Here is a 69,206-nt window from a genome sequence, read left to right as displayed (position 1 = left end):
GGAATTTGGGATCAAATGACGGCTAGTCATAATAGTGACGTTGGGTTTGGGGGTCGGGGTCGAGAGGGAGTTTGATCGATGTGGGGCGCGCTCTCTCTCTCTCTCTAGGATCCTGTACTACATGCCTGCTTGTGTGTCGTGATGGCCTGATGGGTGGGTTCAGGGGACACGGCTCTGCTCGACCATCGCCCATTGTTACCGGTACACCGTGCACTGCTCCTCCAGTTCTATGCCGATCCGGCCATAAGTAATATGTGCCACCCTAAATTACTATGTGGTGTAACATCCTAAAATAGTGATGCTTTCGATTTTATGAATTGCAAATTATGCTCCAATAAATTTGTATCCTAAGAAAAGAATGGATCATAACAATAGCCACGACCTTCATGAGTCAATTGGTAAATAATTTAATTTGCTACTCAAATCTTGATGTTTGGACAGTAGAATGTAATTAACAACCCAAATTTCAAGGGGAGTTACCATTGTACACTATCATGTTCTACGATAAGATGATTAAAAAGATATTAATTTTTGATGCCTATCGATATCAGGTGATACCTATGAGGTACCAATACCTTGTTTGGACAAGTTAAGCCCCCCCCCCACCCCAACCCCCAAAAGAACATCTTTCTTCTTCCTTCTCTAGTGGTATTCTTCTTGACGACACAGTGAAGTATTGGGGCCATTGTTCAGCAACCTCCCCCGTCTCCCTTACCTCCTTCTCTAGTAAGACCATCTCTTTTTCTAACATTTCTCGTCATATTATCATTAGTTCTATTTTAACGACACACATTACATTTTTTATTTCGTTTCATATAAAAATGTTAGTCTAATAATATTATGGTTAATTAGATATGGGTCATTACAAATATGTCACTTTAGAAAAATACTATTACAATTCTGCTAATTGTAAATATACCACTACAATCCTTTCTCCTTCATAAACACATGTCTCATTTTCTAAGTTTTGGAGGTGTTGGACCCACGTAGAGATCCTTTATCACCCAAAATGTCCTGTCGACTCCTCCTTGACACGTGGGCCTTCTCTCGCACAGCCTGGCCCTAAGTTTTGGAGGCTGTTGGACCCACGTAGAGATCCTTTATCACCTAAAATGCCCTGTCGACTCCTCCCTAACACGTGGACCTTCTCTCGCACAGCCTGGCCCGAAGCCAGCCCTGGTCATAGACGACGTGGGCAAAGCGGAGTCATTGGCGGCAGCCAAACGGAGTCGATGGCAGCGGGCGGCCGTGTGGAGTCGACGGTGGAGGGAGGCCGGAGTCGACGGTGGGCGGCCGGCACGACAACAAGGACGACCGGGGTGCGTAACCCACGGACCAACAACGAGGACGGCCGCCAAGAAGTGTCGCACGGGGCCATGGAACGGGGTGTGGTTCAGCGGCGTCCCAAAGATTGCATCGTGCTCGTCCATGTACACGAACCAGGTGGTTGACAAGCTCGACGAGGTCGCCTTCATCTTGGACAACGCCACCGCCGGCGTCCCCTTCTCCCGCCTCATGCTGAACGAGGCCAGCGTGGGACGGCGCCTCATGTGGGATCCGGCCACGGCTTCCAGCAGGAGTTGCTCGTTGCTCCTCCGTATAAGGACATTTTAGGTGATATGAAAATACATTGCTATATACATGGGTCCAACAGCCTCCAAAACATAGAAAATGACATGTTTGTGAAGAAGAAGAATTATAATGATATATTTATAATTAGTGAAATTGTAAGGATATTGTTCTAAAGTGACATATTTGTATTGGCACACATCTGATTAACCCATAATATTATAGTGGAAACTAATGCATTTGAATGCTAACCCAACCCACATATGCTTTTCATGTGAGACCAATTACACCAACATCACGGAACATGTTTGCCACATGGACATGGGTGTTTACTAATATGGTTTTGTATCTAATTGGGATTATGCATATAATACATCCAACTCACAACTTGTAAATTTTATACATAGATTATCCATGCATCTGTGCTTGATATGACTAAGCCAAACAATCTGGAAATAGCTGAACCTATTCTACTGCATCAATCTGCATGTACCATGGTACGTCGACTCAGCCCTAAATGTAATAAGCTACTGCATCTGTCCCATAATAACTTTATTTTTCGTTTTTTCGTGTCCGACGTTTGACCATTCGTCTTATTTAAAAGAAATTATAAAAACTTTAAAAAATTAGTCACGCATAAAGTATTATTCATGTTTTATCATCAGTAAGGATAAAATTATAAATCACAAAAAAAAATTAAATAAAACGAAGAGTCAAACCATTATTTAAAAAACTAAAAAATAATTTTATTTCGGGACAGAGCTAAGCAGGTAGTACTACTAGTAAGCATTCGGACGTACAAGCAGAGAAACCATGGTACGTACCATCCCATGGGAGTTCGTGTTGACCGTTATGTTGTTATGCCTGACTGAGATTGATAGGCTAGAAAATATATTTCTAACATGTTATCAAATTCATTCTTAATATTTACACATATCTAAAATTAGCTTATTCTAAATTTAGGGTATGTGTTTCTAATTAATACAAGTTATTTATTTTTAGATTTCTATTGAGAAAGGGTAATTTTTATGCCTAATATTTTTTTATGGACTCAATACAAATTTTTAAGAAGTAAAATATTAATATTATCTTGGAGATGCTCTAACTTCTAAACAACATAAAATTAACTACTCTCTATATATGTTAGTATGCTTTAATTTTAAAACTGTTAAATAGTGCGCTTCATATAAATTTTTTTATATACAGTTTCTTTTTGAAAAATCAAATAGATTTATTTTCAATTCTTAATATTTAATTTTCGATTAATCACATGCTTATCACATTCCTAGTTTTACGCGAACATAATCAGCTAATTCTAACATTCGAAAGGAAGGGATCCATCTTCTTCTGCATGATGCGGGCCATATGTAAAGAGGGTCGGGTTTTCAGTATTTCTTGAAGACAGTAAGAAACTGTTAACCAGCACCGGCCGATAGTTGTGTTGATATTTGATCAGCTGATAAATCGATTAGGACTTTGAATGTCACGTATTTGCAGTACTATGATTTGGGAAATTATTGCATCACACATGTAATTGACGATGGAGCTCGCAGGGCAGTCCAACGCATGGCAACATAATTGAGACTGATCAGTAAGTTGTGACATGAGCGGTCCCTTTCTGGCAAACCGTGACACAAGGGCTCAGTTTGATACAACTGAAAGGAAACACGCACAGTACCTAAACATCCACACATGCACACACATGTACCCCCGCGCCCACACGTTTCAGAGAAACCGCATCTCGGCCGGCTACCCTGCACAAAAAAAGTTGTGAAAACTTCGTACTCCAGTACGAGTCATGAATCATGAGCAGTCTGATTGCTAGCCTTGATCGATCGATCGATCGATCCTTGATTCCTTACAGGTGGTCAGATAATGTGTCCATGAATGCAGCTTGTCGCACTTGTTTTGTTCCCTCGTGCATGGCATGACATATGATTAAATCTGGGCCCCTGCAGCAGCTAGCGGCTCTTGCTTACTTGACCTGAATTTTTTAAACTAACACACTAAGATCGAATAATCAATCAAGTTCTGAAACCTACCACTGAAAAGCTCCAACTTGCTCCAACAGTAGCCCAACTGCACCTAGTAGTGAAAAACAGAATCCACGACGACGTGCTAGTAGTAGTATTTTATAAACCGATCCTTTAACTCTTCATCTGGCCGGTTGATTGGTCGGAGCACCAACACATCCTTCAACCCCTCGCTTGACCTCCTGCATCCAAACAACAGAAAACAGCAAAGCGACCTCAACCCCTACACACACTCTCTCACACACAATCACACCACCAAAACCCAATGCTAATCAACCAAGGAGATTACAAAAGAAAAAAAAAATCAGATCAGTTGGAATGGTTCACCGCCTGATCGATATATTTATACACCCTATCTCCTCCTCGGGGAGGAGCTCCTGTCCCAATCCATGACATGGAACAATAAGGCAGTGATAAACATATCTCCATTCAGAAACAAATGAGATAGATGTGCATGGATGTATATGCATGCAGGGACAAGGAGATAGGCAGCAAAACTAGAGGCTTGAAGAAAAGAAAAGGAAAAGAAAGGGGGGTCTGAAAGGCCCCCGGCCCACTCGCTTCCAGGGCAAGGGTTAGCGGACAAAGACCATCACAAAATCCTATATGACCCATATTCCCCTCCACAATCCCGTGCCAAGCGCTACGCTCCACGCCCGGTTTTGTACTACCTCTCCGCCCTTTACCACTTTAAAAAGTGGCACGCACAGGCGCACCTCACATCCAATCACCAAACCCCTCCTCTATAGGGGTGGATAATGAGCCGGCTCGGTTCGGCTCGGTCTGGCTCGTTAAGATAATGAGTTGGCTCGGCTCGACTCGTTATCGTAACGAGCTAAAAACACAGCTTGGCTCGGCTCGTTACAAAGTTCGAGCTGGCTCGTTAGGCTCGCGAGCCATGTCTGAAAAGTTAATTTAAATAATTTTTGAATAGATTATATAAGCAAATTTTCAGTTCAAACATACAAATAATATGAAATTGTATCTAAATATTAAAGTTTGAACCAACGAATCACATGATGAATCTATAAAATATTGAACACATGCTTTCCGGGGTGGAATCAATGAATACCGACGAATCGCGTATCTTTGGTCTAGCTTGTTAGGCTCACGAGCCAGCTCGAGCTGGCTCGTTCTCTCTAATGGGCTAAAATGCTAGCTCGGCTCGTTAGAAAAATGAAACGAGCTAAGCCAAACCGAGTTTGTCACGAGTCGAGCGAGCTAAAAAGCCACGAGCTTTTTGTCCATCCCTGCTCCTCTCCCCCCTCGCCTCTCCTGCTACGCACACACGAAACACACCACTCCACCCGGCCGGCCGGCCCCCAGCCCCCTGCCCCTCCCAAAAGGCCCTTTCCCCCTTGGACTTTCCACGCCTCGCCCTGATTCCCTTTCCTCTTCTCCCCTCTCCTCTCCAAATTGCTTTCTTTGCTTTGCGTTGCTTTGCCAACAAATTAGGTGGCCTTGCTTGGATTGGATCCATTGGAGTTGAGTTGGCACAGAAACACATGCTACACTGCCTGCCTAGTGAGAATCAATGTGTGCAAGAGGACAACATGTATGCATGCTGCACCTCCTCCTCCCAGCCCCTGCAGCTTATATATATACACACACGCCTCTTCTAGCCCCCCTCCAAGCCCTCAATTCGTTAGTGATCGCACCACTTCTCTCCAGTATATTTGCAGTTGCAGTTGTTGGTTGATTTGCTAGCTAGCTTTATTTGTAACAAGCTCCAACCAAGCAAGCAAACACCAAACGCCACATACACATATACTTGTCCTAGCTAGCTGCTACATACAAGCGAACCGGTTAATTAGCTGGTCCGGCCCTCATCACTACTACAAACATCATATCGCATCGCAACAGTGACCTAGCTAGCCTGCAGCAGCTACTGCAAGTAAAGGTTAAAGCGAGCACTTTGCGATTGCTTTCTAAATTGTTCGGTCTCTCGATCTTGGCTAGATAGCGAGATCATCAGCAAGCTAGCTAGCTCCTCGGTCTCGATCTCTCATGAGAAGGCATGGCGGCAGCGAGGCCTCCCCTTCTATCATCCACACATCTTCCATAGCGCTTCTCCAGGAGAGGTTCAGAAACCTGCAGAGGGTGAAGGAGATGAGGGAGGCCGGCAGGGAGGTGAGCAGGCCGGTGCGCCCCGCCGCCGACGCTCACGACCGCGCTGCTGGCGCGGCGTCGGCTCTCGGCCTCGGCCTGCACGCGGCGGCGAGCGGCAATGAGCAGCCGAGGTGGTTCTTGCACCCGGACTTGGTCCGGCCGTCCAGGCCTCTGCACGGCCCGCCATCGTCGTCGTCGCATCACAGCATCGGCGGCGGCGGCGTCCAGGCATCGTCGTCGTCGACGCTGGCGACGAGCCCGTGGGGGGACATGCCGAGGGCGACGGCGGCGATGCAGAATTCAGGCTATCGGGGCGACGTAGACGTCGACACCTCGCTTCATCTGTAAACCTAGCGACTACATGGTATATGCACGTATGCATGGCATGGCGGCTCTGCTGTTCTTTCGTTATTCTCTGTACGGCCTTTTGAGTCCCGGCCAGCCGGCCGGACTTATTTGCAGTACTTTGTTGCATTTTTTTTTGTTTCTTGTAACTTCTGCTTTGTTACGTACTCTGAGGTATCCGAGATAATGGATCGAGATATATGATCTGCATCTTCAAGGTGTTACATGCTTATATTAATTGGGCATTGGATATATAGTGCACATTTTTTTCTTAGGAAAAATGATGTTTGAAAAATAATACTCCTATATAGAATACAATTTTCCCTTCAAATAACTCGATTGGGGAATATATATATGTGTGTGATTGTAGTGTACTATCTAGATAGACAGGAAGTGAAACAGTATTAAACACTGTAGCATCTGTAATTTATTTATTTTAAATTTCACCTGTTTGTTAATTGGGTGCATTTGTACTGTGGCTAGCGGCTAGGAGTACTGCGCATGGCGAGGAGGATCACAAGCATCACATGCATGATGCATGGCCTACTGGAACTGACACGTCACTTTAAGAATGTACTGCTCTGCCTCCTTTAGTCAGAAACTGAAATCGATCACGGATAGTACGTGAATCGCCAGCTCAACTGACCACGGTATTTACTATAGCGTGCCGAAAAGCATGACTTCGTAACTATCCCAAGATGGATATATACGTAGTATAAAAGAGATAAAGAAAATTATAATGGAGATGGGGCTGAAACTAAGTTTTTTTTTTTTTTGCATATTGTATATGCTTAGAGAAGGTACATGCATTCTACAGGAGTTATCACGTACCTCAGCTTTACGGTGATATGGAGGAGAAGAACAATACGGTAGATCTGCAGCCAGCTGCAGTTGGGGCTCTTAGGAGCTTTAGAGCAAGTTTAATAATATAGCCAACTATTAACTCTAATTTATCTATAGTCAATCTAATAGCCAATTCATATAATAGTTACCTATAAAACATCAATACATGCTCCCACATGTCATACACATATTTTGTCTTGGAGTCCGTGTGCAGTTGGCTACAAATTAGTAGCTCATCTCTCTTCTCTCTCCCCTCTTATCTCTTTAAAATATACTTATAGTTGGTTTATAGCCTGCTATTGTACCTGCTCTTATAAGAGAATGGAGGTGTGGTAGAATATTTTAATATTTTACCACATATCTATGGAAGAAAATTATAAGACCCAGTTCCTCCCAATCCGGAAAGGCACACTTCTCAATTATCACGTGTCCAACACCTATCTTCTACCTCTAGCTTAAGTACATAAAATTTTCCGTTATCTATCCTTCTCCTTGGCTAGAACCCTAGCTTCAAGATTCGCGCGGACACATGGCTATAGATAAGCGGTGTCTTTTTAAACGTGGGAAGGACAGAGGTTCTATATAATTTTCTTCACATATCTAATTATCCATAGCTAACTATCATATGAATTGTATATTAAATTAACTATAGCTAATATGATAATTTTTTAGAGAGGTAGTAGTTGATATCCTATTGACATTGACATTGCTATTCGCAGGAACTTAATTAGTGACTATTGACATTGTGGAAAATTAGTGACTAATGGGGGTGATTGTTTGGGGTTTTTCATGAAAAAAGCCAAACGGTATATTTGCAAATGAAAAATAATTTTGTGAATAAATTTTTTGTATATGTGTATTCTTAACGATTTAAAAGTCAATGCTAAAAATAAACTTTGGTGAAAAAAAATGACAAAATCAACTCCAAATTTAAGGTTGAAAATTCAAATTTTAGCATATAAGCACAAGCAAAAGCGAAAAAATGAGGATGTATAGTATCGGTTTGAGATTTCAATTACATTTTGGATATCCAACTTCAATTTTATCAGCATTTTGAACATATGAAGCAATATGCACTATGGCAACGTTCGTTTGGGTTGGAAGATGGGTTAGTTATCCAGCGCAGAAAACATACTAATAGATTAGTATATGATTAATTAATTAGTAATTATTAAAAAAATATAAAATAGATCAATATGGTTTTTTAAAACAACTTTTCTATAGAAAATTTTCGCAAAAAATACATCGTTTAGCAGTTCGGAAAGCGTGCGCGCGGAAAAAGAGAGAGTTAGACTAACTCTCTGGCCGAACACGGCCTATATATGAAAACACTCTTAACATCAAAAGTTACATATAGAAGTTCTAATACATTTCCTTATATTAAGGTGGTGCATGCATGAGTATCAAAATTTAGACAAGTTTAATACTACCAATATTTTAGTAGGGTATCACATTGATATGGCCAAAAAAAATGACTTTAATCCAAACTCTAGCCAAGCACCATTGAAGTTGCAATTTACAACTCCAAAACGGAGTAATCCAAAATGACACTCGCTTTACTAGTATTACATATTAACCTGTAAAAAGAATAATTAATCGTGGTTTTGTAAGCACGGAATCCTCAAGTAATCATATCGAGCGGCCTATCTCACTTCGTCCTTTTCGTGTCTTCCGTACTTGATTGACCGTTGGAAACAAAAGCCTTCTGACAGAGTACAACGCATGCATGATCGTAGGTTCCTTCCAAAACAACGGCATGTGATGCCTGCCATGATCCCATCCAGTAGCTAGCCGGGAGGGAGAGCATACGTACTCCTACCTTGGTGCTAGTCCACAGACGCCTACCGCCGCTTATAGCAAGTTCAATAGCAAGGGTATAAATGGGCCGGTCCGCAGACCCGTTTATATGTCAATTAAACGGGTAATTCGGTGGACAACCCATTTAATTGGTTTATAAACGGGTTGATGGGCCAACACACTTACACCCTTATTCAATAGTATAGCCAACTACTACCTTAAAATTATCTATAGTCAATGTAATAGTCAATTTATACAATAGTTACTTATAAAATATTAATATCTGGTCCCACATGTCATACGTACACCGTGTCTTAGAGCCCGTGCTGTAGCTGGCTATAAATCTATAGTCCACTTCTGCTCTCTCCTCTTTTATCTCTTTAAAATATGTTTATAGCTGCCTTAGAGCAAGTTCAATAGTATAGCCAACTACTAGCTCTAATTCATCTATAGTCAATCTAATAGCCAACTCATACAATAGTTATCTACAAACATCAATATATGGTCCCATATGTCATACACATATTTTGCCTTGGAGCCCGTGTGTAGCTGGCTATAAATTAATAGCCTACCTCTCTTCTCTCTCCTCTCTTATCTCTTTAAAATATGCTTATAGCTGGCTTATAGCCTGCTATTGTACTGCTCCTATGGTCTGCTAATGTACTTGCTCTTAATCATCAGCTAATCCCTCTTTGCACGCACCGCCACCACGGTTAAACAAAAGTTTATCTGATTTTCTGATAGGTATATTATAGTATAAATAATAAAATTAATTGTTATAAAATTAAAAATTTACTTAAAGCATGACCTTATAATTTCTCTAGAATTATTTTAGAAAATATACCGGTTGAGAAATGTGTGGGTAAAAACCAAAAAATAATCTCCTAGAGCGCAGCGGTGGGTGAGAAAACAGTGGGGGTGGGCTGTGGTTTTTTCGCGTGGTTCGGTGATTCGGTCCAGCCCAGCAGCCCGACGCGGCGCGGAAGCCAACGGGCCGTCGCCGCGCGTGCTGCTGGCTACTACCGTGAGAGAGGAGTCTCGCCGTCCTGCTCCTCTTCTCTCGGTCGACGGCGATGCTGCGCATGGAGCCGCTCGCCGCCGGCTGCGGCAGCCGGGGTCAGGCCATCCGCGCAAGGGGACCTCCCGCGCGATTCGTCCGCTGTGGCGGGACCCCCTCCCGTGGTCCTGCCATTTTTTTTCTCAAGGTGAGCTCCTCCCTCCCAGAAACCAACTCCCCCTCTTCTGAGGATCTAGCTTGGTATGTGCATTGTTGTGTCATGGGTGTCTAATGTACAGTGGACCTAGAGACCAATTTTGGTTCTGTCCCGATTGTTTCCACATTCTGTTGATCAACTAGATGCATCATGCATGGCTTGCAATGGGTTTTTTTTGGTATAACATTCATACTCGTAGAGGGAAATAACAACAAGGGCCCAAATTAGCTAGGGTTCATATGCAAACAGTAGGTATTCATGGAAGTTTCAAATATGTGCGGAAGTGGTGATTCCAAATCAAAGAACAGAAGAGAGAGACTCTTCTAGCCAGGTATGGAGTAGTATTCTATAAGGAAAAACCCAGCAGATAATTTCTTATACATGTATCAATGCCACAAACTGTAGAAGGCACATGTGAATGTTGGCACAGTGAAACCTCATCACAGGACCTGATCAAATACAGTGAACATGGGAATACTATCAGATATCAATCAACACAAATCAACAACAAACTTATTTTAATCATACACGATGATACATTAAATTATCAATCATCACACTTTTGATGTATCAGATATTCTTCCATAAGCTTGACAACGCCCACCACTGCTGCACATACTGATTTACATACCCAACTAGGCTGCTATGCACATGTTTGCTCCCTTCCAACTACACCTGGCAAATCTGGTGGCTTCAGGTCCAGCACACTTCTTTATTTACCCTTTTTTCCCAACTACGTTATTACTCCAGTGCTGCTTTGCACTATTAAACTGCACTTGCTAACACTGAATTTGTAAAAGAATGGCACCTCCTGAATATGACTTGCTACACCTTATTCACACATTCTCAGTCAACTGTGGTGCAAATTTCTTTACGGCGTCACCAACTGTCAGGCATATCTTGTCATCACCAATGAGCTCCATGAATTTCGCTGACCGGAGCTTCTGGATCACAGCGGCCCCAGGATTGGCGAATATAAGCTGTAAGTTCACACATGGATTTTCTTCTTAGTGTACATTCCTTCTATGAAAATTTGATGTTTTGGATCACAGCTGCCCCAGAATTCCTGCTAGTAGCCCCTTTAGTTGCTGTAACTAGAAACTTAAGTTTTTCACTTACCTGAATGTGGCGTTTTTCAAGTGTCTTCAACAGCTCTTTGAAGGCATGGATTCCACTTGTGTCAATATCATTTACAGCTGTTAAAGGGTTGGATAAGTCAGCAGCTGTAACTCAGTAAAACAAATCAGCAATATTTTATATAGAAAAAAGTTCTTACGAGATAGGTCAACAATCAGAAACTCAATTTTTGGTAATTTCTGTTCCTTTTGATGTTCTTCCTCATCTCTCAGCCATCTCAGGATTCTGAAATTGGATACCAAGTTAAGCAATGTTTTGTTATAGGTAGTTCTGAGGTTGCAACATGTTGCTAGAATACTGAAGATAACATAATAACGTATCTAACGTGATCTTATGATATTATAATATTTATGACATAAGGTGTTTTCACATACATCCATGATTTAACTTATACAAAAATGTACCTATATCCCAGAAGATCTTGTAGTGCAATATTAACTTTTAAGTGTGAGTCGCTTTTGTTTTTGTCATAAAAAATAAGAGGTGAAAAGAGTTGGTGTAAACACACAACAGCGATGATAAACTGATCATTATATCCAGGTAATTATTACTAAAATGTTTCTAAGCAGAATAGAATTGACCAAAACAGAAATCTAATTGTGTATGCTTGGTATACCATTTCCAAATATGTCATCTACCAAGATATTAGTATCTTAACGATCTACAGACTACACCTACCAACTAAAGTCACTCTATTAGACACCAAAGAAATGGTTCATCTAATTTTGTCAAAACAAGCTGCCCAAATGAAAACAATTGTAAAATGTATAATATATATACCATATTGAAAACATTTTGATCATACCGATATCTGATATGAACACTACTAACCTGTTAAAATACCATAATTCTAAACTTGGGGTCATTTTACCTTTCTTTAACATAGTTGGAGTTTGTGAAGTATATTGCTGAGTCCACTCTTACAATTAGCATCCCTGGTACTTTGGTGGCTTCTGGATATTGTTCAACATTTCTATAGATAATCGTTCTTGGAAGGTTGCCAAGCAAAGCTGTCCTTGGCCGTGTTACATGGAGAAGAACTTTGATCAGTGATATTGCAACCTATTCCACAAACAAGTACAACAGTCATCAGCCACTTGTCTATCATACAAGGTGTTCATTTGTAAGTGAGGCGGAAACAGTTAAAAATTCGCACCGCAATGAGCAAGCCGTACTCCACTGATGAAAATATCACTCCAAGAAATGCCCCCAAGCACGCCATGAAGTCCAACTTATCAACCTTCCAGATAAGGTAGGCTGACTCATAGTCAAATAGACCAAGCACCGCGGATATGATGATAGAAGAAATGGTGGCATTGGGCGTGTATTTGAACAGAGGAGTGATCCACTGCAGTGCAAGCAATACTACAGTTGACATTACAACATTGGACATTGGAGTTTTACAGCCAGCCATGCAATTGACTGCTGATCGTGCAAAACCACCTGTAGGAAACAACTTCAATCACAAAAATGCTAATATGCACTTGTCTTTCAGTAGTTTTATGCTGAACCATTAATTACCTGTGGCTATATAGCAAGAAGTCATCGAACCGACCACATTCATGGTTCCTAGAGCCAACATTTCTTTGTTCCCATCTATCTGGTAATCATTCAATCCAGCAAATGTTCTTCCAACTGCAAGTGCTTCCTAACAATGTTTGCATTGGTTGATAACTCAGAACATTGCTATTTTAGAGTGCTTATTTCATGCTACAGTTTTAGAACTGGAAATGCAGTCTGAGTTACCGTAAGGCTTATCATTCCAGCTACTACTCCAATTTTGAACCCTTTCAGCAAGTACGGGCCAGTGAAGAATATCAGATTAGCTGAAGGTGGATTGATGCCTTTTTTTACGTTTTTTACCTGCAGTTATATTTGGGATAACCTTCACTTTACTTCAACTAATCAGGAGATACAATACGATTGTTTGCATTTTCTGATGACAAAGATGCAAGTTGTCAAGAACTCACGATTGCCACACCGTGTTTGTCAGCACGGGTGATGTAGACAAATAAAGTCGATATGATCACCGAAATGAGTGGTGCGATCGCTGGGACCCAGAATAACTTCTTATTTTTCTTCCCCTGAATGATCCCAATGGAGTAATGGACAAGTGTAATCATCAGTTCATCACCAATAGTCGAGGATAACCACAGAAAAAAAAAAAGCTCATGGTGTAATTTTTCTTACTATGTACTTGGCAACAAGAAGGAATGCCAAAAATGATGCCCCGATCAATATTGTCTGCCAGTTCCACTGCATCAACAACCAGTCATGTATTCTCTCATACATTACCATTTTTCAGAGAATATGGTGTTTGAAAAAGCAAAACCATATATTTGCAATGAAAAAATAATTTATAAATAAAACTTTTAATATGTGTTCTTAACCATCTAAAAATAAATACTGAAAAGTAAACTATGACAAACCTTTCAAAATTAACTCTAAATTTAAGATTAAAAATTTAAATTTTGACTTACAACGATAAACAGAAACGAAAAAATAAAAAATAAAGCTATATTTCAAGAAGTACTCACCCCATGGTGAACATTTCCCCATACGGATTTCATGACGGAGACGATGTCGGTTTTCTTGGTAAACTTGGCGATGCCGAGGAAGCCTTTGAGCTGCTGAAGGCCAATGGTGACGGCAGCGCCCGCCATGAATCCGACGATGGCGGCATGGGACAAGAACTCCACGACGAACCCTAGCCTGCAGAATCCGAGCGCCGCCTGCGTGACCCCCGCGAAGAAGGTCGCGGTGAACGCGAGCCGTCTGTAATCCAGCGGGTTCTTCTTCGGGTCAATCTCCTCCAGGAGGAGGGTGCCGAGCAGCAGCGAGATGACGGCCACCGGACCCATGGCCAGCTCCCTCGAGGTGCCCATCAGAGCGTACACCAATGGCGGCACGAAGCTGCTGTCTGCCAGAGGCAAAACCAACGCATGTCAGTTCAATTCGCCTCCTGCAGAAACGGTCTCATCACAGTGTGGTAAACATTTTTTCAAGATGTATGAAGCCATGAACATTTTGATCGCATTGCAGTACTTACGCAACCCAATCTCCGGTGGCAGGTTAGCGAGCTTCGCGTAGCCGATGTCCTGGTTCAAAGATATTATTCATAAATTAGACCAGTGTGTTTTTTATTTAATATTGTTGGCTTTTGGATATACGTTTAAGCATTCATCTTATTCAATTATTTTTATACCAATATAAAAAAATATAAGTCTTACTTAAATTGTTTTTAGTAATAGATCAGTTCATAACAAAATAGTAATTATGTAGTTTTTAAATAAAATTAATGATCAATGTGAATTTAAAAGTCAACATCACTAATAAAAAGGTTGAGGGAGCACGAATTATGATTCACTTATATAGTGACTGTGTGAATATATATGTCGGATTTCTTTTGGGTTGTTGGTGAAATAAAACCAAACGATATATTTGTAAATAGAAAATAATTTATTAATAAAACTTTTATATACGTGTTTATACGATCTAAAAGTCAAAACTGTAAAATAAACAACGATGAAAAAAACCTCAAAATCAACTTTAAATTTTAAAAATTTAAATTTTGTATTATAAGCATAAAAAAACCAAAAAATGAGTGAAAAATATTCAGTTCATATCTAGCCGGTATCACTGCCGGTTAAGAAATGTACCTGAGGTATGACGAGGCTGGCAAGGGTGAGGCCGGCAATGAGGTCGCCCTTGAACTTGGCGAGGGTGTAGTGGCTGCCCCAGTCGAACACGGGGAAGACGTGCTGCACGGCGAGCCACGCCTTCCTGGACCTCGGCTGGTCCTTGTACCGCCGCATCGGCTCGTCGGAGAAGAACGTCTCCTTCACCGCGCCGGCGAGCTCCGTCAGGAGGTTCTTCTTCGGCGGCGAGCCGACCTTGTAGCCGTGCTGCTGGTGGACGTCGCCGTTGGCGTTGTCCATGCTACGCTGGCTGGCGATGCTGTCGGCGTCGAGGCCCTCGCCACCGTCGGCCACGGCTCGCGGCATTTGGCGCTGTTTCTTGTCAGAGCTGACGACTAAATAGGCGTGCAGAACTGCAGGTATCCAGGCGATGCAAAAGCAGAGTGGAAACAAGTCTGCATCATCAGTACCATGAAATCTTTCTATAAAGTCAATATTCTCTTTTCCCCTGTAAAGCCACGTCATCTCAATTGTTGTTGGTCTTAGTATAATACATCAAAAGTGTAAATTAAACTACATCATCTCAATTATTTTTAGCCTTAGGATAATACATTAAGGATGTAAATTACATCTATCAGCTCAATTATTTTTAGCCTTTGGATGATTCATTAAGAGTGTAAATTGTATCTCTTCCCCAAAAGACACACGATATAACCCAACCATTTATAATCTATGGATAATTGATAAAGGCACAAAAATATATAACACATGAAAAAAATCGTATAGTAGGCACGATTTTTTTTAGAATTCATATTTATTATATTATCACATAATTCTTCTGCAGCAACGTGGAGTATCCATCTAGATATATCGATGCATGATACCAAAACGGAGAGCAGCATGCATCATGCATGGCCTTAGGCTTTGCGTCCAAATGGGGAAAAAATATATTGATTTGTGGTGTCCACGTAGATAAGCACCGATGAATCGGCAAAACTCAATTAGTACAATGAGGAAAAAAAGGATTCCCACATGTGAAAAGGTAAAACTATACCATTTTTAAGTTGTTTAGTATAGATTAAAAAGTTGAAGAATTTTCTTTTAGTCACTTTAGTAATCAACTTTTAAAATTTTGAATTAATTAGATTCTCTTTCTAAACATATAATTCTATTTTAAATGCTAGATATGTTTATATTTTAGGACGGATGGAGTAGAAACTATTCCCATTCCCACCTCAACTTTCCAAACAATTAAGTTCACCTCTTCAACTTAGCTTGACACATGGTGAGAAAAATCAATAGTATCTGAAGTACTGCATAGCTCATTGAACACCAAATGAAAAAGACATATGAACACGTACTATTAGGAAGAACCATACTGGCCGCAGTATCACGAGAAGATGCAAAACATATCAGCTATCAAGTAGTACTAGGATACAAATAAAAGAAATCCCACTGATGAGTCACTGATGCTTACCAGAGGCACTTCTGCGTAGCAAGCCAATGAAAGTCTCTGCTTTCTTGCATTGCAGTGAAGCCGATGGCTATATAAAGGCGCAGAAGTGCTCGAGCTATGAAATTAATAGGACCAAGGCAATACAAAATAATTCCATTGGCTTGAAACAAACTATTGTTGGTTATCAATATATGCCTGGTCAAGGTAGACGAAAATATAATTCTTTTATTCAAATATAAGCATATATTAGTATCTAGTGGCACAACTACGCAAGATAGAACATTGCTAACCATTACTGTGTTAAATTGAAATAAGAATCCACGCTCATTGTGAGGTATACAAATTGAGCATTTTTCTCATTTTTAAGGAAGTATCATAAGTTATTACTGTTTTCTAATAAACTTTAATATCTTTTAGTATCTAAGGTACCAATAGGTATCAAATTTACATAGAAAAAATGGTACCTCCTGATACCTTCCCAAGAATGGTAAAATTGCTCATACAAATTCTGAACACGCTGGACAATGGGACAATGGGGAAATGACCCGATGTCTAGTTTGTTTAGTTTTCAAAAGGCGGCAAAAGGACATCTTCATAGGAGAGCTAGCCGTTTCAACCGTTAAAGAAATAAACAATGAACTGAGATATGAACACAAATCCTCAGTTGCAGCTTAAAGTTTTAACTAAATTGGTTTTGTGATGGCGTGCCTATAATTTCAAAGCTTTCAGTACCATACACGCTATGTATATCCAATGTTTTATACATTGCTGGGAAAAGGATAGCTACACATGTTACATGTATATGGAAGACGTTGACGAGAAGAAGGCATACACTCCTTTTTTTTGGTCTCTCAACTACTCTCTCTATAAAGTTTAATTTCCATTATAAACTTAATGTCAGAGAGTCCTCAAAATAAGGAGTTGTTAGCTCTTAGCTTCCTAATGCGAACATTCGTGAAGACGTAGTTATTATACACGCTTTGAGAATAAAATGAGTAAAGTGGAAGAAAATTACAATGTCTAATTAGTATGACTTTGCCATATGTGCCTTTCAGAGGCAATCAATCTAATCAGAACCATTTATAACCAAAATGCATAAATTCTAAAATAATACAGAATAAAATGTAGAGGAAGCCATGCGAACTGTGAAGTGGATCATTTTTTTTTTTTGGAAACCAAGTGGAACTTGAAGTCAAGTCTATGCCCTGTTGGTAGTAACGTAGTATTTTGATAGAATTGGGGTGGCACATAATTAATGATATGTTTGGTCTTTGCCAGGAGACATTTATCAGTCAGGGGGTGATTGTTTGGACATGGAAAAAACAAATGGTATATTTATAAATAAAAAAATATATAAATAAAAATTTAACAAACGGTATATTTATAAATAAAAAATAATATATAAATAAAAATTTTGTATATATATTCTTAGCGATCTAACAACCTAGAAAATAAACTACAGTGAAAATCTTAAAAATTAAATCTAAATTTAATATTAAAAATTTAAATTTTAAAGTATAAGCGAAAAGATAGGAGACAAGCTTTCACTCCTTTCAGCATGCTCCTGAAGTGTGCATACTTCTTCCCAGTTGGTGATAGGTCTAGATTAACCAGGATATTGCATTTCAAATCCAGGACAAAATCTTGGGATGATTCTACCGAAATCTCAGTAGATCACCTGTCCTTTTCGCCCTTCCCCATTTTCTTTGCATTTCCCCATTTCTGCGTTGTTTCCCCCGTTGACATTGTAGAGGGAAAAAAACTTATGAATAGTACCAAACCAGTTTCTAAATATATAGCCTTAATGACTTTTGGACAAGTAATTTGATCATTCATCTTATTTTAAAATATTATGCAAGTATATTTATTTTTGTTACAATTTGTTTTATTATTAAATTTATTTCAAGCATAACTTGTACCTTTAGGCATTTGCACTATTTTATGACAAAACAAATGATTAACACATTAGCTGTTATTGTCATTGACTCAGCTAGATTTTTCTCATCTTTTGCACTCACGCTTCCCAAATTAACTGCTAAATGATATATTTTTTTGCAAAAAGATTATATATTTAAAGATTATTATCATACTTTTAGAGTAGATTTCAAATTTTCCTTGATTAATTCCATCATTAATGTAACTAAATAGCTATTACAAAATAAGATAATCTTTCGTCCTTTATCACCAAAAGACCGCAGTGGTAACGAGAACTTCGTATGCATGTATAGCTTTGTGGTTTTGCTTACAATAACAGTGTATTACTAATTCCATTTCATATAGTAAGTTTTTTAACTTATCTATATTCATTCATTGATTAATGTATATAATTTATTATGTGTCTAGATTTAATTTATTATGTGTCTAGATTTATTAGCATCTACATAAATCTAGACAAAGCTATAAAGCTTTCTATTATAAAATAGGGGGAGTAGTAATTAAAAAATAATTTATGGTAAAACTTTTGTATACGTGTTCTTATCGTTCTAGAGACAAATATTATAAACTAAACCATGATGAAAAAAAACCTAAAAATAAACTCTAAAATTAAAAATTAAAAATTAATTTCGGTCTATGTTTATAAGCCGTTGACAAAACGAAGTTTTGTAGAGTAGAGCTTGAACCAAAAATAATATTAGCACTTTTTCCCGTATAAAATTTCCAAAGGAGCACGTAATCCCATCTCTAAATGCGCGTTAAGCCACCACTGGATGCAGCGGCCAGGTCACCATATGATAAGATCAGCATGGTAAAAACTTCTAATAATTTTACAGTGTAAAAGTAAGAGAGGCGCTGCAGTTTCCTATAGCGAGCCCTCGTTTGAATGGGCTTTATTTTTGGCCCATCAGAAGAAGTGGTCCGTAGAAGCTTGAAACGCGGCCCATCAAGCGACGGGACGTACCAAACGGCGGCCCATGGGCCGCCGCCGCACAGCACAGCCCAACACAAGGCAGCAGTCGGCGGTGGCGCGGTGCTGGCTGCGTGCAGTCGGCACCTCGGCGGCGGGCGTGGCTACCGGAGTGCCGCTGGTACGGCTCACGGCAGCGCCGCGGGCGAGAAGCGCGGCTGGAGTGCTGCGACTTAGGCGGCGGCGCGGACGGCGGCATCCACCCGTTGCTCCGTCGTGGCGGCTCGGCTGGCCCAATTCCGGCCGGGAAGCAAGCGTACGTGTCCCTATGCTTCATCGCTCATTGGATTAATGATGAACTGCTAGTGCAAACTGCAAAGCACATCACTATATTACCGTACCATATCTGTGTGCTTATCCAGTAGGATTTTGGTATCTAGGGAGTATTTTGTGGGAGTGATTGCCCACACGCATTGCAGATCTGCAGCACACTCCACAATCGAAGCTTTGCCGGAAAAAAAAAACAATCTGAAAACATTTATGGATTCAACAAACCACACAAGTCAAAACGTCAAACCTCACTGTAAGCCTGATCAAGTACAAAGAAAGGGAGGTTCTACAATAGGATGTTCAGGAGGAGATCCACACTGGAAAACTCGAGCAAATGTGTTATTTTCTTTTATTCTCTTATCCATCAAACCGTCACCCAAGTGCTTGCCAACACAGCACACAATTCACAGACACTGAAGTAGTGAAGTAGGCAACTAGGCCACCATCTGCATTTTTATCCAAAAATATCTTGCAAACCTGATGCGCTCCAACTTCGGCACACCACCTTTATTTTATTTTTTGTAAACTATGTTATATGCATTGCCGTGCCGCTCTGCTCTATAAATCACACCTGCAAACATGGAGCTTGCAAAAGAATGATAATATCTTCTTTGTACTCTGCCTGCACATCACTTGATAAACCTTCTTTAGACATCCTCCACTGCCTTAGGAGCAAATTTCTTCACCGCGTCTCCTACAGTCAGGAATATCTTGTCTTCACCGATGAGGTCTGTGAATTTCGCTGATCGGAGCTTCTGGATCACAGCTGGCCCCGGATTGGCTAGAATCAGCTGTAAGTCAAACATGTGGATTTTAATCTTACTACCTTAGCTAAGGGTTTCTTGCACGAATGGTATTTATGTACAAGGATCAGTGGTAATGGCCGTAAAACCTTAAAACTGGTTTGGGAGTATTACCTGAATTTTATGCTTTTCAAGTGCCCTAAGTAGATCCTCCAAGGCGTGGATTCCACTTGTGTCGATGTCAATTACCGCTGTTGAAGAGTTAGATCATTGTTGTTAGCCAATAGCTCCATATTATTAGTGATATCAACTATTATTTGCAGAAATGAATGCAGTATGTCCTTACGAGATAGCTCAACAATTAGAAACTCAGTTTTCTGTAGCTTCTGTTCCTGTTGACGTTCTTCCTCGTCCCTCAGCCACCTCAGGATTCTGAAATCAGATAATATGAAACATTGAATAATGCAATGAAATGCTCAAGGTGCACTTGTAGTCTTATGTTTTTTAGGTTCAGTTTACTTTCTGATTCCAATAGCAGATTTAAAGCCCCACCCAAAGAATAAAAATCAGTAGGAAAAGATGAACACGAATGTTAGTAACAAATTGATGCATTTTATTTTTGAACATCTTAAAATAGAACAAACTGAATCAGAGCATAGACCGAACAGTATTTGCTCAGTATGTTATTTCAACTCTTCTTTTTTCTACTTGCAGATGTCAGCTCAAATTATTGATGCATAACTATATTTAATCTCATATTTCCTAAATAAGCTCTATAAAATAAAACTATGGGATTTTACCCTGTAGTTTTACCCGTCAAAAAATAAAATAAAAGTAACTAGGGAGAATATGATACCGTCCTGAGAACTCTATAATACATACTAGTAACTGAGAAAAACAACCAGTTTTGAACTTTTACCTGTCTTTAACATAGTTGGAGTTTGTGAAGTATATAGCTGAGTCCACCCTAACAATTACCACTCCTGGTACCAAGGTAGCTTCTGGATACTGGTCAATATTCCTATATATTGTAGTTCTTGGAAGATTACCAAGCAACACTGTTCTGGGCCTTGTAACTTGTAGAAGAATTTTAGCAAGTGAGATCACAACCTATTCCAAAACAAAGTCAAGTACCATCAGGCCTTTTGTTTACTGTTACAAGGAGTTTAATTGTAAGTATATGACAATTGATTGCAAACCGCACCGCAATTAGCAGACCATATTCCACTGATGAAAATATGACTCCAAAGAATGCTCCTAAGCATGCCAGAAAGTCTAATTTATCAACCTTCCAGATAATGTATGCTGTGTGGTAGTCGATTAGGCTAAGCACTGCTGATATGATGATTGCAGAAAGGATGGCATTGGGTGTGTACTTGAACAATGGAGTGATCAGCTCCAGTGTGAGCATTACTACCATCGACATAACAATATTGGATACTGCTGTTTGGCAGCCAGCCATATAATTGACGGCTGATCGCGAGAAAGAACCTGTACATATGAAAAAAATTGGTCACAAGAATTATATATATATTGCTATGAGTTATTTTGGCTGAAATATTGGTTACCTGTAGCTACATAGCAAGAAGTCATTGAACCAACAATGTTCATTGTTCCTAGAGCAATCATTTCCTTGTTTCCGTCAATCTGGTAGTCCTTCAGGCCGGCGAATGTTCTTCCTATTGCAATCGCTTCCTGATATAGTTTCGAGCAATCAATCAGTGCACTGTCCTATGAATACTTTTCCATGCAACTAAATTCTAACATTTAAGATAGTGAAGTATGCATTACTGTTAGGCCTATCATGCCAGCTACTACTCCTATTTTGAATCCTTTCATCAGATTTGGGCCAGTGAAGTATATGAGACTAGCTGAAGGTGGATTTATGCCTTTCTTTATGTACTTGACCTGCAATGATCAGTGACAGCCTTAATATTAGCTTTTGATTTATTTCTTTTCCTGATGGAAAAAGGATGTGAGCTGTCATGATTGACTTACAATTACGACGCCGTGCTTGTCTGCTCGAGTAATATAGACAAAAGTGGTGGATATGATCACCGAAATGAGTGGTGCGATCGCAGCCACCCAAAAGAGTTTCTTGTTCTTCTTTGCCTGAATTGCCCAAATGGAGCAGTGATTATCGAAACTAGTAAATATTTTTCCTAGAATACAAGGACATCCAAGATGAAATTCTCAAAAGTTAATATAGTTTATCTTACAATGTATTTGGCAACCAGGAGGAATGCCAAGAAGGATGCTCCGATCAATATCGTCTGCCAGTTCCACTGCAGCAGCAACCAGGATAGCATCAGTTCATCCAATAGTGGTTTTCATCAAAGAATGAAGACAATGAAAGAAGCAAAAAGTTCTAAAAAGGAATAGCGGTATAACACTATTTTGTCCTACCCCATGGTGAACACTTCCCCAGACCGATTTCATGACCGAAATGATGTCAGTCTTCTTGGTGAAGTTTGCAATTCCAAGGAAGCCTTTAAGCTGCTGAAGAGCAATGGTGATGGCTGCCCCCGCCATGAATCCAACGATGGCAGCATGGGACAAGAACTCTATGATAAACCCTAGCCTGCAGGAGAGTACATTGTATGATAAACTGTCCACTCCAGGAACACAAGAGGTGAGAGCTTCATATCTAAGAACTGACGGCTTATCAATGATCACTATGCAGGTACCCACTCACCTGAGGAACCCGAGCGCGGCCTGGGTGATCCCAGCGAAGAACGTTGCAGTGAAGGCCAGCCGTGTGTACTCCTCCGGATGCTTTTTGGGATCAATCTCATTCTGGAGGAGAGTGCCGAGCAGCAGCGAAACGACAGCCACTGGACCAATGGCTATATCCCTGGAACTTCCCATCATCGCGTATATCAAAGGCGGTACGAAGCTGCTATCTGAAAAATCATCAAGTTTCAGTAAGCCCACTGGCTGGACTCGATCACTCAAGCACACCCTTATACAAATTAATTGTGAATTCTGTGCACTTACACAATCCATATTGTGGTAACAGGCCAGCAAGCTTCGAGTAACCGATGTCCTGGATGAGGTAGAGACAAAGAGAGGGTTCCAATGTCAAGCTTTCTGTACATGTTGCTGCTGTGCATGCATGGAAGCAGATGTCTGATCATCAGGCACGAACCTGGGGTATGCAGAGGCTGGCAATGGTGAGGCCGGAGATGAAGTCGCCCCTGAACTTGCTGAAGGTGTAGTGCTGGCCCCAGTCCAGCACCGGGAAGATGTGCTGCAGGCCGAGCAGCAGCTTCTTGGACCTCGGCTGGTCCCTGTACTGCCGGAGTGGGTCGTCGGCGAAGAACGTTTCCTTCACGGCGTCGGTGATCTCGTCAAGGAGCTTCTTCCTTGGCGGGAAGCCGACCCTGTAGCCGTGGTGATGGGCACCATCAATCCGGCGGTGCGACGACGTCCTGCTGGCGATGTCGGTGTCGAGGGTCTCGCCCCCGTCGGACACGGCCCGGGGCATTGCCGGCGCTGCCTGGAGGAGGATTCACCGGCCAGGTGCTGAATGTGAACTGGGATAGATACGCCTATCTGCACATGAAGCACGATGCAGAAGCAGGTAAGCTCAAACACATGGACCCTGCAATATAATGATTCGTGTTTATTCATCGTAGTTTATTTTTCAGCAATTGCTTTTAGATCGCTAAGGACACATATATAAGTTTCATTCAAAAATTATTTTTGTTTGGAAATATGTTGTTTTTCTTTTTTTCCTTGAAAAACCAAAAAATCACCTCCTTGATCAAATGAAAAATTCAATCCAACAGTACTGCCAAAGGCACCTGCATGCATGGTCTACCGTACTGGAGTAGCTCGAAAATTAAAGAATTTTGCAGTACGGAGAAGAGAACTAAATATCTGAAATATTTGCCTTTACAACAGAAGGAAGAAATCTAAGCATGAACTGCTAGCAAGTAGCAAGAAAGGACCAAACATCATTCAGCTGTTAGTTTCTGATAAAATACGGAGTAGTTCATCATTGAGCATAAAAAAAACCAAACAATGAGAACACGAAAGAAAACCTACACGACGATGCCTAGAAGTCGCACTTAGCCCACAGCCCACAGTCAAGAAGGCCTGCTTGGTTCATTTCATTGTCAAGAAGCTACCAAAAGTCCATTATATATACTAGAAGGATCTCCAGCTACGAGCAAGGTCAAACCTCTATTTTTAATAGGGTTTGAGATAGGCTTGCCATTGTGAATCTGAGTCGAAAAATGCTCCAGATTCAACAACGGTGCAGGAAACCACTACCTAATGAATAGGTTATTCCACAGCTCATCACTTGCTGAACGTACGCCATGTACCTGTAAGTTCAACTAAATCATTTTGCATTCATATCAACCGTTGAAAGATTGGCAGATGAAAAAAAGAGCTAGGAACTATTTGTTCTCTCTTACTGGTTTGTATACGTGGAAGTGTTGAGAAACATGTATAGTGGGCTTAAACAATGATTGTAATGCAAGTAGGATAACTTATAATTGGTGTAAATATCTCGTCAAATTGTAGAAGAATTATAGATGCATGTTGCCAGTTTTGTGACCAAGAACATTCAATTTCATTGGTTCAGTTGCCATTAGCATAAGTTTGAATTTCAATCACCCTCCATGAGTCAGAATCATTTGCCCTATTTTACTGCAAACCATCTCCTCATGGTTAATATGAGGATAGCTCATATAGTAGTACTCTCTCCGGTTTTTATTTGATACCGTTGACTTTTAGGTATACGTTTGACTGTTCGTCTTATTCAAAATTTTTATATAAATATACAAAATTATAAGTTATGCTTAAAGTGTATTCATTAATAAATTAGATCATAACAAAATTGATTAATAATCATGTATTTTGTTAATAAAACAAATAGTCAAACATATAACCAAAGTCAATGACGCTAAATAAAAAAAGGTGAAGGAAGTAATCGAACTTATGGTATATAAGCGTTCATTTGCAGAAAAATCTATCTGATCTAGATAATATTGCAGAAATGAAATATCAGAAAGGAGAACAATAACAATGCTTTTTAGAAACCCAGACATTGGACTACCAACCTATATACATATTTTTCCAGTAAGATTGATTCTTGACATCCTATTCCATCATTGGGACCAAAAGAAGGTTCATTTCACCATTTATGAACTAAGTTCACGAAATTATTTCATCAATTCATCATAGAAAGGAGGAGAATCCACTTTATACCTAATGTATAGAGATTGGGGGAGAGAGCCACTGTTAACGATGGCATGCATCATTGCATTAACATTCCAATTATACGGACAAGGGACAAGCTTAAATGTTAACATTCAAAAAATGAATTTATGTTTGATGCCATGAAGTCTGGGAGATTCAGAAATCCACTGGACTACTTGCAAAAGCATTTCTGGGAGGTTGTAGCCTTCTAGGCACTCCCCGTGGTTCGCATTAACTTTTCAAGCAGAGCATAATTTCCATTTTATTCTGCACCAAATTTTCTAAGCTTGTATGTCGGCAAGTTGATAAAGAGAATATAAATTTACGAACAGAATAGATTGTTTTTTCTGACGGCATGTTGTCACATTCACAACTTTCAACTTCCACAGTAGCATATGTTGCTGCAAATATCCCTAAAGTGTTGAAACAAAATGCCTCTAAAGTTTTAACATCACTTGAAAAGGACGTATACATTTTCATCTGGGCAAATTACCAGAAAACGGACCTCCCCTTACTGACAGTGACAATAGTTGACAGATAAAAAGCCAAATGCTTGAAGTTAACAGATAACAAACCACAGAGCCCCAGGACGTCCACAGATTTCACAAAATTAGGAAAGATAGGAATGGCTCAATATTGCAAGCATGCAGTTGCTAACTCTAATCATGAGCATTATCTGCAGAAGTACAAGCCCATACTCCAGACGGTTATTAGTCATCACGAAAACCATATCGACTAATTAAATAACTATATGACACTAGTTTTTACAAATCATTTGCTGCTAATTGCATCAACTTGACCCAAGAATTTCCAATAATCTAGCTAGGCCAGCAGCTGACTAACAAGGCCAAGAGCCTACTATTTAACATTGCTGGATGGTTCTAAAGTGCTTGCTAGTAAGATCCCAACGTGAGTAATTGAGTTTGCGATGAGGCAACATAGACACATGGTGGATGGTTCTAAAGTGCTTGCTACCCTACCAGCTCATGGTCACAATGCCTAGTAGATTCCAGGCACTATTGATGGCTCTCATCACCTGCTTAGAAATGGAACCCTAGCTAGCTAGTGCACATTAACATTGGGCCTTTTATCTATCTTTCCATGCCAATATCTCCCAATGTGCTAGTGCTCTACTGTTGCATATACAGATCATGGGACCCTATCAAGAGATTTGCTCCGGTTCAACAAAAAGTACCTCGAGGTACCAAATCGTCTCTCACTATTGGATTTAGTTAAGTAGGATATGCACTGTTAGATCCAACGATCAGAAATGATTTGATACCACAAGGTATTTTTTGTTGGACTGAAACAAATCTCCCTTTATGAATGTTCATCTGAACTTTCTAAGATCATTTTTAGATGATGAAAACAACAACTATTCTTATCCTGAAAAGCACTGAGTAATCACCCAAGCTGTGGACGCATCAATCGATCCAGCAAAGGTATAGTAGAAGACTGTGTGTCCAAGCAGGAAATTAACTGAGAAAGCTTTGCAGGAAGGAGGTGACTGCCAGTCCATTCCAACAAAAACCTAACTGAACAAGGATCAACAATTATTTCACCAGTTGGTCGATCCGGCGAAAATCATTTCACCAGATGCATCTAGTTCGACGGATCCGATGGAGCCAACAGATAGTTTGGTGACAACAACTTTGCCAACATTAATTTTTTTTTTGCAACTGCTAATTTTTCATGCAATTCATATAAACCAGAAGCAAAATACCAGTACCCAAAGAACATGGAAAAGAGATTAGAAAAATGGAGATCATAAGCCTTTTTGATTGCTGAGGTTAAAACTTTTTTCACCTGGCTTTTAACTGAAACAAGAGGAACAAACAAATCGGAAAGAACAAAGAGTTTCGTTTCTTTTTTCTTACTGTGATGTTCCTCTCGAACACTTTGGCAGCTTGAGAACTTTTTCCTGTTGGCTTTTTCTTTTTTTTTGAGTGTCTGGGCCCACTAAAGTGCTACTACAATGCCTTCCAGATTGGGTGGCGGAGGGTTGTTTGGAATGTGGACGCGATTGTGGGTCAGGAGATGACAGTTCCTTCACAATTTAAAAGAGAGAGGAGGAAGGAGATTACGACTGAAACAGGATAGAGACGTAAAGTCAAAATGCGTCCAGGTTCAGTGAATCCAGTGTAGGCGGTGCGAAGAGGCTAAAGAAGAGGATCATCACGAACTAAACAGCTGCTCGTCGCGGTTGACTTTCATGGATATTTTAGAGGGATGATGCTACATGCATGCTGTGCTCGAGTGGACTTTAATATTTAAATTATCATGAGAGCGAGACGAATGGGTTTTCTAATGGAAAATGAATTTGTTAATCAGGGTGAGAGAGGATCGCATTCCAGAGTCCAGAGTAATAAAATGTTTCCAAACACAAGGAAGCCTGTGCTGATTCCACACCAACTCGATCGTGCTGATCCATGTGCTTATTAGCAAGTTATGACAGCTTTTTGATCTGCAATTTTGCTCTCATACGCTTAGAGATCACCTTTGAGAAGTTGACAAGGCAATCTCCATGCACTCTCTACAATGAGATCTTGGAGGAATATTGCGAGGTTGGGAAGAACTTCATAGATCATCCGGATCAGGCCCATTGCAAGGTGCGACTGTGTTGGCATACATTTATTTCATTTAATAGTAGATTCATTTGTGTATGAATATAATAGGAAATTTATGAGGTTTACAGTTATACCTTTTAGCACCACATGTATATATATTTAGGTGTATGAATGCTAAATATTAAAGTGCCGCACTTACAAGTTACGACTATATGTGTGCTAATCTTCCTTGTCATCGCGACAATACAAATCTTTAACATATATCTCATGCCTTTATGATCCTTGTGATCGTGATTATTTATTACTCCAATACCCGCTTCACCAGATTGCTCTAAATAATAAGTATCATCAAACATTCAGCCTAACCCAACCTTCAGTGGTTTCTCCCAACACAATCTGACTGACCATCTTAATTTCTCACCTCTTTCCTCTGAACTTTTTCATGTAAATATATACATCCCAATGTCTGCCTCTATTTATTCTCGTGTCCACAATTCATATAGGATCTCTGTGCAAGGCATGCCCTTTAATTTCTATCTTGTGTTCCTATGCCCTTTAATTTCTTGCATTTCAAATTAATTAGACATTAGGAAATTAAGAAATTATTGCTACTTTACTAAGATAGACAAGTCAATTTTGATTGCTTAATTGAAAACATTAGCCGGTCTATTCATCGCACTAAATTATAGCCTCTCCCTCCTAAAACTAAGAGGGATTAACGTGACAAAAAGCTATTGGCTTTGTGAAAGAAATGTGGGGATATTTTATTTTTAGATGTCAGGTTTACAAACGCAAGAAAATCTGAACCCATGGGTGACAAGGAAGTTGATCGTCGTTAGGAGATGATGACACATGTTTGCTAGAGCTTCAACTCTCTAATTCTTGTCCTGTGAACCGCTGGATCCGAACCAAATTAAAGCTACTCAATTCCCCTCCACAAATCCTTAGGAATGAGTATAGCAGCGGAGAAAGTGTATTTGCTCCATAATTAAAGTGAAAAGAAGGGTTGAACTATATATCCTTTCTCAGCTCCATGACTTCAGTTTCATTTTAGATGTGGATCCCTATCTATCATCCTAAATGTTCCTAGATCCACAACTAGAGATTCATTTCATATTTGGAGATCTAGCAAACACGTTAAAGGCAATTGGAAGTTTTTTTTAAGAAAATTATATAGTTAAGCCGTGTCATTGTATTTTTTTAAGGTTTACCCTTAGTCATTTACTTTAATCAAACCACCAAACCTTTTATGGAGCATCCTATATGTATGTCTGACCGATATATAGAAGAGAACTCACAAAGATAGGGATTGGAATCCTTTACGAAGGAAGTTCTTATGCCGAGGAAGAACAGTCATTTGGTTTATGAGCTTCTCATAGCCGTTACATCAAAATTCGGCAAACCAAATTAATTATGTGCTACAATAATAATTATGTTTTTAGTATAAACTAATATCTACAGTATATCTGCTTTCTATTGCTACAGGACAATGCTAATACCAATATACTACATTGATTTTAACATATATGGTGTATTTTGTTTCCATTAGGATATGAGTTTGTCCAAAGATTACTCTATTAATATATCATTTATGTGACACAAAAGTATAATCATAAGACATTCTATGAATATAATAGTACCAATTTTATGTTATAGAATTTAGAGTGGATTACGCAAAAATATATATACTTTTAACAAATTACCACAAAACTATATTTTTTAAGGTTGTGTATCCCAAAATTACATATTTAGTACTATCAATGTTACATATTATAAGACTTTCTGAGGTGGCCTAGATTCATCTATACATTAATGTATATGTTATATGTCTAGATTCATCACATATGAATCTAGTCAAGGCCAGAAAGTCTTATAATGTGGAACGGGGGGAATACCAATTTTCTCAAAAAAAAACTATAGATTTAAGGTTTTTTTCGATCACACAGTTTTGTGATAGTTTAATCAAACTATCTATAGTTTTATGAAATTTATTTGATTTATATTTTAATAAAGTAATTTTTGGTCGAGAGCTTGTCTTAATGAGACCAAATGTGTCATATATATATATATATATATATATATATATATATATATATATATATATATATATATATATATATATATATTAAAATGGAGGGGAGCACAATACAACAAATTTGTTCATGCCATAGACTAAAATTGCTGAACCGGTTTGCCTCTGCAATAATGCAGAGGATCTACATATGGCCAGAACATGGACCCCGAGAGAATGACCTGGTGTCACTGGTCAGTCCCATAAACTCATTTTTAGGCCATGTTTAGTTTCCAAAAACTTTTCCCAAAAACATCACATCGAATCTTTATATATTTAAATAAAGCATTAAATATACATGAATATTAAAACTAATTACATAGTCATGGAGAAAATCGTGAGACGAATCTTTTAAACCTAATTAGTATATGATTAGCCATAAGTGCTATAGTAACCAACATGTGCTAATGACGGATTAATTAGACTCAAAAAATCCGTCTCTCGGTTTCCAGGCAGAATCTGAAATTTGTTTTTGTAATTAGACTACATTTAACACTTTAAATATGTGACTATACACGTCGATGTGGCCTCTCTTCCAAATTTTTTTTGCGAACCGAACGCAGCCTTAGTGCTGACCTAGCTACTGAACGCACAAAAGTCTTTTTTGCCCCTCAAGGATATGTCCCCTCGTAGGATAAGTCAATATGTGATATATCATTTTATACATATAAAAGTTTAAATTCAACTTTTAGAAGTTATTCTTTTACAAACATGACTATCGATCATTAGTACATAAAGAGTAATCAATGCCAGTTGGAAAACGCTATATGTGCCCGTTTCCAACCGGCACTTAGAAGCAGCATGATAGTCGAAAGAGCAATTTTACGGTTCTTGAGAAGTTACCAAAATGTTCAACTTTTTTTATATAAATTTTAGTGCTGTTACCTTTGGTACTACGAGGTACCAAATTTTATATTGAAATTTTGATTCCTCCTAATACCTTTTAAAGAACTGTAAAATTGCTTAGTCTAAATATATATATGTTGGACTATAAAATTACTCTAGTCTAAATATATATATGTTGGTTATAGAACTGACATAGATGTGGTTTCTAGAGAATAAAAGAAAGCGTTTGAGCCAACTCAATGCATCGATCGAGCTGATGCTTCGAGCTACAAATGGAACGTGTTCAAATACATTTTCTGTTGTGTCCCATAATTTTAAACCACAAATCCAACACAAAGGAACAAATTTGAATAGCTCATCCACAAATGAACACATCACGTAATCCATCTATAAAAAGTCACAGATTTCAATCACAAGCTACGTACTCCCATGGCGCAAATGAATGACATCACAGGCACATAGAAAATCCCTTGCCCCATTCGGAGATCTGAATTAAGATGTCCCCATCAATGCTTGCTTGCTCTTGATGGCCGTCGACGTCGCACTCTGAGCTTTGAGGGAAGGAGGTAGAGCTACCGTGCCGGCGCACAAGAAAAGAGGGATGGAGCTGCCGTCGTGCCGGTGAAGAAGGGGTTGGAGCCGCCGCCCGCCGCACCATGGGAGGTTGACGAGCCTTCACACCATGAGAGCAGGACTGGTTCTATAATTTCGAGGGTCCTGGATAAACGTGCCGTATGCCCTTTAGATTAACTAGTTTTTTTTAACTTATAATACCTGCTATATAACCATTTATTCTCTAAATAGACAAAAAAAAAACACTACTAGCTAACATGATACGCCATATATTAACTTTGATGAGTTAACTCTTGCAATATACTAACCTTAACCAATAGATTATCATCATAAATTAGTATTCGAAAATTGATTAGTTATTTATTTTTTAGAAATAATAGATGAAAAATTAAACCACATAAGCACGTAGGACATCTTCTAAATCCGACTGCTTGCGCTATTGAGGCTAGATCTATTAGCCCCTGAGCTCCAGACAGCTGTTGCGCCGGCGAGAGAGGACGAGATATGTTGCTATGGCCTAAGCAGTTGAAGGCCGCGCGGTATGGGGGTGGGGGGAGGAGTTTTTTTTTTTATCCGACGAGAAAAACGTAGTAATAGATTAGTGCATAATTAAATAACTATCAATTATTAAAAATATATAATATTTTAATATTTTTAAAACAACTTTCTATAGAAAGCATGGACGCGGAAAACGGAAGGTTTAGTTATCTTGCCACGGGGTCACCTTGCTGGTGAAGAGAAGGAAACCTGCAACTTACAAGCCTGGAGAGAGGAGGGGTCGCTGTTGGCTGCCCAAGGAAAGGTGGAGATAGGAGGAGGCTCTATGGGGGAGAGAGCGAGATAGCTAGAGTGTGAGACATTGAGGTGGAGACTAACCATTTGTTCCTCGGTCCACTTGGTTGGCTCGACTCGACCGATTTCATGTATCGGTTTATCGAAATAACGGCATCATTATTTAGTTGTGTTAGTTTTTCTCTGCACCAGCACTGATGTGGTCTTATATATGCTTGTTCTAAATGTGTAACAATTTTAGATGAACCAGCCTACATGGAGTGTCACATATATTTAGTGTTCAATGTTAGTGAATGGTGCACGTCTATACCCATATTTGTTTTTCCCCTATTTTATGCGCTTATGAAGTAATATATCATGTATTTAATCTATTTTACTAATTTTCTTTTTAAACAAAAGCTAGGAATATGACTTTTATGGTGGCATACACAAAACGAAATGCGAAAAGACGCGGCTGCACGTACGCCGATCTGATGATCAAAATATATCGTGTTGGAAAATAGCTCCCACACGTAGGTGCAACGTGTACATGATATCCTCCGATCGAGAGAGTCAACGTCTCTAGCTCTCCTTGTCTAGTTGTCTTGCTGATGGCTAGCCAGCCGATGATGACGAGTACCACAAGTGGCCATCCCCATTGCTCAACTTAATTTTCACGAGAGTTGCTTCAGAAACGAGCCACATTATTAATTGCTAATTAACTCGGTCAATTACCACATATACAAGCTGGCCAACGCCTTGGTGCATGCATGCACATTATTAATTGCTCCTTAATTTGTTTCCATGTTCCAAAGTTGACAATACATATATGCACATATATATCTTGCCTGCCCACTAACAGCGTGGCGTATGCAAAAGAATGTAGACATGAATGGTGCTACCAATTACTAGTTTTGACGCGGATTATATTAATTTATTTTCGTTTATCAATGTTGTGGTAAGTTGTTTGTGGGCAACATGCATGATATATGCAAGCCTGTAGGAAAACTTGATTTCACTCACTGTGTAGGGCAAATCTTTTCGAGCAATATTTAGGATACCTAGTGTGTGTGTTTGATCCATCCTTTTCTGTTTGATCGACAATGAGGCAATTAACATGGAAGTGAAGCCAACCAAAATATGTTACTCCCTTCCACCTTTTTTGTTTAACGTCAAGTATTTTCATACGGAGGGAGTATTAACTGCGGTACCATGTGCTGCAGAGGTCATACCGAGGCAGAGTTGATACCGAGTGAGCATCTCAAGGGTATGGTTATCCATTCAAAAAAAAGGTATGGTTAAAATTTGTGTATCCAAATATCAATTTAGTCATTTATGTAAAAATATTTTATCTCTAAATTAATATGCGCTTCAACAGACTCTCTATCATCGCTTTCCAAATCCTAACAGTCAGTTACCACTATCCAAATTTTATAAACTCTAATACTTCCAAGATACTCTCCATATCCACTCTCTATATTTCAACCTAAAGTGTGGACCCATCCCTGTGAGACCCACGGATAGGCATCCGGCTCATTTGGGAGGGAGACTTGCCATATAGCCATTGAGATGACAACTTTAGCTATTCAGATGATATGACACGTTATATAAGTAGTCTCTTAGAGGTTTTTAAAAATATAATTACTAGAATTTAGTATTGAGAATCATTTGATCATCCTCTTGGAGATACTCTAAGGCAAAACATGTAAAGACACGCGACACACACCACACTCATACAACTAAGGTGTTGTTCTTTTCTCATGAGATTCTTAAATTTTCTATACTATTCGATATTCTAATTTTGTGATAGCTATTGAAGAGTATAAATGATTGAATTAACTAATTAAAGCAAAATTCAAATTTTACTTTAGAAAGAACATATGAAAAAGAATTATATAAAAAGCTTTTATATGAAACGTATACTATTTAGGAGTTCAGAAAACGTATCTGTAAAAATCCAAAATCAATGATGAGAAAAGAAGAGACATAAATGTATGCACCAATATATGTGTGCTCGTTAAATTTGGTGGGCAGCAATCTGAATGTTGGTGGCTCGACGAGTACATATGCATATGTACCCCTATCCATCTAGTCACCAGATATGCAATCATGCACATATATTATTAGATGCTAATATTTGGAATAACGCATCCTCATTTTCTTTTCCACTTATGGACGTAGCTAGGTAGCAAGCACCCTTATCTATAAGTTTTATCTCCCGTCGATAAGTACATAGGATTGGACTTTGGCTAGCTGCATTTGACTTTGAGAGACAATCAATGTGCAAGTATCAACAAAAGAAAAACTGAGTAATATTAATTAAAGGTTTACTTGGTAGCTCTCTGATGTGGAGCACATAATTATATTGCCTTGTTGCAGGTATTCTGATGAAATTATTGGCCTAATCTATGCAAAATCAATACATATGATTGAGGGTCTGGTGTAACCTAATTTGATTAACAGGTGACACATAGTGGATAATTGGTCAGAATGCAGGTCGATTAGTTGGTAGTAATACTCTTGCATTATCTAAAAGAATGTGGATTGATTGGAGCGATAAGCATGCAAATCGTCCGAGGTGTACGCAATCTTCAGTTGGGATATGGAGTTCGTCGTTGCACACTTTCTCCTCCAGTTAATTATTATTAAACTACACGTACTTTTCTTGGCTCACTTTAATTATTCTTGTATTTGCTTCGTACGTACGGTACTGGATGATACGTGCAAAACTAAGTTGGACTTGGAAATTAAATGAGAAAAAAAAATGTTGCTAGCTACTGTCTCAAGTTTTCTGCTCTCCCGTTTTTTAATTTCTTTAATTCAGAGACGTTTCAGTTGACGTTTGAATGTAGCAAAAAAAAACATAATATATCATACTTGCATGTGCGAGTGATTCGTGTAGGTACTCTATACACCACTGCAACTAATAAGTAAATAAGCAGGTAATTATGGGAGCTGTTCTTTTCAAGCTCATATAAGTTGGTTATAGCACTTATCTATATCCCGATTCCGTCATAAGGTTCTTCTATCTTTTCAGTGCGACATCACAATATTAATTACTTACTTGATTTTCAATTGAAAGCATTATTCTTTTTTATTTTTTTACAAAACATGGTGTATTATATTGAATAATACTTCATCCGTCCTAAAATATAGCACTTGTCCAAATAGATAAACAAAAATTATCGAATTTTATGATAGAGGTGTTAGAAGAGAATATAACCCGTTGATAAAAAAACACAAAAGAAACACACCCCAACAACAAAACAAACAAAGAGTCTTCATATTTTTGAATGCGGCAAGAGACACAAGTATGATTCATAGGCTTGTAGTCACGATGGGCGGAGGAGGGCTAGGATTTTACCTTGTGAGCTTAATGAGTTAGCTTGTTAGCCGCTCGTTTATCTCGCCAGTACTTTAGGTCCATACCATTTCATATTTAGTGTTTATTAATTGGTCTTAGTACTTTAATTGCTTTTTAAACTATTTTTATGAGTTATTCACTAGTTAGTGTTTGTCGTGAGGTTAACAAATGATAAATTCATATATTTGAAATTATAAAAGTCATAAATATGATAGAGCTTATTAATAAGCCTAATATACTATCTCATCAACCGAGCCAAGTTAGTTTTTTGGCTAGTTAAGATAAAAAGTCTGAGCAGGCTGAGCCATGATGAGTCGAGATAGCTCGTTTTCCACTAGTCGGTAATGCACAAAGGTGAAACTTATAGTGTCTAATAGATCTAAATCTCAAAAAATAGTATTAAGGTTATGTTTGTTTTAGCTAGGGATTATGGTAATCTAGATAATTAAGTCAGATTACCGTAAGATGTATTATTATAAGATAAAGTAGAAAGAAATGATAAATTTGTGTAATTATTTTAAAGTATCTAAGGATAGTGGCTACTTAGCCACAAAATAATATGAAAAAAAATATTTGGATGAGTTTACCATATCATATTATAGTAATATGAGATCTAAATTATTATAATATATCTGTTTGTTTTAGTTTACTTCTAATAAATTAGATTATAATAATCACAAGTTGAAACCATGCAGGGGTAAGGAAAACCTCCAAAATTTGTGTTGAAGACCGATGAGAAGAAGGCCCCTTTGGCCCTTTCCTCCTCGTCTCCCGCGTGGATGCCAGATGGTGAGTCCTCCTCATCCTCATGGCAGTCAAGATAGGGCCTCTAAAAGCATTATTTGTTTAGATTGGAAATTTAATGTGTTTTAATTTTTCTCAACTCTTTCTTAAATCTAAGTCAAATTTGAAATTACTAGTAGATGGCCATCGAATAAACCATGAGCTACACTTATACGAAGGTTATATATATTTTTTTAAAAAATACAACATTTTCCAAAACGGCTTATCAATATGCATGTTGTTGAGCTTATTCCCAATTTTCCTCCTTTGACTTTCAAGGATTTCAATATGCATGATTCTATTGATTGGACCAAAGTTGAGCTCTATTGCACAGCATATGTGCAAGATAATACCATATGTACCATTGAGATGCAACTCATCGAAGGACACACGACAATTATCATATGTGCATAACATCGCCTAGGAAGCAAATCCTCTGACGTAAAGTCAGTAAGATGTTGTCACTAACATGTGAACCCGATCATCTATGGACCCACATGTTTGTCCCTGACCCTCTAACTTTATGTTAGAGAATCTTGTTCTCATCACTTAGGGTGTCAAGTAGCACAAAGACAGTACAATATCACGGTCAAAGAAGAGAATGATCCATTAGAATTGCTATTGGTGCAATTGGAAGTGCAAAACTGACAATTTCCCTATCTTCCCTTAATTCAATCAGTGTTTATTATATTATACATCCACGAATGTCTAGAAAGATTAGTGGAGTATCTTTTTAAAAAAAGGGTTTTAGAGGTGTCTTCTAAGTATGACCACAAAGTTGAGTGTCCTATAGGGTTGCATTTCATCAAAGCTGCTCATTTACCATTTTGAAGTAAAATTGCTGCTGTGAAGTCTGAATATGCTGCATTTTCGAGATTTTAGAAAACTTACCTAGCCTATATTTCACAACTTGAGATTAAATTATCTGGCTACAAAAATTCTTTTTTCAAAAGAACGAATAACTAGAGCCACAAAATTCTGAGTGCTTTTCCCCCCTGGTGACTAGCTAACATAATGCTCCCCCTGCTTTGTTTGAACAGAAGGACATGGTTATTTCAACAGAGGAGACATAGAAAAAATAAATATATATAAAGGGAATCGAAGTAATGGAGCACTGTCATGTTGAATGGCTTCAAGTTCTATCCAAGGGGCGCGGAGAAAGATTCACCTCCCGTCACAAGAACTGGGCCTACCTCCAACTCTTCCAGCTAGTTGACTCAACTGAAACTGTACGTGATAATCTGCCACTAAAACAGGTTGGAAACGGATAAGCACTCTTCCTTGGAATCTTGGATCTGCGGTGGATTCATACAAAATCATTGGTTATCCTGTTGAGATCTACTCTAATTCTCTAAATTATTAGTTTATAATTTTTAGGGTCATTATTGGTTTTTATTAACATAGCCCAGAACAAATAGAGCAGGGTAGCTCCATACAGCTTCGCCCCTGCTTATAGGATACACATTGCATATATTTTTATATAATGGAGATGGGTTTGATGTTTGATTCTTTTTAACTATTTTTTATATAATGGAGATGGGTTTCATGTTTGACTTTTTTAATTATTTGAACTGTTTTATATTTTAACTTTAAAACTAAACTCTTCGAAACCTTATTTCTATATTTGAATTTTTTGGTCACAACACCTTAAGTGACATGACTATTAGCTACACATAAGACGTAACTGACTATAGATATGGGGGTATGTCAGATTCACAAGATATGAGATAAACTAGAACTTAGATGATATACTACCTTGTATTCTAAGACAAGGTATATCCCAAGGCATGTATAGAATATCAATTAAATAATATCTTTGAAAAATAAAAAAATAGAAACCGTATTCCATATTATGTAATCATGTCCCATGGTCTATAATGGGAGAGAGAGGCACCCCAATAGTAGGATATTCAACACTTGTCAATACGATTGACATGATATAATTCACCAAAATAGAAGTAAGGTATTACCTCATTCGAGAGCCTAAAATTTTGTCTAAACCCTTGTTTTTTATATCCATCGTGCTCTTGTGCAACACCCCCATTATACAAAACAACGACAGTGACTACAAAACACAGTCACAACATATGTGTTAGTATTATCTTGCCACACTAGTTTAGTTGGCGTGATAAAATCCTTGCCATACTAATCTAGATTATATGGCTAAACAATGTTCACATGATAGGTGTTTATGGCATGGCAATGTTGTTTGGAACTAGCATGACCAAAGAGTCTATATATAGAAATAAGTATTGAGATGTATGTTTTAAAAAATAAACAATACAAATTTCAAATAATATAAACAGTTCTACATCTTCACTCTATCAATAAACACACGTACTTTTGTTAATATGATATTAAGAACATATATATTGTACGGAATTCAATCATAACATCTTACGAATTTACAAAACTATTTTTAATATAAACTTTGTTGAATAAAATATAAACGCTAAATTTGAATTTTAATATTAAAAATTTAGCCTATAAGCCTAAATGGAACGACCTTCAGTTCCCTTACCGATCGATTGCCATCAACGATCAAAGTGCAGGATTCAACTCTCCTTGCCTCGATCAGTACCTGCTTAATTATTGGTGTAGATTGTGTCACGTGCAGTTACAAGCTGCCAATGTCTTTATTAACTGCTGGCTTACTGCCGTCAGCAGTGACACAAAATCAGTGTTATGTTCACCAAAACATTGCTACCACACACCACACAATTTGTAGTACTGGTTATCTCAGTGACAAGTGACAATTAAGGGCATGTTCAAGACGACGTTTGTCTCTAAGCATCTCGAATCTATCATATAGATAATTAAAAAAACAATCATACGACCCAGAGTCTATTTCATTGTCTATAAGTTATTTAATGTTTTTATGTAGTTAATATAAACTATAAATAAAATATGCCCTCGATTGATGATGCAACGGCACCATCGGTTACTGGGCAAGGCAGGGATTTTTATTTTTTATTTTACTAAAATGTCATCTCTAGAGGAGGCGTTGTACATGTCCTTAATAGGGCAGAAATAATGGCAAACAAAGTTAGGGCCGACCTTATGTTGATCTGTACCGTCATTTGTCTTTAATTAGCAACATTAGTGAGTGCATACACAGGGCCGAAGTTGACATTTTTGGAGTGGTCTAGTGGCTACAGATGATAAGCGATACCATTTTTATTTATTCTTCTTCCTTTTTTCTGAAAGAGATGACCCTGAACTATTGAGAAGTTGGGAAGTTGCATGGTTGCGGATGATTTGCATTTCTTGTTGGCATAATGTATTTAGGTAATAAAAAAAATCCAGCGTGTGTGTCACGCTCGGAGAAAGAATTTTGGACCATCGCGTGTACTACAAATTGATATATACTAGAGCATAAAACCCTCAATGCTTAGATCATGTGTGGTAGTACTTAGGTTAGGTTGTGTTCTTTGAGGATAAAAGATTATTTAATTTTTAATAGCTATTTTATGGTATAAACGATCAAATTACTAATGTAAATTTAAAAATCTAAGATAATCAACTTCTATATAAATACTTTTTATAAAAAACTATTTAATGGTTTAAAAAGTAAGCGTGCAAAAGTCAAAGAATAATCTAGAAAAATAGCACATCTAATGGGTGTGTCTGCTGTGCATGCGTGGGGCATGAGTATATTTTTGCCAATTGAGCCGGGGATGTATTGCCATGCTTTTACACTCTATTGAAGCATAATCGTGTCCTTTTCTAGAACAATCGACCCTAGCCCTTATTGGTGACATTGTGCAACTTTTTTAGTCATTACTCTGCGCGAGCGCTATATAGAATCGTCAAAACACAATAGAAAGGCTATGAAAGTACTGTGCTAAAAAGTAGGAAAACATAATATAATTCGAGTTTGCAACAACAAAACAACTTTAGGAAAGATAGGTTAGTACGATACTCTTTCCATTTCATACTGTGATATGTTTTAACTTTTTTCAAAGTCAAACGTCTTTAATTTAGAACAAATTTATAGAAAAATATAGCAACAATTTGAATGCAAATCAAACATACCATTAAAATATATCCACTGATGGATTTAATAATACTGATTTGATGTTATGGAGATGGTAATGTTTTTTCTAAAAACTCTGTCAAATTGTACCACGTTTGACTTAAAAAGTTAAACATTTTATAATAAGAATTAGATGGAGTACAATTTTGCGTATTTGGGGAATAGGGAAATTGACATGAAAGAGCGAGCAACTTCAACGTGTGTGTGACTGCCAAGGCTAGATGGACCATATTAGTTATCTTTCTTGCATTTTCTAACAACATATAATGACTACTCGCCTCTCCCAACGCAAAATAGTGCAACTAATTATCGTATGATTAGTTAAGTATTAGCAAAAAAAATTGATTAATATTATTCTTAAAACATTCTTTTTATAAAAGACTCGTTATTTAGCAATTCAAGAAGCATGTGTGCAAAAACTAAGGGAGCGAGGGATCATAAGTTGGGGAGAGGAGGAAATGAATGCAGCCTAAGTTTTTCCTTTGTATGCAATTAGCATAAGTGCATATCTATTTCTAACGAGTGATATATAGTTGAAAATCTACGGAACTCGGACATTGAAAGGGAAAACCTTTCATTTCCCTACCAATTTGATCCTTCATGTTGTTAGATAGATTTTTGAACTCTAAAGGCATGGAACTAAGGAAGTGTGGTACCTCGTGAAAGACCATAGAATTAACCGTTGATACTTGTGGAATCTTATACTCATGTCTTTCAAAAAGGACAAACAATACCTTGGAACATAATTTTTAGTAGTTTATTTAAAAGAGAGGTGGTTTTCCTAGATCATATTTTTTTTAATCATGCATGTTTTGCTAATGCAGATGTCTCTTAATTAGGTCTACAACAACAAAATTTACCTAATGAAAGTTGGTATTAGTAAAAAAAATATTATTGACAGTGTCACTAGACTATGGGTGTCATGTCTGCTTCTTATTTTACTTAAAGCACAGAAAGATTTACGTACCACGTGGGCCCCTAAGGCCCAACTAAAAGTAGATAGGGCTATGTTAGTAATGATGTATGTGGCATTGGAAACCACTATGCCTTATAGTAGTAGTAGTACAACCTGTTACATGAGAGGGGGAGAAGGATAGACTTAGGAATATCTCTCTCATTTGGACCGAAGAACTCACATAAACACTTAAGAGTACACTGACATCATCATTGCCTAAGTGCTAAGTTGTCATACACGCCCTTTACACATAGAGTGCAATACAAGAGGAGTTGTGGTATCGAAGGTCCGGATCTAAGTAAACTTTTACGTTCATCGGTGAGATTAGAGTGACCACAACTTCTCAATCCTACTACCGAATATCGGGTTTATCATAGACCAATCGACTTACGTAACATCAACAATTATTGTACCGGTCAAAACCACCATAAAATGTGGTTCAGGGTGTTATTTGTGTGGTTTTGAAAGTTTAAGGTTAAAGATAACCGACGATTTTGTTGTTCAGTGCAAAAAGGTGGACTTCAAACACAATTCAATTCAAGGGATTAAAAATGTATTCCTTTATTCTGCCATTTTTGTTTGGATAAAATGTTCTAGTTTTGGCTCATTCCTGATGTTGCAACAGAGATGAATGTCATGTCATCCCTCCTCTTATTGTATTACTGTCTGCGTGTCCCCTCCCAGGAAAAGTAACCAACAAATAATTAATACTACCTCCCTCCGTTTATAACATAAAATGTTTAAATTTTTAGTTGCAATATTTAATCATTCGTCTTTTAAAAATTTAGTACAAATATAAAAAATGACAAGTCGTGCTTAAAGTTATTTTGATAATAAAGTAAGTGACAAGCAAAATAAATGATATTTCTATAATTTTTTAAATAAGATAAATAGTTAAATATTGCAAGAAAAAAGAAGTCAAACATTTTACGTTAGGAAACGAAGGGAGTAGCAAACTCCGATGTATCATGTATAATTTGGTGCTGGTATCTGTCGGGTGTCACGTGATTTATGTTGTATTGTGGTTACCACTCATCTTCACAAGAATTAATTCCCCGTCCAGGTTATCAGGTAAATCCTTTGAATATTAAAGACAAAGAGAAGTTTGCAATGTTTGCATTCCAGAATATTGTGCTGTGTATAGGTATGTAAATGTAATTTCACTGAAAAGTGATATAATTATCTTTAGTATTAGTTATAGTATATAAGCACTGTATCGGTAGTCCATAACCAGTCCAGTGAAGTTACATATCTGGACACTACAATATTCTCTATATTTTTTTGTGATTACATATGTTCGCATGCGAGCAATTTTACCATCTAAGAGTTACTATATTTTCTATTGTAAATTTTAGTATCTTAGGTTGTTTTATACTCTAAGATACTAAAATTCAGTGTAATATTTTGTACATAGAGGTTATTTCTCAATAATGTTAAAATTATCGTTTCGCATGTACTTGACACTTGCTCTAATGAACTATCGTTTTTACTACCATATTCATCTTTTCGTTTTTGTTTATGCTTAGCCAAAATTTAAAGTTTTATCCTCAAATTTGGAGTTTTTTCATTATAGTTTATTTTCCAGTCTTAGGTATTAGATCACTAGAAACACATATATAAGAGATTTGTTCCGATCCAACAAAAAGTATCTCGAGATACCGGTATCTCGAGGTACCAAATTATTTCTCACCATTGGATCTAGCTGAGTAGGATATGCGTTGTTAGAGCCAACGATCAGAAACGATTTGATACCGCGAGGTACCGATACCTCGAGATATTTTTTGTTACTATTTATTGGCTGTAAAATTGCTCCATATATAAAAGTTTTATTTACTAATTATTTTTTATTTACATATATTTCATTCACCACTGCACAGTGGGAAGGAATAAGTAAGAATCTGAAATTAATGGAGGCAGTTGGTCCAAACTGGTCACCAGATGCACAGGCAGCGTAGCCAATCATACCCGAATATGAAAAAGCTATTCCGCTCAAACATGGCCGCCCACCGATGCATGTGGCCTGCTTTTGTGCCCGTGTCCATGGCGACGCCACCACCCGAGCCCATAAATAGCAACAGGTCAATTCGCTCCTCCTGCACCTGGCCCTCCTCGCCCTGCTTGCTTGCACGCACGCCTCAGGGGAGGAGGAGGAGGAGGAGACGAGAGAATTCTCTCCTCCCGTGGGCAGCGACGAGCCAGCGAGAATAATCGCATCGATCGCCAGTGATGTTTACACGAGAGGAATTCTAGCCCCGCCCGCGACCTCTCGTTGCCATCGCCGCGTACGACGACGACTCGCACGCGTGCGTGCGCGCGTGGTGTCGCCGTCCTCACCTCCAAGATTCTCCATCCAAGCTAAGCTAGCCGCGCCCAGACGCCGCCTCCAGGATCGGATCAGTCGAGGTCGCCGCCCGCCAAGACGCGCGCTAGCTAGCTGGCTTTAAAAGAGGCCACGGGAGTTCGCCCAAACACTTCAGTTTCAGCCAGCTGCTGCTGCTGCTGCCTGCTGCCTGCATCGTTCGTCGTTGCAGTAGTCTCTCTCCGTCGACCATGGAAGGCACGCCGGCGGTCGAGACGACGACGGTGTCCGCATTCGACGTGTCCGGGCACCCGGACACGGCCAGGCTCGTGCTGAGCAGCCCCAAGCCGCCCGGCGTGCGCGAGGAGCTCGTCGGCGTCGTCCGCAAGGCGTTCCTCCCGCGGGCGAGCGGCGGCGGCGGAGCTGGCCGGCCGCCGCCGTCGCGGTGGGGGTGGGCCCTGACGGCGCTGCAGAGCGTGTTCCCGGTGCTGCAGTGGGGGAGGACCTACAGCTTCAAGTCATTCAAGAGTGACGTCATGGCAGGCCTCACTCTAGCTAGCCTTGGGATTCCACAGGTACGTAACTTTTTTTTCTTCTCCATATTATATATAAACTGTACCAGTAACCGGCAGAACAGAATTTTTACACCTCCAAACAGATTTTGTCTTCACTGCATTAATGATTTCTACAAACAAGAGCAAGGAAAACTGAACCTCTTGCTTGATGTACATAAATGTGATTTGTATTCCTCGTCGACCTTAGTTAATCGATTGCTAAAAAAGTTTTAAAAAAACAAAACAACATGCAGCATATATTTACTGTAGCTCACTGAGCATGCATAGTTTTTCCCTATGCATAGTGAGATGGTCAGAGATGTCTCATTCTTATCTGACATATATGCTCTCCCTTGCATATGATCCATCATCCTGCAGAGCATTGGATACGCCAATTTAGCGAAGCTGGACCCTCAGTATGGCCTTTGTAAGCATCAATACTCACAAGCTCATGTCGATCGGCTTCCGTTCGCAAAAACAGCTTAATTTTTTTTTCTCCTCATTCTCATGAACGAATCTCGTTTTGTTTTGCCATGTGGCCATCGTCAAGACACGAGCGTCGTGCCGCCTCTGATCTACGCCGTCATGGGGACGTCGAGGGAGATCGCCATCGGCCCCGTCGCCGTGGTGTCGCTGCTGCTGTCGTCCATGGTGTCCAAGATCGTCGACCCGGCCGCCGACCCCGCCACCTACCGGGCGCTGGTCTTCACCGTCACCTTCCTCGCCGGCGTCTTCCAGGTCTCCTTCGGCTTGTTTAGGTACATATATACACACACACCCCTATGTGCTACGTCTGTATCAGACATTCAGGCATGTGTGTCTGATCATTTGGTCACCTGGCTGCAGGCTGGGGTTTTTGGTGGATTTCCTGTCGCACGCGGCGATCGTCGGGTTCATGGCCGGAGCGGCGATCGTCATCGGGCTGCAGCAGCTGAAGGGCCTGCTTGGCCTGAGCCACTTCACCAACAGCACCGACATCGTCTCCGTCATCAAGGCTGTCTGCTCTGCACTTCGTGACCCGGTGAGCCTCGATCGCTCGCCTGCTGCAGATAGGAACACAGATAGATAGAATCATACTTGCTAGTAGCATACTGCGTTGGGCCAAACAAGAAGAACCAAATGGATATGCACAGTGACAAAAGTGTCTAAGGATAATGGACGAGCAGAGTGTAGCTAGGGACGTGCAACGACATGGACATGGATACATCGCTTTCAAGCCTCGTTGTCTTGTCTGTTTATTTTGTCATAGCTCGGCTGTTAATTTTTTTTTCTCATATGCATTTGAAAGGGCTCCTAAATAATGCTTTTGAGTACTACAAAATCAACCTGTTTACTGAATACTAGCTGAAAAGCAATGGCGTCCCTTTCGTAGTTACAGACCGATATGATTGGACAAAAAGTCTGAGAGCTTATTAGTTGTTGTTTTGTGCATCATTGTATTCTGGATATTGATTGAGAAGGACAAGTTAGTCTTGGTTTTGCAGTAGTCTGCCCGTGATATGCAGAATGGTGCACGCATCATAAACAAGTAGCCCTTTTCTGGATTGGATTTCTTTTTGTCGAACCCTGAAACCAATTTTGGAGTTTGCAGTGCCTGGATTGACTGAAAATAGTAAAATAGGATAAATAAAGACAACAATCAGCACCAAATCCTGATACATGTATCTTCTTGAAGTACTAACAATTTATATATTATATCATGATCCTAGAAGAGACCGCTGGGTGTTGCATAGTAGGTCGGTATTCAGTAGTCAGTACACGAGAGATTGTGCAAAGAGAATTTATGAGCACAGCACGCCAGAAGCCTACAGGCAATCAGACTCGAGTACTTGGAATGAACATGCAACTTGAGAGTACAGAATAGTCAGGGCTTCAGTGGATGAAGAACAAGACCACATGCCTGCACTGTTTACTATCTCTAAACTATACAAAAATAGCGCGTGCCTTTATGTCAGTTGTCAACCCCCCACAGCTTACTATCGGCACTACTGTTGTCTGAATATATTCAGACATTTTTTCTTTAAAGAAGCAAGATGATGATCTGCTGTATCTGATATTCTAATGTGTATCTGAAATATTGCAGTGGCACCCCGGCAACTTCTTGATCGGATGCTCGTTCCTCATCTTCATCCTCTCCACGCGGTTCATAGTAAGAAGAACCAACGATCGAAAATCCAGACAATCACTGGATCGAGCACACATGCTGATTAACAGTAACACATCATTGCGCAGGGGAGGAGGTACAAGAAGCTGTTCTGGCTGTCGGCCATCTCGCCGCTGCTGTCCGTCATCCTGTCCACCGCCGCCGTGTACGCGACGAGGGCCGACAGGCACGGCGTCAAGATCATACAGCGGGTGCACGCCGGCCTCAACCCGAGCTCCGCCGGCCAGCTGCGCCTCAGCGGGCCCTACACCGTCGACTGCGCCAAGACCGCCATCATCTGCGCCGTCATCGCTCTGACGGTGAGTAAATTTTCTTCAGCCATCATCGTCGTCAGGGAGTCAAATTGGACTTCTCAGATGATAGGATAGTATTCTTGGGCCTTTTATGGGCGGCCTCATGGCCCATGAACAGGCCATTCGTGATGATGCAACATGAAGAAAAATAATTCTCACTTATACATGCAATGCCATTTTTATTCAGGAAGCAATTGCTGTTGGACGATCATTCGCGTCGATAAGAGGTTACAAACTCGACGGGAACAAGGAGATGATCGCCATGGGATGCTCAAATGTGGCTGGATCTCTGTCCTCCTGCTACGTTGCAACAGGTGAAAACTAAAGCTATCGATATGCATCCAATCTTCTGAAAACAAATCGAAATCAAAACTGCTAGCTAGCTCTTGCCTCTCCGATCATGTCTGACAGACGTACCATGAACACATTTTTGCAGGGTCGTTCTCCCGGACGGCGGTGAACTTCAGCGCCGGTGCGAGGTCAACCGTGTCCAACATCGTCATGTCCATCACCGTGTTCATCGCCCTGGAGCTGCTCATGAAGTCGCTGTACTACACGCCCGTGGCCGTGCTGGCCTCCATCATCCTGTCTGCGCTCCCGGGCCTCATCGACATCAAGGAGGCCTTCAGCATCTGGAAGGTCGACAAGATGGATTTCCTCACATGTCTCGGCGCCTTCGTCGGCGTGCTCTTTGGATCGGTGGAGATTGGCCTCGCCGTAGCGGTAAAGATAAATGCTATCATCAAGTTTAAGTCAAATTTGTGCAGTTTCTTTTTCCTTTCAGCTTATGGATTGATCGTTCAATGCAGCTTGCCATCTCCTTTGCGAAGATCATCATACAGTCACTACGGCCTCAGGTAGAGGTTCTTGGCAGGCTTCAGGGGACAAGCATCTTCTGCAGCATCAGACAGTACCCCGTGGCTTGCCGGATCCCGGCTGTACTGACAATTCGGATTGATACTTCCTTCCTGTGCTTCATCAATTCCACTTTTATCAAGGAGAGGTAAAAATGATCGATCTTTTAAAAACAAATATGGGTTTATCGTTTTGAATAGGAGATTCAGAATATGTCTTCTTCATTCAGGATCGTCGAATGGATACGGGATGAGGTCGAGACGCCCGATGAGAAGTCCAGGGAGAGGGTGCAGTCTCTTGTCCTTGACATGTCAAGTCAGTACAGAAAAGCAAACAGCTCTACAGTTTCATAACAAAAAACTGTGACTGATGAACATTCAGGGGGAGAAAAAAAGAAATTTCTCTGATCCATCCTTCTGGTTTAATTTGCAGATGTGGTGAACATCGACACTTCAGGGATCTCAGCCTTGGAAGAGATACACAAGGAGCTAGTGTCTCTTGGCATACAGGTGAAGTAGCTGACTGATAGATACCCCCAAATTTGCTCGTAAAATGGTCTCGTTCTCGTGCTGAAACACCACTTTGCTGCTTCTCTGCGTGCAGATGGCCATAGCCAGCCCAGGATGGCAGGCGATCCAGAAGATGAAAATGGCAGGTGTGGTCGACCGAGTTGGAGGAGACTGGATATTTTTGACAGTAGGTGAAGCGGTGGAAGCTTGTGTGACTCTGCAGAAGGGCACTGTTTTGGAATGCTGAGAGTGTGTTATTACAGTGTTATTAGTAGGAATAACATTACACCAGTAAGACATAAGTGATGCTGCTTAGTGCTTTGCATCCAGCCATCCAGTACTCTGGTGAGAAAGTGTCTGATAGAAATTAGAGAAAAAAAATGCTTGCAGGGCAGTAAGCATCGAAGAAATGTTACTGCAACAGCAAGTGTCGTCGAAAATGTTACAAAGTAATTGGTGTAATACTTTGTGATGGTTAATGTCACTAACTATATTGTTAGCAAAAAAAAATGTCACTAACTATATTGGATCAGCTACTCGAAACATTGTAACGAAAAGGCCCAACCAATGCGGCCTACTACTATTCAGCGTCTCGGCCCATCAAAGGATTGCTACTTCGTGCGGGCCCACTCGGCCGGCCTGCTTACTCGTGCTCACCAGCCGGTGACGCGTGTCCGCCGTGTCCATTCCGGCGACGGCCGCCGGTTTCGATGGGGGGATCCTTCGTATCGCTCCCGGCGACGGCCGCCGATCCCGCGCGCCGCTCTAGTGCGGCGTGTGAAAGCCATCGGCGCAGGTACGGAGGAGCCTGATAGGGGGCAGGCCGGGCAGTATCAAACCCATGCAGCAGACGGCGAGCGAGAGGGAGAAGGAGGAGGAAGAGGAAGAGGTGGTGGAAGGGGATGAGGGGTAAAGAAGGCAGCGGGAGGCGGCGATGAGGAGAAGTGCGAGGGTATGGAAGGGGCGGAGCTCTGCATTGATCTTGTACTCAGGTAGTCCGGTTCGTTTTCGACTTCCCTGAGAAATAAGTTCTTTTTTACTACAGCCAAATTATAGGGGGTTTTGCGTTTTTTAGATGAAATTTGCATGTCGATGAAAGGAAAAAAAAGTGGATTTCACTGGTGTACCCACCTTGCTTCCCTTTTATTTTCTTTTGAAGAACTTCGCTTTCTTGATACCATTTCCTCATAACTGCACCACATTTGTTTGTAGATGTTGAAACAATTGGTAAAATTATGCAGCAGAAGCCACATTATGGTGTAATTAGCATAATATATATGAGTTTTGACTTAAAAGAATCATTTGAATGTCACATTTGAGCATTCGGGCAAACTTTTTTTTGATCTTCTTTCATCTGCTCTTCGGTAGAAAATAACGTTGTTCACGACCTCTATAGAGCTATTTCATTCATGGATTCCTTTCCCCCTTTTTGGGAGTTGACTCTGAAATCAAACATTGGAAAGGTACATCTCGAGCAAGGACAATCTTTACTCCATAATACTAATAGTGGTCACACCACTTCCAAGTGTCTAATTCCACTCGGCGAAAAAAAAAAGTGTCTAATTCATTTTCCACACATGCAGAGTACTACTTTGCGTGTTGTATGATCTATTTGAGCAGTAGCTCGTTATGCATCCAGATCTGATATGGAAACTTGGAATTGGTGTGATGCTTATTGTGTCCCCTCTTAGAGGAGAGAAAAGGATAGGCCAGAAATGTGGTTACCATGGTTGGCAAGCTCCATTTGTTCCTGTCACGCGCTTGATTGGTAGGGCCAGCTTAAATCAAAACATAAGTTGGACCATTTAATTTGCGATAAGTGTCAGGGCACAGGATCTTATACGTCAGATCTTGCATAAAGGAAGGACGTGAGGTTGATAAGTGTTTTTGATGGTGGTGCCTAGCATCTGACTACTGCACATTCAGCACTCATTGCATATATTATATGCAGGCAAGGTTGGAAGCACATTTGAGTGATAAGCTTCCTGCCGTGTGTGTGTGTGTGGGTGGGTGGGTGTGTTAGTGTTACGACAGAGTTTCTGTCATCCACTTATCAATTATTATGTTGTGGCTACGGTAAACAGTAAAGCTTGCCTAATTTGTTTTTTGAAAGCCTATGGAGGTCAATGTTGAACTCAAACCAGAATCAGCTTTGCAGACTTATGAAACACTATCCTAAGTTCTAGAGGGTGATTGTTTGGCTTTTTCATGGAAAAAGTTAAACGGTATATTTGCAACAAAAAAAAAGTGAATCAAACTTTTATATATGTGTTCTTAGCAATCTAAAACCTAAGGCTAAAAAATAAACTACGATGAAAAATCTTAAAATTAACTTACAAATTTAAGGTTGAAAATCCAAATTTTTGGCTTATAAGCATAAGCAGAAGCGAAAAGATGAGGCTGCTACACTTTTAAGTTTGAACTTCTTTTTTTATCTTTCATAAAAAGAAAGACATTTGGCTGCTAATTTCGTGTGGAATATTCTTCTTTTTCCATGGTGGTTGTATCTTGAATTTATTGGTTGGCAAAGGGTATTGAAGGTCCACCAACTTGAACTCTTAAGTGAACTGTTCAGTATGTTATTAGAACCCAAAGGTCTCAATTTCGACCCCCAGCTACGCAATTTAACTTAAATAATTTCTGCCCAATTCTATTCATTTTTTTATTTCTTGCACCTTTTTAATATTTCTTACTCTATTTATTTTTAGAAACAAACTGTCCCAAAACTTATTCCCAAAATCTGTCTAATTTGGCCATGTCATCCTGCTTGGCATAGCAATATGACATTGTCACGCCAAATGGCGTGGCAGTGTTTTTGGCCACGTCGGTCTAGATGGTGTGGCAAAACCCTTGCCATGTCAGTCCCACTAGCATGGCCAAACGGTGCAGTTTTGGAAATAAGTTTTGAGACGGTTTATTTTTGAAAATAAATATTGAAAGGTGCAAGAAATTTTAAAAAAATCCTTCTATTCAATATCGGGAGCCTAGGGACCTAGATATGAGGGAGAGTGTTGAAGTATAAGTGAATTGTCTACCCTTTCTCCATCAACTTAAGAAGATTTTGGGTGAAATAACTAGTGTGCATGCACCCAATAAGGGAAATGGCTCAGATCATCTTCACTGCTAATCCAGATTATAGGAGCCAATTAGCCATACAGATTGCCTGGAGGATCTGTTGTTTTAACCCTCTAAGCAGAAAGTTGCAGATGGTATTTTAGTGAATATTAATCTCATGCTATTTAACTAGCTTGTACTAGAGAACTCCTTCGTGACAATTTGGAACATTCTTAAGTGCTGCCTGTTTCTCCCCTGGAGAAGGCTGGCATGACAACTCTAACTACTTTGACTAACATTTCTAAGTTCTGACACCTGTGGGCAATGTTTCCATGAGCAGCTCCACCATGGTCGAGCACAAACAATAATTCACCAGAATCATGTTTGAGCATTCATACAAGTTACTTTTCTAGAACCAAAGGCGAAGGGTCCAAGGTTGGGTGAGACGATAATGGACCAGTTAAGTCACTCTAAGCAAACATGATGTACCCTATGTTCACAACCTTTAATGCTTGTGCTTGTATAGTTTTTCCCTCAGCCCAAATACCAAACATGAATAAACAACCCAAAAAAGGGGAATTGGGACCCTCTTATTCCATTTTTTCCATAAGATGGGCAAGTAGTTAGAAGCATACCACAGGCAATCTAGCTATCCAAGTTCTAGTGTAAAGTTCATATAACAAACCCCAAGTAGTTAACTGCAGGACTACTGGAAAAATATAGGAGGAAAACAAACCAGGGATTGAATAATCCATTTCTGTCAGAAAAAAAAACTTAGCAAAGCAGTCGCAGTCATTAGGCTATAGTAGAAACACACTTGCAGATCCAAAGAAAACTCATCATTATCAATTCAATTATCAGAATAAAATGGGCGAATATGACCTGAGAACAGCAGGCACATGCCCTTTAGGATGTAGTGCCTTCTCTGTTCAATAGGTGACAGCATAACCGATAGCACTATAAATAGCACCTTGTATGTCCATCTTAGGGCAGTCAAATTCACCTGAAACACCCAAGGCTCACATGGACTTTTCATCCTCGCATCTCACCTGTGATCTTGGAGGCACTAATACTTTGTGATGGAATTTCAGCCATTTTCTCAGGGAGTTCACCCAAACACTTCAGAACCAGCCATGGAACCCATGGCAAGTGAGTCATCTGTGCCCAAAGGGACAGCTTTTGCAGACTTGCTACTGCAAGGGCCAGAACCCCCAGGCCTGTGGAATGATCTCACTGGCATATTCAGGAAGGCATTTTGTTGCCGTGGTGCAGACAAACACTTCACACTGTCTGTGTATGTGATGTCTGTTCTACAAGGTCTGTTTCCAATACTTGACTGGTGGAAAAGCTACAATCTGAAATTCTTCCGAAGTGACCTCATGGCTGGCCTAACTCTTGCAAGCCTTAGCATCCCACAGGTACCTTTTTGTTTTTCAGATGACTGGAACTATTGTTACCATATATGCACACATTTTTTTTATGAATCTTGAGTCTGAATCAAGTAAAGTCCTGATCTTCCTCTATCAATTCCTGGATGTATTTCCTCAAGTTGTTGGTAGTGATCGACTTCTTTCTTTAGAAGGTTGGAATCTGCCTAAATTCTCCAGATATTTCTGACTCATTTTATTGGCTGATAATGTAGAGCATTGGATATGCAACTCTAGCAAGACTGGATCCTCAATATGGCCTTTGTAAGTCATTGCAGATTTAACTTTGTTTTATGTTTTTAATGTTCTTTTGACATATGATTTTGCTTTGCGGTAAGATACAAGTGTTGTACCGCCTCTTGTATATGCTGTCACGGGGACGTCTAAGGAGATAGCCATTGGACCAGTTGCCATTGTATCACTCTTGCTTTCATCAATGATTCAGAAGATAGTTGATCCAGCTGTTGATCCAACTTACTACCGAAAAATGGTTTTCACCGTGACATTCCTTACTGGTGTCTTCCAGTGTGCATTTGGTCTGTTCAGGTAGTGTCTCTGCAGTCTTGTTATCAAAATGTGCTTACTTGCGATCCCTAACTGAGTTTTGCATTGATTCTTGGAGACTGGGCTATCTTGTGGATTTTCTATCACATGCTGCTATCGTCGGATTCATGGGAGGAGCTGCCATTGTGATTGGGTTACAGCAACTGAAGGGTTTGCTTGGACTTAGTCATTTTACAAATAGAACAGATGTTATCTCTGTCACTAAGGCGGTCTGGATTTCAGTTCATGAAACGGTAAGCATCCACCCTTATATTCATTGTGAACCTGTGTATGCGGAGGCACATGCCTGTAATTTATGACAACACATTATATGGTCACTAAAAAATTTGGATTTTATAAGCTTTATCACATATGAAATTAACTAGCTGAAAATATCGAGCCCAAAAATAGGTACAAGCTGATAAAACAGATAAAGCTGTATGGATGAAATTAGTTACTCAATTCAGCAGGGGCTAATGGATGATAACAGAAATGAAAAAAAAAGGGGCTGCTAGCTTATTCCATATTGCTTACCAGTATGAGCTAACTGCCTCTTCATTTGCTGAGTAATTTCAGTAATCATGAGGAGAAAAGTACTGATGCATGCATAAAACTACAATCCTTTAGCTATATACTTAGCCAGTCCGTAATCATATGAATATATATATAATCTATAAGTAATTGTAACTGTTAGTTGTCAGCATGTTACTTAAGTGTGTTCTGTGCTCTTAATCCTTATATTTGAGCTGCCTTTTAATGCCTTTTTATTATCTGGCATGTAATGACAGTGGCATCCGGATAACGTCTTCATTGGTTGTTCCTTTTTCATGTTCATTCTTGCCATGAGATTCATTGTAAGATTTTTGTCTCTTTCTCGCCCTCCCCCTCTCTTTCTCATGAGTCATGTTTTTTGAGACCGAATACTTCCAGGGAAGGAAGTACAAGAAACTCTTTTGGATCTCTGCCATTGCACCTGTATTATCAGTTGCACTGTCTACTCTGTTTGTCTATGCGACAAGTGCCGATAAGCATGGAGTGAAGATCATACAAAAAGTGAATTCAGGCATTAATGCAAGTTCAGTCAAGCAGATAGATCTTAAAGGAGACTATGTTGCAGAATGTGCAAAGATTGCTCTTATTTGTGCTGTGATTGCTCTGACGGTATGTTTACCCTTCAACGATAGCCCTACTACTCTCTCAAAAAGGAAAAGGAAGAAGGAATATAGTTCTGTTAATTCTTCACTTTTTTGTAGGCCTTATGTCTGTATTTTAGACTTGCCATTGTATCAAACCTTGCTTCCTTGCTAAACTGATGCACTAGCTAACTATTGTAAACTCCTAGTGCTGCAGTGTAATTGTTAGTAGAGTAGTGCCTATATGCCTTTACAAACAGAAATATGTGGAACCTAAAATCATAAGTCACTAATTAGAGAAAATTGACTCCACTATTTTGTATTTTGCATAAAGATATGGAGAGTCAATTACTCATTTTAATGACTCTCAGCAGAAATTATTGAAAGTAGTATTTAGACAGCTATTGGTAGAAACTCGCTAGGCATTTCATAATCATTGGATAGGAGGTCCACATAAAAATTGAGTTTCAGAAAACTGTTCTGGTCTGTGTTACCAGGAAGCTGTTGCTGTTGGCCGCTCTTTTTCAGCAATTAATGGATATCGATTGGATGGAAATAAGGAAATGGTAGCTATGGGCTTCATGAATATAGCAGGATCCTTATCATCATGCTACGTAGCAACAGGTGAATAGAAGTTCTGCTAGTATGTACATTTGTAGATTCTTTCTGGCATCAAGCTTTGCTATGGCAATTATCTGCAGGCTCTTTCTCGCGGACAGCTGTGAACTTTGCGGCTGGTTGCAAGACAGCCGTTTCAAACATCATCATGGCTGCCACTGTGATGGTTGCCTTGGAGCTGCTCACAAAGCTCCTGTACTACACACCAGTGTCCATCCTTGCATCAATCATTCTATCAGCTCTTCCAGGACTGATAAATGTTCAGGAAGTCTGCTTCCTGTGGAAAGTCGACAAGATGGACTTCCTCACATGCATGGGATCATTCCTTGGCGTTCTATTTGGATCAGTGGAGATTGGTCTTTCAGTTGCAGTACTGATCACTCATTTGATCTGAAGTTTACAGTTTTTCTTCTTGATGCACCAAAAAGTATGTTGAAGTTTCACTTCTTGCATGCATTCTGATATAATTCTAATTCGTTGAGTTCTTGCAGCTTGGTGTTTCCTTTGCAAAGATTGTTATACAGTCGATCCGGTCTCAAGTAGAGATTCTTGGGAGGCTTCAGGGCACGGACATCTTCTGTAGCATCAATCAGTATCCAGTGGTTCAGCAAACACCGACTGTACTGACCATACGCATTGAAACATCTTTCCTTTGCTTCATCAATGCCAGTTCCATCAAAGAAAAGTATAGACACTAATCACAGCCAATTGGGATCATCACATAGGGGAATACCTGAATGCAGGAGGACTCTGTATTAATTTACTTTTCCTTGTTTCCAGGATCATTGGGTGGGTAACTGATAAGCGCGAGGCATTCCGCTCAGTCATTCTTGACATGTCAAGTACATGAAATCTACACGACTTTGCTACTTGCAGAACAATCTTTACCTACATGGCAAACCATACCCTGACATATATGCTCCTTTTGTGCAGATGTGGTAAACATGGACACTTCAGGACTTTCAGCGCTGGAAGAACTTTACAAGGAGCTGGCGTGTCTCGGCATCCAGGTGAGCTTTACAGAAACAATCAGATTTCCGAAAATGCAACTGCCGACCAATACTGTGTTGGAATTCCTCTCACCCTTGTGCTGAAAACAATCACTTTGCAGATGGCGATGGCCAGACCTGGATGGCAGGTGACCCACAAGATGAAATTGGCGCGGCTCATCGACGAAGTCGGAGAAAGATGGTTCTTCCTCACGGTGGGTGAAGCAGTGGAAGCTTGCCTGACTATGAAGGCGGCAAACGCCCTGGAATGCTGCTGAATCCACCGTGCGTGATCTCCAGTGGTAGAATAAAGAGAAGCACCGGTGTTCTGTGGCTACGTTACAGAGATTGTGCTTTACTAGGGCTGCACGATGATGCAGCTCCAATAGTGCTCTTCATATATTTGGAGCTGTCTGAAGTTAGTGGCGACTGTCGAGTTCGTCTGAATGTCCAACTGTAAAGTGTATTGTACCAGATGCATTTGCGAAGAGCAAAGGCCAAGGTTTTTAGTGCTGCTTCTCATGATTGTATAATTAGTATAATGAAGTTTGAAGTTTGTATAATTAATTTGAGTACTGGGAATGCGATATTCACTTGGATTTGTGGCGTCCTGTCAAATCCGAGCTACTATGCTGCAAAATTCGTTTGACCAAAGCGGTACAATTTTTTTTTTTTTTTTTTTTTTTTTTGCGGGGAAGCGCAGACTGGGCTTTACCAATTTCATTGAGGAAAGCAAATACAGGGTCGGTTTTACACTCTCAGCAGAGTTTGCTGATGCTAGGAAAAAGAAAAAACCGGCCAGGGCCGGGGAGTCACAGACGTTTGCTACTCCTCACAATGTTTGAAATAATCCGCTTCCCTCCAGGTCACAATTTCATCCCTGATCTCGTTGAAAACCTGAGTCGCTCATCTCGACTTGTTTTCGAAGATCATTGTATCGTACAATTGTCGACATCATTGTATCGGCTATGTTGAATATGAGGCTATGCATCAGATATGAAGCTAGATGGTGACACAAGGTAATATTTATATCGGTTCAAACACAATCTCGAGCTACGACGGTACATGGACCCAAGGTAATTGCCCACCCATTTTTATTTCTTCTTTTTTTGGACCTTTATGCCAAGTAGGTGTCCCGTAAACACCACGTAAGATAAAACCATTCCAAAAACATAGGGGTGACGAATTGATGTATTAATATTTGAGGGAAATGTTTTACAGTCTTAGTTTTTCCATTTTTATAGATGACGACATTAATTTTTGGCACATATTTAATCATTTATCTTATTATTAATGCAAATATAAGAAAATGAAAGTTGTAGTTAAAATATATTTAAATATTGAATCCAACCACAAGAAGCTAAATGTGAATTATATAAGTTTTTAAATACAACAAATGATTAAACATGTTCCAAGAAAATCAACAACTCATGTATTAAAATACGAAAAGAAACCTTGTTTTGCGGTTAAAGGCTTAAAGCAGTGAAATCGGACGCGGACAATACTTGAGGAGGCAATATACACTTTTCCTATCTGAGGCCCATCTAGTTTATCCCTAAACGGCCCAATTCCCAGTAATGACGGCCCATTCCCGTTGTTACATGCCTACCAGTCCACAGCCCACGTACTCCTCCCAGTATCCCACTCGATTCCCGCAAGGCATCGCGGCGGCGGCGCGGCGGCTCACCCTTCTCAGAATCTCAGTCGATCCGGCGAACGCTCGTGTGCAGCTGCCAGCCGATAGGGGTTCCGCCTATCCGCGGCGGCGCGGGCGGGGCGGGGCGGGGCGGGGCGGGGCGGGGCGCCGGTGAACCACTCAACAGAGAGGCCAACCGCAGACGACGGCCTGCCATCTACGCCTCTGCCGTCGCCGACAAGCTTCACGATGGGATACAACCGGAGGCGCGGCCGCGGATCTTCCTCTTCCACGCGCCGCAGTAAGCAGGAAGCCTCGGGGTAAGAACGTCGACTTGGCCTCTACCACCCGATTATTTTCTCCGTGCAAAACTCCTCTTTCAGAGCTTGCTTTCTGTTGCTGCTGGTCTACGACGTAAGCTCTAGAACAGGGTGCGCTCCCTGACTGTTTTTTTATCTGATTAAGCTTAGATTTTTGCATGTATTTATTTTATGTCATGTTCGTGGTACATCGGGTAAATTTGAGGTCTTTGATTCGAATTATTTGCCTATAAACAACCAAGTTTTCGTAAATTTTATATATATATATATACACACACACATATAGAGAGAGAGAGGGAGAGTCTAGCTACGGTGAGTTGCAACTCACAGGCGGCTCCGTGAGTCGGGGTCAAAAACATATCAAATCACCTCTAAATTTCGATTTATATGGCTTACTAGATTCTTTATATCAAAATCTTGTAGCACGCAAAATTTTTTTATTTTTGGAGATTTTTAAGTATTTTTTTGAGATTTTTAAAAGTGACTGTACTTTATCAATAAAATAATCAATGTGTTTTGTATCGCTTTTAAAAATCTCAGAAAAATACTTAAAAATCTCAAAAATAAAAAAATTTTGCGTGCTACAAGATTTTGATATGAAGAATCTAGGGAGCCATATAAATCAAAATTTAGAGGTGATTTGATATGTTTTTAGACCCCGACTCACGGAGCCGTCCGTGAATTGCAACTCACCGTAGCTATACTCTCTCTCTCTCTCTCTCTCTCTATATATATATATATATATATATATAATAGTTTTCTATTGCGAAACCATTTTCTTGCAGTTATAGTGTTATGTCTATCCTGCAGAGGGAGGATAAAATGTAGAATGTGCTTTTGTTAATAGTTGCACATATTTTGTTTTACGCGAGTTTAGGTTATTATAGCAGTATTCTCTATAACAAACAGGACTAAAGTTCACCTGTTTTTTCTCTTTAATTTCAGGGATGATGGTCCTGGGACATCACTTCCAAGGCAGGATGGTACGGTTATTTTTTTTGGCTGTTTATGAATAGTTTGTGCTTTCGACTTGATGTTGATGAATCATTGGATAATAAATTACTGTGTGCTGTTGAGATGCATTTGCATGAGAATATGCATCGCATTTCATGTTTTTGCTATTTAATGTGAAACTTTGCTGGTAAACAGGACTAGAGTTATTTCGTAGGCTGCATATGCTTGAATTAATTTCATCATTGCTCCAACTGAAAGCTTGTTATAATGTTATTTTGATTTCTATCCATTAGACATTGAAGAAGAACCAAAAGCTCCAAGAATTCAGCTTGCTATGTGGGTAGGTGAAATCACTGCAATTTTTTTTTTTTTGGCATGTGATCTTATGGAGTAGTCAACTTACATTGTAGGTGAACTCTTGTGTTTTTGTACAGGACTTTGGTCAATGTGATGTTAAAAGATGCACTGGTCGTAAGCTCTCAAGATTTGGGTTATTAAAGGTATAACATCACTTGGTTCAAAACAACCGAAACATTTCCCACCCCAAATCGTGTGCTAAAACTGACAATATAAGAGAAACATTTGATTTTTTCGATCATATTATGTTGAGACTGTTGGTACATTTTGTTTCTGTTTGTTGCGGTGCATAGTTTTTTGGCAATGGCTAGCACTGCATCATCTATGGAAGGCATAGCTGTTCTTGAAAATATTGTGGTTTGTCTTGCAGGAGTTGCGAGTGACCAATGGTTTTGGTGGTGTTGTTCTCAGGTACTTTATATGCTCTAAAACTTTACTTTTTGAAACTATACTTTGCTTAAATAATCTCTATTCTGATGCATATGTTTCTTCTCTTCCTTCCTGCTTGTTATTTTTCTTTCAGTCCTGTTGGAACTCAGTGTGTTTCCAAGGAAGATCATCATATCGTGCAAAGAAAAGGACTTGCTGTTGTTGATTGTTCGTGGGCACGCTTAAGTGATGTCCCTTTTGTGAAACTCCGCTGTGGTGCTCCTCGTCTCTGTAAGACCATTGTATCTTAGTAACTTTTCTGTGCCAATTATAGTTGCTGGGATCACTCCTACCTTTTCTGTGCTAAACCTAGAAGAAGAATACAAAATGATTCCATAACAAAACCATATAATCTTATACTGGTTATTATTTCTAAATTTGTCATTTTCCTGTGACTTGAATTTGTAATGTAACTTTGAGCTTTCTTGTTATAGGTATTTACATAAGTTAAAATGTTTTTCTGTATTAAAATATTATTTTCTCACTGTTTCCACATGAGAGAATCTGTCCCTCATAAGGAAATCTCGTGTTCGCAGTGCCATGGTTGGTTGCAGCAAACCCTGTCAACTATGGTCGTCCATGTGAACTGTCTTGTGTGGAAGCTTTATCAGCAGCCCTCATAATATGGTAAAATCTCCAGCCTTACCTTACAATTAAACTGTTTATCATGGAGCCATTGATTTAGAATTTCAGACCATATAGTTAGTTTGAGTTTCCGGATTCATCACAGCTGTTCATGGTATTGCTCTGTTTTTATGGGTTATCCGACTATGCTATCATTTTGGCATTTTTCTGTATCAATGCTGCTGTTTGGCTCTTCAACTTTGAGTAATTTACAGCACTGAGTCCTTCTATCATGCTAAACTTCTTGATGTGAATTTGTAGCTCAGGATATTACTCCCCTCCCTTAGTTCAAGTTTGTAAGGCTAACACGTATTTCAAGATTCAAACTTTGTTTTGACCATCAATTAGGCTGACTAGGTATAGGTTTACTAATGTAAGGATGGTACCACTAGATTTTTATATTAATGTACTTATGTATGGTCATGAATTTCCTATAAGGAACGCTCAATTTGAAACTGTACCAAGTATTTTGTGCCTTTCAGAAATGAATAGAGGGATAGTTGCTTAATACCTACTTAGGCATTACTTTTTGCTACATGTTCAGCGGGGAGGAAGACACAGCCCATCTGTTGCTTGGGAAATTCAAGTGGGGTCACGCATTCTTGTCACTTAACAGGTCAGTTCAGTGAAATATTCTTGGTGTCATGTGTATAGTCTGGCAGTCCATTTTGGACATGCTGAAGTTACCACTGGGCACACACTAAACCACCTTTTTGTGATCAAGGAATGCAGATTTATGTATAATAATTCTCTGCACAGCAATTAAGACCATATTTTGGGATCTATGATTTTTTAGAGATGGATATTCCTAGATCGAGAAATGTTATTACATTGGTAACATTTGGATGATATATTTTGTTTCTATTTTATATGAAACATACAATTTTAAACCAATTTCTATTTAACTCACCAACTACAAATCCAGTGTGGATCTAGGATTTGGAGCTGTGTCAAACATGGCTAAGTAGATGCCTAAGTTGAAGCATTTTAATGTACATTTCAAGTTTCAGCATGCTAATTACTAGCCTAATATGAGGTAGGTTTCCCTTTTCGCCAGGGGTGTATTACCGCACTGGCAAGTAAGCGCGGTTACCATGTGGTAACCATGGCAAAACGTGAAAAAACAGACAAATTTATCAAAAACTCAAATTATTTTTTATTTTTTTTGAATTTGATGTGGTTACCGACTTACCGTAGTATTACCATTACCATTCCCATTCCCCACCGGTAAGTGTGGTTACCGCGATAAGTATGGTAAACCCTGATTAGGGGTGATGCTATGACAATATAGGCTATCCTGCGTATTATACGGGGTATTATACAGTTATACTGTACCATGTTGTTACCTTTATCCAGAAATTTTTGGAAGACGATGTATACCAAATCATATTAAGAACTCATGGCACCCAACAATCCTGAATATTGAATAAACGAATATGATGGTCAAATGTTGCAACTGTCTCTCTCTCTAACTGCATTATGTTTATGAAGACCGGACACTGTATACCAAACATAGCATATCGTTTATATTTGCACCACCTTTTTTTACACCATTTTGTGGTAATGATGTTCAGGGATCTGCTCAAAGCATACTCACAGTGTCAAAATGGCACCGAGATAATCAATGTGCAGAACTCTTGGTTGTCAAGTAACTCGAGTGTTCCAAAGTCACCTGTAAACGGTAATAATTACATCCGAGATATTTGCCATAAGCTATACATCTTTAGATTGAAAAATAGATTTTACAGATATTGATCTTCATTGTTTTTGGGTCATAGCAGCAGACAAGTCGCACCAAAGCACAGAGGAAGGATCTGATGCTGAGTCCGACGATGGCTTGCCACCTCTGGAGGAAAACCTGAACCACTTGAACTTTAACCAAGATGATGAAAGTGAAGACGAAAGTGAAGGTGATGAGTAACAAATGGTGCCAAAAAGGAACCAGCGGAAGCTTTCCAGCACTTATAAATTTGTATTTTAGGAAGTAAATTTTAGGCGATGTGCTGTGATTCGAGCAAAATAGGATCTTCAAGTGTCCAACCAAAATAAGCTTCAATGGCCCTGTGGTGTTGATCATGGCTCAAAAAAGATGTATTGCGGTGCGCTTGCTTTGTATACCTCTGTTACACAATCTTAAGCACACAAATGAGTTTAGCAATAAATTGAGTGAAAAGAAACGAAATTTGGCAAATCATTGTTCGTCTGCTGTATCAGAAAATTCGATTCCTTTAGTCACTCTCCCAAACTCAACTCTGAGGGCTGCTTCTTGCTGGCTCACTGAAATTCCTCGGCAAGATCGTTTAAAACCTTACAGTTTACAGCCTCGGGGTTAAGTTTTTATGCAATGGACGGGTCATTACGTAACACTTGTACCATTCCAAGTTGAGAGATATTGTTGCTACCTTTGGGTCACTAGAATATGTGGTGGAAAGGAGGATACGAAGTACACTCAGAACATAGTAATATTCCGTGTAATGTAGTCTGAGTATTGCAACAAGCTTGACCCAGCTTTTACAGCCTGGGGTATATATGGAATTACATGAATAGCCCTTACTTGAGCAGGTAACCACAGGCAAAATTGTAGCTTTGCTAGTAGTGAATTGCACTTAATTGCTAGTCCCGAATATCTTGAAGATATATTCCCTCTTGACAGCTTGTCGAGTAGGTTTCTTTCTGAGAGGGTCGAATACCGTACTTAGCAATATGACTACAAATACTTGTACATTACACATTTTGTTCGCATATTTCACCTTTGCTTATCCGTTTAGACTGAATAGGGGTGAGTTGTAGAACTATGCGCCAGTGGAGAGGATAATACATACGCGGGTGATGGTTTGGTTTTTTTAAAAAAGTTTAAACGTCATATTTATAAATAAAAAAATACACTTGATCTTTGCCAAAAGGCCGAGAAAGGTATGGGGGAAACTACTCTTAGCAAATACAGCAAATGTAGCTACTCTTTAATCCCCTTTCAATCCAATGCAGTGGGGAAACTCCCCCCCCCCCCCCACCACATAATCAATAAAAATTACTTTGTAAATAATATATATATATATATGTGTTTTTCGTGATTTAAAAGTAAAAGTTAAAAAATAAACTATGATTACAAAACCCTAAAATTATTTTTAAATATAAGGTTGAAAATATAAATTTTGGTTTATACTGCCTCACAGCTCTTCTCGATCAATACACACAACACGTGCATTACTTATTTTACTTTACTTGGACAGTCAGAGCCGGTATAAATGTCAGCTCACCGCAAAGTTATTAATACCTACGTACGTGCATACGTTGCCTTGGTACATACAGTGTATATATAAGTAGAAATTAAAGTGCATATACATAGGAGGGAGAGGGACGGAAGAAGAATCGATGCATGGGCTACGCAGGCAACGCACGTACGCATGTCAGGCGAGGAAGCTTTTGAGGCGGTCACACGCTTCGAGGACCCTGTCCCTGCTGTTGAAGGCGCTGACCCTGATGAACCCCTCGCCGCCGGGGCCGAACCCGCTGCCGGGCACGGTGATGACGTGCGTCTTCTCCAGGATCTCCGCGAACACGTCCCAGGAGCGCCGCCCCGGGAAGCGCACCCACACGTAGGGCGCGTCGGCGCCGCCGTACACCTCCTTCCCCAGCGACGCGAACGTCTCCACCAGCACCCGCGCGTTCTCCCTGTACACCCCCACCACGCGCTGCACGGCGGCGCGGCCTTCCCCGGACAGGCACGCCACCCCGCCGGCCTGCGCCACGCCCGACGCGCCGTTGAAGCACGTGCACACGACGCGGTCGAAGTCGCGCGCCACCGGGGAGCCGTCGGCGTAGAGCAGCTCGTCGGGCACCACCGCCCACCCGAGCCGCACGCCGGTGAACCCGGCGAACTTGGAGAAGGACGACACCTCGATCGCCACCTCCCTCGCGCCCGGGATCTCGTAGATGGACCTCGGCGCGCCGCCCGCGCCGCCGGAGGAGGACACGTAGGGCGCGTAGGCCGAGTCGAAGACGACGATGGAGCCGTTCCGCCGCGCGAACTCCACCAGCTGCCGCAGCTGCTCCCTCGACGCCGCGTGCCCCGTCGGGTTGTTGGGCGAGCAGAAGAAGATCACGTCGGTCCGCCGCACCCGCGCCAGGTCCGGGAAGAAGGCGTTCTCCGGCGCGCACCGCATGTACTCGATCCCGGCGTACCTGCCGGCGTCGTCCACCTTGCCGGTCTGCCCTACGATCACGCCGTTGTCCACGTAGCCCTGCATGCATGCGCGTCCCCATGGAAATTAATTACGCACCTAATCCTACTACACTCTTCTGTTAATACAACGATTTATTCAGTAAATTAATGGATTTTAGTGGTTTATTGTACCGGAAAGGTTGGATCTTGGACGGCAATGGTGACGTTCGGCCCAAAAAGCGTCTGCATCCAAAGAGAAATTAAGAAAGATGAGATTTTTAAGTTAAAGGAAGATGGAAGATAGTGGTGAACATGCTTTAATCATTTGACATCTCAGAATATTAAGTGATGAACATGCTTTAATTAATCATTTGACATATTAACATGTTTTGGGAAGGAATCACGCAAATTATTAGCTTACAGTACCTGAAGACGAGCAATGTCGCACTGTGCTCCGTCTGAAATGAAAACTTCGGTCTCTTTTATCCCCATGTCAGGGTACACCGTGTCAGCAATAACCTTCCTCAGATTCTACACATGCATTAATTTTCAAATACCGCATAACTTGTTTCAGTAAAATGTCATGGATCATAGTTATATACTTTTTCCAATTAAAAATATAAGGCCTGTTAGCCTTTTGCACTGTTTTCAACATTTTATTTACTATTAATTTTTTATAATATTTAACATCATACGAAAATATGTCCAAATATGAATATAATGGTACTACATGAAAACACAAATAACACACATTGTTAGCTCAATTATAGTCAAAATTTTAAAATATGCACTTTTCAAAAACAATAACGTTTTATTTCTTTTACTATTTTAGAACGAAGGTAGTATCTCTTAAATCCATTTAGTATTTTCTTTGAGAACAGGATAATAAACCAAGTTCTACCTAGATTTCTTCAGAGTTGAGGTTTCAGTTTTATGGATTACCTTGTGGCCTTGCTCTGGACCATAACCTTGGTACCCTTCAGGAGTTGACAATGCAAGAGCATACTGAAAAAAAAAGGAGAAATAAAATGGTTATTACTCTAAAAAAATGGTTATTACTCTACAAAAAAAGTTATGGTACAACTTGTTGTTTAAGAGAAAAGATATCTCTGAAAACCATTCTGAACTTTATTGACTTTCTTATAATAATTGAATTCTTTTGGGACTGATTAAACTCCATGATCAAACCTATAGGCCGACACACAAGTCAAGTAAGCTTAAAATTGTCCTTAGTCGCAATCATCGGATCGCATTTTCCATTTTGTCCTGCCAACACCATCAGCAGCAGAAAACCGCCGGTGTAACAGCCAGTGATCTGAAAGCACTCATTAGGCTGTATTTTAGGATTGACCACAAGTTGCAAGTCAATACACAAAATGCTATACTAGTCTCTAGCTCACATAAACCACACTTAATTAATTGTCCACTAGCTACATTAGTAAATTCAGCAGGCAGGCAGCCATGCACATGCAGTGGCAGACACCTTATCCTACTACGTACTAATACACAGATCATGGAATAATTAGAAATGATAGTGCTCTTCTCCTAATCTCCTTGTCATCTTCCCGTTGTCACTTGCACTAAACTGCTGGATGTTATGGCAGTACATGAGGAAAAGAGGGAGAACTGGAAGGCACACATGATGTGGATGAGGTGATGTCTCTGCAGTGACATCAGGGTGTCTTGGTTCTCAGTGACAAGAGGGAAAAAGGAGATTTACTTCGGTCTAACAAAAAGATCTCGAAGTATCGGTACCACGAGATACCAAATTATTTCTGATCATTGAATCTAACAATGCACATATTACTCAGCTAGATCCAATGGTAAAAAATAATTTGATATCTTAAGGTATCAATACCTCGAGGTACTTTTTATTCGACTAGAATAAATCTTAGTAAAAAATAGGTTGATAGAGAATGCAAAGGTTCTGTTTTTTTGGTAGAAAAAGTGAAAATAATTTTGGCATGAGATAAGAGTGTGACAAGTCAAAAAGACAGTTACATATAAATTTCCAAATGATGGAGAAGAAGAATCTTGGCACTTCCTAGACAAATACGGGAGTACACATATATTAGTAGTTTAGTACAAAGTTATTAATCCTCTTCTCTTTTAGGGCGAAACCTCTTGAACAGTTCTGCGCAAGTGAAGTGGCAGTTGGTTGATATATAAGGTGGAGCACGCATGTAGTCTCGTAAAACAAAACTAAATGAGTGTTAACAGTTAAATACTACTTGATTTTAGGTTAACGCAAAATCACACCCATCTCAGTGCCCCTTTGTTTCAAGACGAAAAAGATATTTTTCATGAAATATATAAAACAAATATACTTGATTTAATCTAAAAATACATATCTTTCCACCACATTACTTTTTACCCTAATTTTCGCACACTGCATAACCATTTTAAAATTTGCATTTTCGAAAGAAAGCTGTACTAAGCAATGGTCACAATAATAATTAACTGGCTTTGCTAGCTTTAAAATTTTTGTGCACTTTTATTACTAAGATGTATCAGATCGAACACCGACCAGCTTTTGTATATGTAAAGAGTAAACTACACCCGCAATACATGAACTTACTGGGTGGGTGTAATATAGTACAATAACTTGTAAAATGCTCGTTTCAATACAATAACTTGTATGGTGTATGTAAAAACATGATTAAATGTGCATGTGTATTTACTTATAGTGGTTGTTAAAAGTTTTGAATTTACTTTTTTCCCCAATTTTTACAAATTATGCTGTATTTTTTAGGGAAATAGGAGTACTCGCTATAGCTTACCGATCAATTAAGTTATATATATATATATATATATATATATAATTTGCTTAATTGCTTAGTTACATGGGTTGTTTTTTTTTGTTTTGGTACGCACACATCATACAAATTGTTTGATCAAAATATCCATTTTTAAAGTTACTGTGCTAATTACATCCACCTTACAAGTCGATATACTTGGATGCAATTTACTCATATGTAAATATATTGAGTCAACTTATTTACAAGATGAAACACTTGTGGGCCTGTGGCAGATTGTAAACGAGTCGTGCATGGTGAACAATAGTAACAGAAGGTTGAATGTTGATGAACAGAGAACGTAGAACATAGAATAGAACAACGATGTGTCAAATGTAAATCTTCTAATGCTAAATGCTTGTCATGAGAAGATCCAAAAGACCAGCTATTTGTTGCTTGAAATGTCTCGTGTTCCTTTTCTCGTTTAAGCATTTTCTATGCAGATGCATGCATGCATGTTTTCAAGAGGGAAAAGAGAGGGAAGGCAGACGAAGATAAAAGCTAGCTTAATTAAGCTACGATGAACAAATTAAGAATATATATATACCTCAGCCATAGCTGATGTTACGATGCTTGGTATGGGTTCAGTTGTGTCGCCGATACCCAGACTTATCACCTTCGCATCTGGGTACTTCCTCAGGTGCTCCTCATGTTTAATGCTAATCTAAACCATCAAAATAGGTAGCACAAATCAACGTATTAATTAGCAAGTATGAAGTGACTGAAGAAAATATGTATATATGCTCAAATTAAGGTCGGTGAAATCGTGATTAATTCTGTACCTCTGGGAACAAGTAACCCTTCTGAAGCTTCTCCATGTTTGGATTGCGCAGCACAGCTGTACGCCGAGACTCTGAATGTTGTAGCAGTAATAAGACATGGTACTAGCTAATTAACATGCCATGAGACGATAAGGATATCATGCTACAAAACAAAAAGGTTAACAAAGAACCATGTCATGCATGCATCTACCTCCAATTTTCACAGGAGGTGCAACATCCAGTGCTGGAAGAACAGCCTTCTCAAGTAACCTACACGCAGAAAATCAAATAAATTCAGGGAAAGACAAATTGCAAGACCCAAGTTACTACAAGATACAGAGTTCATGTGCATGGATGGATGCATGCATCGATCGACTATATACAACATGTGCCGTACTTGGAAATCATATTAACAGGCATGATCGATCGAGCTTAATTATGGGGCTAGCTAGTCAGAGAGTGAATTCTGAAGCTAGCGAGAATGCGAGGTCTGAAGATAGCTCTTGGAGGTGAAAGGGTGAGCTACCCAGCGTATTTATAGTTCACCAGCACAATGGTGATCAATGCTGGATGTTCATAGAGCCCAGCAAAGTTAATTAGCAGCTTGGTCCTGAGAAGAAGTAGTTTGCAAGTTCTACAAAGAAAAAGATAAAAAGAGTACTAGTTTGCCACCCCAAATGGTCCACTTTGAAAATGTTTTTTCCATGGTCGGGAGCAGACTGCGATGCGAGTTCAAACAGTGCTCTGGCAGTCTTTGGCTACGCAATGTTTGTCCCCTTGAACATCCATGCATGCCTGGTTTTTTGCGTTTACACCTGCACTGATCATCTGCACGCCAACGGTTTCATGGAAATGTTTTGATTTTTGATATCAGGGATAAGGCACCGGCATTGTCTTGCCGCCCTGTTTGGTGATAATTCAGATTCTGATATGATATTTTCAGGCTAGAACATAGTAAGAGCAGATATAATAGTATACTATAAGCCAGCTATAAACGTATTTTAAAGAGAGAAGAGTAGCGAGCTAGTCAGCTGTAGCACGGACTCTAAAATGTAATACGTGTGTGACAAGTAGGACCAGATATTAATAGTGTAGTATATGTTTTATAAGTAACTATTATATGAATTTACTATTAAATTGACTATAGATGATTTATAGCTAGTAGTTGGTTATACTATTGAACTTACTCTAAAAGAATATAAGAATATGAACAAACATGTTGTGCAGGTGACCGAGAAATACTAACTGTAAATTGGGGAAAAGTTCATAGATAATCAGAACAAGCGATGTTACACGAAGGACTAACCATGGAAATTCTGAACGGATGGTTTAGACCGTCCCTAGCTAGATGCACTGCACAGGATATTCAATTTTCTGGTGATGATGTGATTCCATTTTACAGAAGCCATTTATGTGCAACTTTCCAGCCAAATGCCTTAATAATTCTGGCTGGGATTTTTCAGTGGCATTCCTCTCTCATGGATTGCCTGTGTG

At 39.7% G+C, this 69,206-nt stretch overlaps 7 protein-coding genes and 1 long non-coding RNA gene across 11 annotated transcripts; 5 read left to right on the top strand and 3 right to left on the bottom strand.

The window, feature by feature from the left end:
- Positions 1-5,243: 5,243 nt before the first annotated feature.
- Positions 5,244-6,310, top strand: LOC121053927. Its single transcript, XM_040522505.1, has one exon. It carries the CDS (start codon positions 5,610-5,612, stop codon positions 6,057-6,059), a length of 450 nt encoding a protein of 149 aa, XP_040378439.1. The 5' UTR covers positions 5,244-5,609; the 3' UTR covers positions 6,060-6,310.
- Positions 6,311-10,193: 3,883 nt separating this feature from the next.
- On the bottom strand, positions 10,194-15,051 carry LOC102702171 (sulfate transporter 1.2-like). Its single transcript, XM_006649496.3, has 12 exons — positions 14,707-15,051; positions 14,097-14,145; positions 13,585-13,967; positions 13,238-13,303; positions 13,018-13,131; positions 12,794-12,910; positions 12,569-12,695; positions 12,204-12,490; positions 11,919-12,109; positions 11,187-11,272; positions 11,030-11,106; positions 10,194-10,890 (listed from the first exon to the last, which is right to left on the bottom strand). The coding sequence occupies exons 1-12, from the start codon at positions 15,049-15,051 to the stop codon at positions 10,747-10,749; spliced, it is 1,986 nt and encodes a 661-aa protein (XP_006649559.1). The 3' UTR covers positions 10,194-10,746.
- Positions 15,052-19,500: 4,449 nt separating this feature from the next.
- LOC102701897 (sulfate transporter 1.2-like) lies at positions 19,501-23,560 on the bottom strand. Its single transcript, XM_006649495.3, has 13 exons — positions 23,208-23,560; positions 23,057-23,105; positions 22,755-22,962; positions 22,466-22,640; positions 22,279-22,344; positions 22,058-22,171; positions 21,851-21,967; positions 21,628-21,754; positions 21,264-21,550; positions 20,979-21,169; positions 20,406-20,491; positions 20,234-20,310; positions 19,501-20,107 (listed from the first exon to the last, which is right to left on the bottom strand). Exons 1-13 carry the CDS (start codon positions 23,544-23,546, stop codon positions 19,964-19,966), a joined length of 1,980 nt encoding a protein of 659 aa, XP_006649558.1. The 5' UTR covers positions 23,547-23,560; the 3' UTR covers positions 19,501-19,963.
- LOC102701704 lies at positions 23,560-37,733 on the top strand. The gene is made up of 5 exons (XR_423257.3): positions 23,560-23,642; positions 27,257-27,879; positions 33,322-33,390; positions 36,158-36,251; positions 37,286-37,733. It is a non-coding gene; the product is annotated as an uncharacterized LOC102701704 (long non-coding RNA).
- Positions 37,734-43,354: 5,621 nt separating this feature from the next.
- Positions 43,355-48,431, top strand: LOC102715100 (low affinity sulfate transporter 3-like). Its single transcript, XM_006651067.3, has 12 exons — positions 43,355-44,110; positions 44,468-44,516; positions 44,640-44,847; positions 44,936-45,110; positions 46,173-46,238; positions 46,322-46,552; positions 46,734-46,860; positions 46,983-47,269; positions 47,356-47,549; positions 47,631-47,716; positions 47,834-47,910; positions 48,005-48,431. Exons 1-12 carry the CDS (start codon positions 43,787-43,789, stop codon positions 48,155-48,157), a joined length of 1,977 nt encoding a protein of 658 aa, XP_006651130.3. The 5' UTR covers positions 43,355-43,786; the 3' UTR covers positions 48,158-48,431.
- Positions 48,432-48,571: 140 nt separating this feature from the next.
- On the top strand, positions 48,572-56,326 carry LOC102701425 (sulfate transporter 2.1-like). 3 transcript variants are annotated; one of them, XM_015835421.2, is made up of 13 exons: positions 48,572-48,902; positions 52,056-52,382; positions 52,607-52,655; positions 52,730-52,937; positions 53,014-53,188; positions 53,723-53,788; positions 53,865-54,095; positions 54,565-54,691; positions 54,769-55,055; positions 55,177-55,370; positions 55,466-55,527; positions 55,619-55,695; positions 55,797-56,326. In XM_015835421.2, the coding sequence occupies exons 2-13, from the start codon at positions 52,098-52,100 to the stop codon at positions 55,950-55,952; spliced, it is 1,917 nt and encodes a 638-aa protein (XP_015690907.1). In that variant the 5' UTR covers positions 48,572-48,902; positions 52,056-52,097; the 3' UTR covers positions 55,953-56,326. The 3 variants fall into 3 exon arrangements, with proteins under 3 accessions (XP_015690907.1, XP_015690909.1, XP_006649557.1); XM_015835423.2 differs by lacking the exon at positions 53,723-53,788; XM_006649494.2 differs by lacking the exon at positions 48,572-48,902 and having other exon boundaries at positions 52,044-52,382.
- A 1,013-nt stretch (positions 56,327-57,339) lies between these two features.
- LOC102701149 (18S rRNA aminocarboxypropyltransferase) lies at positions 57,340-62,182 on the top strand. Of its 2 annotated transcripts, none has more exons than XM_006649493.3 (10): positions 57,340-57,630; positions 58,576-58,613; positions 58,878-58,924; positions 59,019-59,084; positions 59,312-59,352; positions 59,465-59,601; positions 59,907-59,997; positions 60,539-60,610; positions 61,569-61,675; positions 61,773-62,182. In XM_006649493.3, the coding sequence occupies exons 1-10, from the start codon at positions 57,560-57,562 to the stop codon at positions 61,913-61,915; spliced, it is 813 nt and encodes a 270-aa protein (XP_006649556.1). In that variant the 5' UTR covers positions 57,340-57,559; the 3' UTR covers positions 61,916-62,182. The 2 variants fall into 2 exon arrangements, with proteins under 2 accessions (XP_006649556.1, XP_015690357.1); XM_015834871.2 differs by having other exon boundaries at positions 57,341-57,630; positions 61,776-62,182.
- Positions 62,183-63,155: 973 nt separating this feature from the next.
- Positions 63,156-68,170, bottom strand: LOC102700875 (aminotransferase ALD1 homolog). Its single transcript, XM_006649492.2, has 8 exons — positions 68,110-68,170; positions 67,924-67,982; positions 67,734-67,804; positions 67,499-67,615; positions 65,099-65,161; positions 64,583-64,687; positions 64,349-64,399; positions 63,156-64,235 (listed from the first exon to the last, which is right to left on the bottom strand). The coding sequence occupies exons 1-8, from the start codon at positions 68,130-68,132 to the stop codon at positions 63,402-63,404; spliced, it is 1,323 nt and encodes a 440-aa protein (XP_006649555.1). The 5' UTR covers positions 68,133-68,170; the 3' UTR covers positions 63,156-63,401.
- Between the last annotated feature and the right edge of the window lie 1,036 nt (positions 68,171-69,206).

The sequence above is a fragment of the Oryza brachyantha genome, chromosome 3 (assembly GCF_000231095.2).
Source record: "Oryza brachyantha chromosome 3, ObraRS2, whole genome shotgun sequence".
Classification (NCBI taxonomy): Eukaryota; Viridiplantae; Streptophyta; class Magnoliopsida; order Poales; family Poaceae; genus Oryza; species Oryza brachyantha.
The sequence above is the reverse complement of the archived record's forward strand: the minus strand, read 5'-3'. Positions and strand labels throughout refer to the sequence as shown.

What these genes read in the sequence shown, in the direction of transcription:
- LOC102701425 (XM_006649494.2), top strand. Translation starts at nt 52,044, where the DNA reads ATGGAATTTCAGCCATTTTCTCAGGGAGTTCACCCAAACACTTCAGAA. An exon ending in GGATCCTCAATATGGCCTTT is followed by an intron (nt 52,656 to 52,729) that starts GTAAGTCATTGC and finishes CTTTGCGGTAAG; the next exon opens with ATACAAGTGTTGTACCGCCT. An exon ending in ATCATGCTACGTAGCAACAG is followed by an intron (nt 54,692 to 54,768) that starts GTGAATAGAAGT and finishes AATTATCTGCAG; the next exon opens with GCTCTTTCTCGCGGACAGCT.
- LOC102702171 (XM_006649496.3), bottom strand. Translation starts at nt 15,051, where the DNA reads ATGCCGCGAGCCGTGGCCGACGGTGGCGAGGGCCTCGACGCCGACAGC. An exon ending in TTCTTGCTATATAGCCACAG is followed by an intron (nt 12,491 to 12,568) that starts GTAATTAATGGT and finishes TGTTTCCTACAG; the next exon opens with GTGGTTTTGCACGATCAGCA. An exon ending in TTGAAAAACGCCACATTCAG is followed by an intron (nt 10,891 to 11,029) that starts GTAAGTGAAAAA and finishes GTGAACTTACAG; the next exon opens with CTTATATTCGCCAATCCTGG.
- LOC102701149 (XM_006649493.3), top strand. Translation starts at nt 57,560, where the DNA reads ATGGGATACAACCGGAGGCGCGGCCGCGGATCTTCCTCTTCCACGCGC. An exon ending in AGTAAGCAGGAAGCCTCGGG is followed by an intron (nt 57,631 to 58,575) that starts GTAAGAACGTCG and finishes CTTTAATTTCAG; the next exon opens with GGATGATGGTCCTGGGACAT. An exon ending in TCCAAAGTCACCTGTAAACG is followed by an intron (nt 61,676 to 61,772) that starts GTAATAATTACA and finishes TTTGGGTCATAG; the next exon opens with CAGCAGACAAGTCGCACCAA.
- LOC102715100 (XM_006651067.3), top strand. Translation starts at nt 43,787, where the DNA reads ATGGAAGGCACGCCGGCGGTCGAGACGACGACGGTGTCCGCATTCGAC. An exon ending in GCGCCGTCATCGCTCTGACG is followed by an intron (nt 46,553 to 46,733) that starts GTGAGTAAATTT and finishes ATTTTTATTCAG; the next exon opens with GAAGCAATTGCTGTTGGACG. An exon ending in TCCACTTTTATCAAGGAGAG is followed by an intron (nt 47,550 to 47,630) that starts GTAAAAATGATC and finishes TTCTTCATTCAG; the next exon opens with GATCGTCGAATGGATACGGG.
- LOC102701897 (XM_006649495.3), bottom strand. Translation starts at nt 23,546, where the DNA reads ATGCCCCGGGCCGTGTCCGACGGGGGCGAGACCCTCGACACCGACATC. An exon ending in CCAGCCTCTGCATACCCCAG is followed by an intron (nt 23,106 to 23,207) that starts GTTCGTGCCTGA and finishes TACCTCATCCAG; the next exon opens with GACATCGGTTACTCGAAGCT. An exon ending in TTCTTGCTATGTAGCTACAG is followed by an intron (nt 21,551 to 21,627) that starts GTAACCAATATT and finishes TCATATGTACAG; the next exon opens with GTTCTTTCTCGCGATCAGCC.
- LOC121053927 (XM_040522505.1), top strand. Translation starts at nt 5,610, where the DNA reads ATGAGAAGGCATGGCGGCAGCGAGGCCTCCCCTTCTATCATCCACACA.
- LOC102700875 (XM_006649492.2), bottom strand. Translation starts at nt 68,132, where the DNA reads ATGCCTGTTAATATGATTTCCAA. An exon ending in TAACATCAGCTATGGCTGAG is followed by an intron (nt 65,162 to 67,498) that starts GTATATATATAT and finishes TTTTTTTTTCAG; the next exon opens with TATGCTCTTGCATTGTCAAC. An exon ending in GTCCAGAGCAAGGCCACAAG is followed by an intron (nt 64,688 to 65,098) that starts GTAATCCATAAA and finishes ATGCATGTGTAG; the next exon opens with AATCTGAGGAAGGTTATTGC.